This window comes from Rattus norvegicus, chromosome 6, assembly GCF_036323735.1.
Source record: "Rattus norvegicus strain BN/NHsdMcwi chromosome 6, GRCr8, whole genome shotgun sequence".
NCBI classification, from domain to species: domain Eukaryota; kingdom Metazoa; phylum Chordata; class Mammalia; order Rodentia; family Muridae; genus Rattus; species Rattus norvegicus.
Window position 1 is genome coordinate 53,000,569 of NC_086024.1, and position 72,089 is coordinate 53,072,657.

Genomic DNA, 72,089 nt, shown 5'->3' on the forward strand with positions numbered 1-72,089 from the left:
CCAGTCTGCAATCCCACCAACAATGGAGGAGTGTTCCTCTTTCTCCACATCCTCGCCAGCATCTGCTGTCACCTGAGTTTTTGATCTTAGCCATTCTCACTGGTGTGAGGTGAAATCTCAGGGTTGTTTTGATTTGCATTTCCCTTATGACTAAAGATGTTGAACATTTCTTTAGGTGTTTCTCAGCCATTCGGCATTCCTCAGCTGTGAATTCTTTGTTTAGCTCTGAACCCCATTTTTTAATAGGGTTATTTGTTTCCCTGCGGTCTAACTTCTTGAGTTCTTTGTATATTTTGGATATAAGGCCTCTATCTGTTGTAGGATTGGTAAAGATATTTTCCCAATCTGTTGGTTGCCGTTTTGTCCTAACCACAGTGTCCTTTGCCTTACAGAAGCTTTGCAGTTTTATGAGATCCCATTTGTCGATTCTTGATTTTAGAGCGTAAGCCATTGGTGTTTTGTTCAGGAAATTTTTTCCCGTGCCCATGTGTTCCAGATGCTTCCCTAGATTTTCTTCTATTAGTTTGAGTGTGTCTGGTTTGATGTGGAGGTCCTTGATCCACTTGGACTTAAGCTTTGTACAGGGTGATAAGCATGGATCGATCTGTATTCTTCTACATGTTGACCTCCAGTTGAACCAGCACCATTTGCTGAAAATGCTATCTTTTTTCCATTGGATGGTTTTGGCTCCTTTGTCAAAAATCAAGTGACCATAGGTGTGTGGGTTCATTTCTGGGTCTTCAATTCTATTCCATTGGTCTATCTGTCTGTCTCTGTACCAATACCATGCAGTTTTTATCACTATTGCTCTGTAATACTGCTTGAGTTCAGGGATAGTGATTCCCCCTGAAGTCCTTTTATTGTTGAGGATAGCTTTAGCTATCCTGGGTTTTTTGTTATTCCAGATGAATTTGCAAATTGTTCTGTCTAACTCTTTGAAGAATTGGATTGGTATTTTGATGGGGATTGCATTGAATCTGTAGATTGCTTTTGGTAAAATGGCCATTTTTACTATATTAATCCTGCCAATCCAGGAGCATGGGAGATCTTTCCATCATCTGAGGTCTTCTTCAATTTCTTTCCTCAGTGTCTTGAAGTTCTTATTGTACAGATCTTTTACTTGCTTGGTTAAAGTCACACCGAGGTACTTTATATTATTTGGGTCTATTATGAAGGGTGTCGTTTCCCTAATTTCTTTCTCGGCTTGTTTCTCTTTTGTATAGAGGAAGGCAACTGATTTATTTGAGTTAATTTTATACCCAGCCACTTTGCTGAAGTTGTTTATCAGCTTTAGTAGTTCTCTGGTGGAACTTTTAGGATCACTTAAATATACTATCATATCATCTGCAAATAGTGATATTTTGACCTCTTCTTTTCCGATCTGTATCCCCTTGATCTCCTTTTGTTGTCTGATTGCTCTGGCTAGAACTTCAAGAACTATATTGAATAAGTAGGGAGAGAGTGGGCAGCCTTGTCTAGTCCCTGATTTTAGTGGGATTGCTTCAAGTTTCTCTCCATTTAGTTTAATGTTAGCAACTGGTTTGCTGTATATGGCTTTTACTATATTTAGGTATGGGCCTTGAATTCCTATTCTTTCCAGGACTTTTATCATGAAGGGGTGTTGAATTTTGTCAAATGCTTTCTCAGCATCTAATGAAATGATCATGTGGTTCTGTTCTTTCAGTTTGTTTATATGATGGATCACGTTGATGGTTTTCCGTATATTAAACCATCCCTGCATGCCTGGGATGAAGCCTACTTGATCATGGTGGATGATTGTTTCGATGTGCTCTTGAATTCGGTTTGCCAGAATTTTATTGAGTATTTTTGCGTCGATATTCATAAGGGAAATTGGTCTGAAGTTCTCTTTCTTTGTTGTGTCTTTGTGTGGTTTAGGTATAAGAGTAATTGTGGCTTCGTAGAAGGAATTCGGTAGTGCTCCATCTGTTTCAATTTTGTGGAATAGTTTGGATAATATTGGTATGAGGTCTTCTATGAAGGTTTGATAGAATTCTGCACTAAACCCGTCTGGACCTGGGCTCTTTTTGGTTGGGAGACCTTTAATGACTGCTTCTATTTCCTTAGGAGTTATGGGGTTGTTTAACTGGTTTATCTGTTCCTGATTTAACTTCGATACCTGGTATCTGTCTAGGAAATTGTCCATTTCCTGAAGATTTTCAAGTTTTGTTGAATATAGGTTTTTATAGTAAGATCTGATGATTTTTTGAATTTCCTCTGAATCTGTAGTTATGTCTCCCTTTTCATTTCTGATTTTGTTAATTTGGGCGCACTCTCTGTGTCCTCTCGTTAGTCTGGCTAAGGGTTTATCTATCTTGTTGATTTTCTCAAAGAACCAACTTTTGGTTCTGTTGATTCTTTCTATGGTCCTTTTTGTTTCTACTTGGTTGATTTCAGCTCTGAGTTTGATTATTTCCTGCCTTCTACTCCTCCTGGGTGTATTTGCTTCTTTTTGTTCTAGATCTTTTAGGTGTGCTGTCAAGCTGCTGACATATGCTCTTTCCTGTTTCTTTCTGCAGGCACTCAGCGCTATGAGTTTTCCTCTTAGCACAGCTTTCATTGTGTCCCATAAGTTTGGGTATGTTGTACCTTCATTTTCATTAAATTCTAAAAAGGTTTTAATTTCTTTCTTTATTTCTTCCTTGACCAGGTTATCATTGAGTAGAGCATTGTTCAATTTCCACGTATATGTGGGCATTCTTCCCTTATTGTTATTGAAGACCAGTTTTAGGCCGTGGTGGTCCGATAGCACGCATGGGATTATTTCTATCTTTCTGTACCTGTTGAGGCCCGTTTTTTGACCAATTATATGGTCAATTTTGGAGAAAGTACCATGAGGAGCTGAGAAGAAGGTATATCCTTTTGCTTTAGGATAGAATGTTCTATAAATATCCGTTAAGTCCATTTGGCTACTGACTTCTCTTAGTCTGTCGACATCACTGTTTAATTTCTGTTTCTATGATCTGTCCATTGATGAGAGTGGGGTGTTGAAATCTCCCACTATTATTGTGTGAGGTGCAATGTGTGTTTTGAGCTTTAGTAAGGTTTCTTTTACATATGTAGGTGCCCTTGTATTTGGGGCATAGATATTTAGGATTGAGAGTTCATCTTGGTGGATTTTTCCTTTGATGAATATGAAGTGTCCTTCCTTATCTTTTTTGATGACTTTTAGTTGAAAATTGATTTTATTTGATATTAGAATGGCTACTCCAGCTTGCTTCTTCTGACCATTTGCTTGGAAAGTTGTTTTCCAGCCTTTCACTCTGAGGTAGTGTCTGTCTTTGTCTCTGAGGTGTGTTTCCTGTAGGCAGCAGAATGCAGGGTCCTCGTTGTGTATCCAGTTTGTTAATCTATGTCTTTTTATTGGGGAGTTGAGGCCATTGATATTGAGAGATATTAAGGAATAGTGATTATTGCTTCCCGTTATATTCATATTTGGATGTGAGGTTATGTTTGTGTGCTTTCATTCTCTTTGTTTTGTTGCCAAGACGATTAGTTTCTTGCTTCTTCTAGGGTATAGCTTGCCTCCTTATGTTGGGCTTTACCATTTATTATCCTTTGTAGTGCTGGATTTGTAGAAAGATATTGTGTAAATTTGGTTTTGTCATGGAATATCTTGGTTTCTCCATCAATGTTAATTGAGAGTTTTGCTGGATACAGTAACCTGGGCTGGCATTTGTGTTCTCTTAGGGTCTGTATGACATCAGTCCAGGATCTTCTGGCCTTCATAGTTTCTGGCGAGAAGTCTGGTGTGATTCTGACAGGTCTGCCTTTATATGTTACTTGACCTTTTTCCCTTACTGCTTTTAATATTCTTTCTTTATTTTGTGCGTTTGGTGTTTTGACAATTATGTGACGGGAGGTGTTTCTTTTCTGGTCCAATCTATTTGGAGTTCTGTAGGCTTCTTGTATGTCTATGGGTATCTCTTTTTTTAGGTTAGGGAAGTTTTCTTCTATGATTTTGTTGAAGATATTTACTGGTCCTTTGAGCTGGGAGTCTTCACTCTCTTCTATACCTATTATCCTTAGGTTTGATCTTTTCATTGAGTCCTGGATTTCCTGTATGTTTTGGACCAGTAGCTTTTTCTGCTTTACATTATCTTTGACAGTTGAGTCAATGATTTCTATGGAATCTTCTGCTCCTGAGATTCTCTCTTCCATCTCTTTTATTCTGTTGGTGAAGCTTGTATCTACAGCTCCTTGTCTCTTCTTTTGGTTTTCTATATCCAGGGTTGTTTCTATGTGTTCTTTCTTGATTGCTTCTATTTCCATTTTTAATTCCTTCAACTGTTTGATTGTGTTTTCCTGGAATTCTTTCAGGGATTTTTGTGTCTCCTCTCTATGGGCTTCTACTTGTTTATTTATGTTTTCCTGGAATTCTTTCAGGCATTTTTGCGATTCCTCTCTGTAGGCTTCTACTTGTTCTCTAAGGGAGTTCTTCACGTCTTTCTTGAAGTCCTCCAGCATCATGATCAAAAATGATTTTGAAACTAGATCTTGCTTTTCTGGTGTGTTTGGATATTCCATGTTTGTTTTGATGGGAGAATTGGGCTCCGATGGTGCCATGTAGTCTTGGTTTCTGTTGCTTGGGTTCCTGCGCTTGCCTCTCACCATCAGATTATCTCTAGTGTTACTTTGTTCTGCTATTTCTGACAGTGGCTAGACTGTCCTATAAGCCTGTGTGTCAGGAGTGCTGTAGACCTGTTTTCTTCTCTTTCAGTCAGTTATGGGGACAGAGTGTTCTGCTTTCGGGCGTGTAGTTTTTCCTCTCTACAGGTCTTCAGCTGTTCCTGTGGGCCTGTGTCTTGAGTTCACCAGGCAGCTTTCTTGCAGCAGAAAATTTGGTCTTACCTGTGGTCCCGAGGCTCAAGTTCGCTCGTGGGGTGCTGCCCACGGGCTCTCTGCGGCGGCAGCAACCAGGAAGACCTGTGCTGCCGTTTCCGGGAGCTTCAGTGCACCAGGGTTCCAGATGGTCTTTGGCTTTTTCCTCTGGCGTCTGAGATGTGTGTGCAGAGAGCAGTCTCTTCTGGTTTCCCAGGCTTGTCTGCCTCTCTGAAGGTTTAGCTCTCCCTCCCACGGGATTTGGGTGCAGAGAACTCAGAGCTCTCTCTTTAACTTTACTTCTTAACCTGGGACACAGAATAAATAGGGCATTGTGACATTGTTCATGGTCCCTGGGGATTCCCTTCACCTTGTGGACAGCATCTGCTGCCAGTAACAGCTACTCCCTGTAGTTACAGAGGCTCTGTCACAAAAGGGATTGGAAATGCCCATTTTCCTCACTTGAGGCCAGGTTGATACCACGGGATTTTCTTTTCTCAGAATCTCTCATTAATTTAGTCTGGCTAAAAAGATTATAGCATACTTTACAAGCTCATGATCACACTGTGTAATTAGGTTATTGTCATTATGAAGGAAAGGAGACCAAGCTCTGGATCTGTTGCCCGTTGTGACGTGGGCAGCAGTAGCAAACTGGCCTTTGGCTTCGGTTACAGTTGAAATAAGTCACACTGTGCTGATTCTTGTTGTGTAGAAATTGTGTGGTGCACTTGGGCATATGCACCAGATACAAGATCTGTACAAAATCTGGATTAGGTAAGAGTCAAATTCCCTAGCTGGGACCTCTTTGGGCTAAAGCCAGTGAATCCATAGGTGTTCAGAAGTCCATGAGAAGAATATTTGAGTTTCTCTTGCATAGGGCAGGACCACAGCAACACAAGGTTCTTGCTTTGGTTACAGAATCAATGTCCCAGTGAATCCCCTGCAAACTTGGAAGGCTCTGTCCATGGACAAGCTAGTTGAGTGGACAGAATGTCCTGGTCCTCCTGGGCTTCTTGCTTAGGAGGATATCATGGCACTCAGTAACGGTCTGTCCTAAAGGTTTTGGAATATCATGGAGCTGTAGAACATCATGGTCCTCAGCCATATCTGCCTCCTATTATGCTCATTTCATTCACCGGATTATTCACGGCTTCTGTGCCCCAGGAAGTGGCTGGTCATCCTCAGTCTTTGGGAAATGATTCGGAGATGCCTCCTACTCTCCATCAGTAAGGGAATAAAAATACCTTTGTCTTTCATACATTCAGGTCAGCCAAGTTGACAGTACAGAGGATAGGGGATAGGGCCTCTCCACCAGCAGGGTGGGGAAACATGGGGCCAGGCAATCAGGAAGTTTGATATTGAATAGTGTGAGGCTGGGGCCTGCCTCCTGCAGTGATTGAGGAAGCAGGTTTGCAAGACTCACTTATTTTCCTATAAGATCATAGAAGTGGATCTTTTCAGACAATTAATCATCCATGGTGTGGTCGTTTGAATTTAAGTAGACCCCATAGGCTCATATATTTGAATCCTTATTCACCAGAGACTGGAACTCTGAGAAAGATTTGGAAGATTAAGAGGTGTGACCTTGTTGGAGGAAGTGTACTACTGGGGCGAGGGGTGGATTTTGCGGTTTTAAAGGCCAGGCCAATCTCTCCCTCTCTTCCTCTCCTCACCCCTCTCTCCTCTTCCTTCCTCTTGCCCCTCCCCTTCTCCCCTCCTTCTTTTGTCCCCTCCTCCTTTCTCTCCCCTCCTCCCCCTCACCTGCCCCTCCCCTCTCTTTGAATACCTTCCCTGGAAGCAGAAGAGTTCTTTCACAATCTTTTAAGAAACCCATGCTGCCTGTGTTCTCAGGACACATTCTACTTTAGCCTTCTATTTTAAAGCATGCAGTCCAATACTAACAAATCACCATGGATATAATTTACCTCTATTATAGCTGTCATCAAAGGTAATTTTACATGTCAGCCTGGCTGTATTAAGGAGTACCTGGAAGACTGGGAAACTATTGTATGGAGGTATTTTCCTGAAGAGGTTGGCTGTAAGGCTAAAGGGAGCAGAGAGGAAGCTGCCACAGCATGGCAACTAGAACAGGGTGAGTTGGTGTTTCTCCCGAAGCTGGGGCATACCCATATGCCTGCCTTATTCTGAGATCACAAGCTTATCTCCCAGCTCAGGTCTGAGAGATATACCATTCATTGGCTTCTAGGGTTCTTAGGCTACTGAGCTGAACTTCACTGACTGCTCTCAATCCAGTCTTCAGATTAGAGCTGCCTGTTGTGGACCTCTCCGGAATTCCCTGCTCCATTCATCTGAGCTTCTTTCCTAATCAGCACTTCCAGCATTCCTATTGGTTGTTGCTCTGAACCCTATGCAGTACCAAAGGGGAGAAACCCACTCTTAGCTGCCCCTCCATTCCAGGTGCTGACTGCAATGGGAAACACTGAACCCCAGTCAGTTACCCCAGCCTGTTGTACTTAACTTTCATTGGTTATGTATTTTATTTCCCTTTTCTCCCAAAAAAATACACTCAAAATTCCTCTCTTGTCCTCATGTTACCAACTTCTAAGCTGTGGTCACAGCTTCCCTATGAACCTCGTGTTGCTTACAGATTTGCTGGCAAGCCTATTAGGAAGCCCCTGAGCCCCTGGTCTCCTCTAGGCTTCCATTGACCACCCCAGATCCAATTCATCGAACCTACAAACTGTTACCTCTTCCTTTTGAGGAATAAAAATACCATTTATCTACTCCTATGCTTATCTGAAATTCTCCAGATAGAGTAATTACAGCGGATTGTATTCAACTTCCTTGCAGATACTAGAGTTAGATTTCTCAAACTTGATTGAAGGACGGCAAAGGTTCTAAGCTTGGACAACTCCCTCTTTAGAAAGAAGGGACACTGTTGAGAAAAGTCCCATGAGATGGAGTACCACATTAACAGTTGGTCCATGAAGGAGCTGGATGCCCAGTTGAGGGCCACCCAGACCCAGACATCCATCATGATGAAGCTGGCTGACAACATACAGCTTCATGCTGCTTTTATATCAAGTCAGGGTCTTCCATGGCTAAAAACAATCTGAAACCATGGGGCAAAACAGCCTTGTTACACACTCAGGTCTTCAGGAATGAAGATAAGATTGAAAAACTTGGGGAGACCCATCTCTCATTGGAACACTGGGCAGGAACTACCCACTGCAGAAACACTGATCAATAATGTTTAAATTGATATTAACTTTGCTGTTAAATCTTTATTTTAGGCGTTTCTTTTGATTATCTTTTTCTTATATAAGATAATAGAAGCTAGGGCAGTTTGACTTTCCTAATGAACAGCTGTTATACTCTTCCCGGGTGCTGTGAATTCCTGGAGCAAAAGAATCTTAGTAACACATCTAGCCAGACTACCCTATCAACACTGACAATTCTGTACACTCTATGGATAACTGAAGTAGGCTACACTAAAAATCACAGCTGCTTGCTACCAAAACACAATTCTAACTCCTTGAGACATCGCTCCCACAACATGGGTTTAACAGGCTTGTTCTGGACTCTGAACATTAATTGATCATGAAATTATTTCTATCTTGGGTGGCAGTTTCCCTGGGAAACTAATAGAAAGACTGTTGTAACTGGTACAATAATTGAGTGAATTTCCATGAAAGTCTGATATGATTGGTGCAAGCACCCCCTTTTCTGGCTATAGAAGCAGAATGTATTCCTCCGTTTTTTGAGGCTTCAGGAGACACCTTACCTTGCTGCCTTCCCCAGGTTTTATAACATTGCAGCAACAACTGTCCTCTCTCAATTATGTCTTTCCCCAACCCGGTTTTGCTCTCCATCATAATTAAAGTGACCTAAGTCTGTGAAGCCAGAAGAAGCAATGGCAACATAAACAGTGTCAGTTGAGTCAGTGGTGACAGTGGTAGCAAGGGCAAGTGTAGGTGGTATAATGGTGACAAAGGGCAGTAGTGGCAGCTGCCCAGTGGCAGCAGCCATGGAGGTAGGTGTAGTGATGAGAGGCATCCAATGAGTTTGCTAGGGCAGAAACAACAGGGAGCAGAATGGGGAATGGTGATGCTAATGAAAACCAAGAGAATAGAGGGAGCTGAGGCTGGGGGCTAATAGAAGCTGTCGAGAGCCAGAGAAGAGACACGTACATCCTGGTACCTGGAAAAATTCCAGAGTGCTACCAACCTGTAAGAGCCGAGTGCCTATAAAATCTTGGTCTGAAGAGTACACTAGAGCTGCCAAGGATAGAGCAATCCTCACTTCCCAGGCCTGTAACTGAGCTCTAAATCTATCATTCAAGAGCTGAGCAACCTAGTACTGCAGGTTTGTATGAAAACTGTAACAGTAGAGGGTGCCACCTGGACTATTGCCAGAAACTGAGGATTTCAGAAGCTGCCAAGAGTCAGCCTTGAAGAGGTTTCTCATTCATGCACAAATTCCTAGATAGGTAGCATTAAAACGTAAGCCAAAAGACCGGTAGCAATAAGAATGTAATTTCAATTAAGCAAGAATTGAGAAGCTAAGTGGCCACCAGTTCCATACAACACAAATACAAAAGAAAATTTTAGGGCAAAAGAACATGATGAAAATAGAAATTTTACCTTTACAGAAAAGGTTAAAGAGGCAAGCACATATAATAAGGATAGGAAATTTCTACCAGATTGTATTTTAATTTTTTTCGAATGTTTATAAAATCAACTTAATATTTAAAATGAACATAGCTGGCATCCTCTGGGAGCGAGCTTATTTTAGAAATAAAGTCTATAAGAATAGCAGAAAAGATGAGAAAGGGCAGAGAGTCCGGTGAGATCTTTTTATCACACGCAAGGTGTTAACAGTATTTATTTAATGTTAATGTAAGCATTCATTCTAAAGAGTGCATTAAGGGGAGAAATAAATCTTAGTTTTGAAATATTTTAAAAAAGCCAAATGATTACTAAAACAAACAAAAGAGACTCATAAAACTCACAGGCAAACAGAACTAAAATAATCTAAAAGATGACAGGAAATAAAACTGGGGGAGAAAATGGAAAAACAAATCAATGGCAGATGGCGGAGTTAAGGCCAGCCATATCAACCAATAAATTACACAAATAAACTAAATGCTTCAAACTAAAGAGACTATCAACATGGTTGAAAAATCAAGCCTTAAATGCATGCTTTTAAAAAGAAACAGATTTTTAAATCGAAGCTACAAATAGGTTCACAGTAAAAGATGGGCAAGTACAGAAAGGTTAGTGGGTGTTCCAATGACAAACTATGTTATAGAGTCCTACCCCAGGGCCATGACTGCAGAGGATCCCAATTTTAGGTGCAGCTACCTGTACTAGCATCGAATGGAGAATAAAAGTGAAAAGGCAGAAAGGAATTTAATCAATACGGCAGTACTGGGAAGAGGAGGAAGAAGTCAAGCATCGCAGCCATATTGAGTCTGGTCATAGGCTACAGAATCCGAGCGCAGAAGGGAAGTACTGGTGCACAGAAACGTCTGTATAAGCAAGCAACCGAACTCTGGTTTCGGAAGATGTCTGTCTTCAGAGAAATTTGTATGTCTTTGAGGACACTCTGGTTCCCAAGAGGTGACTTAGGCTGTTTGGATTGATCTCACTGTAGAGTGATCGGAGAGCCTTTTCTGTGACTGAATGTAAGCGAATCACCATTTTGTAGATAGACAGTCCTTAAACAATGAGCATGGCTACCTGTAGAGTTGAAGAGGGCTCTGACCGCAGTCCAGGAAACACACACACACACACACACACACACACACACACACACACACACACACACACACACGCAGAAAGCCCGGGCTTTTATCCTGCCCTTAATTACCTTATTGAGTCAAGTGAGGAGTCAATGCTTTCCAGCCAGAGCAGAACTTAAGTCCACGTTATAATTAGGAAACTATGGAAACAAACATCACTCACAGCAGGATGAGAGATTCTCAAGAATAGGCTGATTTTTCTCAGAGTAGACGATAGATTGAAGCAAAATCGCAGAACCTGTAGATCAAGAAAAGGAATGAATCCGTAAATACACAATTTAGAATCTAAATGTCTCAGTCATCAGCAGAAAATTAGACAACCGAATCACTAAAGTTAAAGAAAAACTTGAATATAACCAAACAATCTGAGCTAATTAGCACTTTTATTCAACAAATGCCAGAATGAAAGCACACTTCTCCTTGTGTCTGAGTCACTGCTAGCAGAGAGCAAGCTGCCTATCAAATAAGACCCACAACATTTCAAGCGATGGGATTCACATCTGGTTCATATGCATTTAGAAATATTAAAAATCGATAATTATAGGGTACTCAAAGCAGTTTATTTGAACATTAGACATATGCAAATAGCTGGCAGGTTAAAGTGGAAAGCACAAGAAACTAGAACATTTTGGGAATGTTGGGGGCAAGCAAGGGTAACTGGGACAACTATGAACAAGTGCAGTGATAGATCTGGGACACTATCATAATAAAACTTCGTTTTGTATGCTAGCTAAATTAATTTAAGAAGAAAAATGTTTTGAATGAAGTTTATAGCTACTAAAGTCCAATTACTTTTTTTAAAGTGGGAGTTTACTTAAAAGAGAAAAAAATAGTAATTAAAACAAGGTTTAGGAATGTCAGTAGGGGAAATAAGACTAGAAAAATGTTTGTATGTATATCTAACAAAGAATTCACTCAGTATATGCAAATAATGTCTGGGTTTTAACAACAAAAATATGCATTTTAATTAAAATAGGTAAAATATCTAAACACATACTTCAAAAGAGAAAATATTGAAGTGACCAATAAACACACTAAAAATTTTGAGCATTGATAGGTATAGAAACAAAGAGAATGCAGTCTGAGATCTTCACATGAACAATGCTCACACAGTATTTGTATAGAAATGAAAAGGATGAATAAATTCTAGAAATGACCCATTATAACATTTAGATACAAAAGAAGAGATGCAATGATTTATAAGTACATAAAAATGTTCACAGTAATTGATGGTCGAGGACCAAGAAATCCAAGTCAGAGTGAAGACAGCTTCATTCTGTGTTCTTAGTAAGATTTAATTCTAAACATTTTATAATTAGGTTGTGCTTCATTGTGAGTCAGTATGTCGAATGGTAGAGGGGAAGGAGATAAAGAAGGGGAAGGAAGGAGAAGGAGAAGGAGGAGGGAAAGGAGAGGGAGAAAGAGGAGGGAAAGGAGAGGGAGGATTGTAGACACTAAAGAGTTGAACTGAGAGCAAGAACTGAAATTCAACATAAATACAGGCTTTAAATTAAAACACAGAGGGCTATGTTCTGATGCTCTGCTAGGATCTAGGCTTCAGTAGATACTCACATTCCAGAAACACTGTTATAACAACTGCACTTACACTGGGAACTCTTTAGCTATAGGTCATGGCTCAAGCTTTAAAAAGAAAAAAGTATGATCTCCATTTTACTTTTACTAAGATAACTGAATCTAGTTAGTATTGCCTATGTGTGCATGGGTCTGAGGCCATCCACGGAGGCATGGGCAACCTACTAGCAGTCATGTTCCCAAAGAAATGTGACTGTTCCTCAGCCATCATCCACTGTCAGGAGCTTCTCCACCAAGAGATTCTTGTCTTCTCCTTCCATTCATGTTGAAATTTTGACTAGTTTGCTATTATGTAGGTCTTATGGAAGTTGTGAGGAAATTGGAGGAGCCACAGACACTAAGGAGAGTTAATGATAGATATATGTGGTTAAGTGGCATTCTATAAATGTGTGAAAATGCTGAAGGATAACATATAAACGATATATGTTAAATTCTTAACTGTAAAACCTGTTGAGGCAGAATTCAAACTCACATTTTCTATGTGATTCTAACAGCCAAAATGTATTTCTAAAAATGAGTGAAGAAATTGTTGCAAATCACGGGGCTACAAACATTCACACATAAAGTTGTAAGTGTACAAATTCCTATAAGCACAGGGTTGTGGGAGCACAGTGAGCAAGCTCAGAATAAAACTTAACTACCCAGACCAGAAGGAATTGAGAGCAGGAAAACCTGATAATGTAAAGACAAAAAGGATTATCCCTACAAATTCTTTAAGTGCTATTGCTGACAGAAAGAGACTTTAAAATAAATAGGGCTTGGGCAGTTGAAGAAATAGAATTTGTATAGCATTTACAAATGCTAATTTAAAAAGAAAAGATTTTTATAAAAAGTATTTTAGAAAAAAAAACGTAGTCTTAGTTATAGAACAGTTGACTTGGCAATATATGTCTGAGAGAAAGTTTCGTTTGTAGCCTAGGCTAGACTAGAACTCACTAAGCAGACAGTAAGTCTGTCATACAACATTGACCTGGTGGTCTTCTAGGAAAGCCTCCTGAACGGTCTAAGGCCACCTTGATAGGCCTTTCTGAGAAAGCCTTTCCCCAAGCCACATGGCCTTTGTAAGAAAGCCTCCTGTATGCATGGCCAGGGTTCTCTTCCACCTCAGGGGTGGGCCAGATAGGGACTTGAGGGCCTGTCCCAGAGCTTACCTTACCTGCAGGCTCCTCTGTGAGTTTGTCTTTATCTTTAAGAGAATCTGGCTAGAGGTCACTTGTTCAGGGAGTCAGGAAGCCTGTCATGAGGAAATGCCTGCAATACCACTGGGGAGTCCTCTTGACTTCCCCTTCCTTCTCCCCAGGGCTTTGAGCATCCTTATTAACAGAACAAGAGCCTGGTATGGAGGGCCTCTATATGTTGAGGGCAGGACTCAACCTTTCCCAGTGAGAACCCCTCTGCACTCAGGGATAAAGAAAAGATATATTTAATTAGCAAGCAGCTATAACTTCTAATTTAAGTTTTAAAGCTATTATCAGAAATATCTCAGGATTTATTTAGGGTTTGTCATTGTTATAACCTCAAGATCGTCTTATGGTGGTGATTTTTATCCTTGTTTCAAAGGATATTTTTTTCCAGAACTAAGATAGTATTACAAAAGCTAAAAATCATGGTTTCTAGTTAAGACAGGTTTATCTCTAACAAACAGAACTGGCTGTCTGCAAGGATATTGGTGGTGCAAGTAGGTTTTAAGAAGCAGAAGTCAGTTCAGTGTTAGCTCTGTTGGCTTGGATCAAAAACTGTCCCTTACTTTTTTCTATTCTTATGTAACCCAAGTAAAACTTGTTAATCATAATTAATATCAAAGCTTGCTAATTTATTTTCATTCTTCAGTGTAAGTAACCCTTCATCTACATTCCTTATTAGTAACGTCAGTCAAAATTCCTTGGTTCTCCAAGGTGGCTTTGGTACACCTGTCACTTTAATCTTTTATGGGTTCTCTTTCTGGGGTGCATAGATGAGTTTCTGTGTCTCCCCAGAAAAAATACAACATAAGGCTACAGTAACAGGATGTGGGCACATCAAACAGGGTCTCAAGAGGGGTGCAAAGTTCAGGGCAACAACAGTGGCAAAACTCTAGTGTGCCAGGGACATGGCTAGATGTCACATAAAGTTCCAGTGTAACGGAATACATGGTCAAATATTACACAAAGTTCTGAGCAGGTTACATAAGAAGAGGTTTGCACCTATGCCCATGCAAAGAACGTTTCAGAGTATCCCAAAGTAGAAGTCTTGAATAAAACCAAAGCAAAGACATTATTTATGAAGAAATAATAGTTTGACTGTAAAATTGTTCTTATCTGTAGAGGTGACTGAAAGACAGCATAGTGGTATCTGTAAATTACGAAGGAATGAAAAGAAATTTTATCACTCCGTACCCAACTACATTATCACTCAAGAGTTGCTGCACAAAACATATCATCAGATAGTGAACTTGATAACCCCTAACAACTTCCCAGATAACTATAAGACAATCCCAATAAAAAGGCAGTTAATTCCAAAGGTGGTTTCTGACATATGAATTACAGAATACCAAACCGAGTTAAATGTATCGCATTGAATTGCTTTTAAATTGCATACATTAAATAACAATAAAGTAGATAAGCTGGAAGAGTTGCAAAAGCTTTGTAAGAATAATAGAATATCACTTAAATTGATTTGGGGAGCTGGAGTGATGGGGAGCATGGAAAAGCAAGATTGCCTATTACTCCACCTCTAGTAGACCCAACATCTTCTTCTGCCCTGTGTACACACTGAACACACTAACATGTACAAGTCCGCATCCTGACACACGCAGGTCAGTACTGCAACAACTTAAAATAAAAACAAAATCTTTTAAAAATGGATTTTTGCAATCAAAATTATTTTTAAAATATATCACATTATAGAAAGATAAATAAACTTGAAAAATAAACTTATGAACCAACAAAGAAAGTAAGAAGGTAAAAAGAAATATCAGTGAATATAGGTCTGAAAAAAAATTGATGGTAAAGTCTTCAGATACACAATCCAAGCATCCTAGAAATCAAATATGCCGACTTCTACCAAAGGTTAGATCATATTCAACTATTAAAATATGAAATTATTAATGGCAAAGAAATACTTTTAAACTGAAAAATACGAAAGGAGAAGTAGAACAAAAGTACTAAATAAAGAGCTAAAGAAACAAATTTGCTATAAGAAAATTAACCTTAGCTTAAATAAAGAAAAGATGTTAAAATATTAATAAGACTATATACTAATAACAGAAACAACAGGATAAAAAGAACACAAACTGCAATGTGCTTAATAATTTTACCTCTAACACAGAATGTAAAAACTAACAAAATTATGCAAATATACAAAGGGCAGTTGAATCCAAAACACTCTGAATTTAAATGTGCAATAGATTAAAGATGCTGTGATTTTGTTATTTAAGACAAACCATATATACTTAATATATATTATTTTCTTGTATCCTTGTATCTTTTCAATTATCAAAATAAAATATTCTGACAAACGCATCTTAAGGGAGAACAGATTTATAGACATACTTTATCATGGTGAAGTAGTCAAGGTGGGATGAGCTTGAGGTAGCTGAGTCACATGACATCCTTAGTCTAAAGCAAAGAGAAATAGAATCATGGATGCTACTGCTCAGCTGACTTTCTTCACTCTTACACAACTCAGGATCCCGTACCTGAAAGGAATGGTGCCACCCACAGGGCATAGTTCTCCTGCCTCAATTAGTGTAGTCATAATTATTACCCAGAGGCACGGAGGGCCATATGCCAAATGATTCTAGATTTTTAACAAGTTGACAGTTAACACTAACCATCATACACAGTATACTGAAGGTTTTGCGAAATGGAATCTATATCAGGCAGGAAAACAACTTGCTAAAAACTGTAGATACAATTAAAAATCAATGTATAACAGAATTAACCACAAAATATTTTAAGAAGTTGACATAAGAAAAACCAGAAAATCATCATAAAATTATTAGGATTTGAGTTTGAAGTCCAATTACCGTTTCAAAGGGATGTGAGATGAAGTACCAGAATTGAAGAACACAGCAGCCAGTACAGGTTTCTGAAGAACTCCATGGGAAAGGAGGCCCTCCTCAAGGGACTATAGATGTAAAGAGACCCTCTGAGATCATGTGGTGAAGTTTTTCTTTCTTCTCCCAAACCAAATCTGCTCTAACTCTGCCCTGTTAATGAACGGGAAATGCATTTGTAAGAAGAAAGATAGAATTACATTCTACTTTCAATGTGTTTTTCACTGTTTACAAATTTTAGGTTTTATTCTAGATAATAAAAAAGTTTATTTAAAGATACCAGTTTGTGCTAGAGTCTCCTTTATTCAGTATGCCTTTCCATGGGGCTCTGGCTCTCCCAGGGAGATCTCTCACCTGACTAGGTGTGTGGGTTCCAGCAAGGGGAGAAAGAACTCAGGCAGGGAGGGGGGACTGTTTGTGCCATCTCAGCTGCTGGTCCTCAGTTGCTTGGGTGGCTGAGCCAGCAGGATACTGAGTAGCTGGCTAAGGGTACAGGGGAGCCTCTGGCAGAGATTTTGGGAGAGCAGATCTCTTCCCAAGTGGCAGTATTACAGCTCTTATGACAGAAGCTCTCAGACGATGGAATAATTCCTGCACACCTTTAATTCTGAACATGACTCTTAAATACAGTTTTTGGGTGGGTCAGGGTCTGACAGCAGGTATTTCCTATTGGTTTGGCCTGAGAGCTTGGGAAGACTTCATCTACATATTCCGAGGCGTGGTTCTGCTTCTGTGACTGATCTATCTTGATCTGATGTGACCTGTGGTCATGTCCTTACCTGTGGAGGAGGGGCTCGGAGCATTGCTCTACCTGACTAGCCAGTCTCAAACCTCTCTCTACAGGGGTTGGGGGGGGGGGGCGGTTGTAGCTAGTGAGGCCCTAATCTGGGAGGCTGGGAGTGCACCTGCCATCCCTATTTGGGTTTCCAGGGATTTGACCTGTCTTGACCAGGAATCAGGGTACCTTTCACAGCTTGCCGCCCCAACCTTTCTGAGTTAATGGGAAAGTTTGGGTTTATGAGATGTCTCAGGGGGTAAAACACATGCTGCCAAGCCTGAGTTTAATTCCTGAGCCCTACATGGGGAAGAAGGAGCCAACTACAGCAAGTTGTCCTTAGATCTTCATAATGAAGCAATGTCTCCTTAAATAAATAGGTAGTTAATGATTAAATAATAAAAGTATAAAAAAGGTTTTAAAAGATAAAAGTATCACATAATTTAGAATAGACAGTGAATAAAGACAAACGTTTTAGAAATTATCCTGTTCTCTTTGCTCTTACCAGATGCTGTTGTATAAGAAATAGCTGTTGACTCTTTATCACCCAGGTAAAGGCAGCAGGGCACATCGTATTTTGTTATAGATCAAAAATATTCATTGGAACATTAAAACAAAAAGAACATGGGCCCACGAGATTATTTTAATTACTTCTCTACTGACTTAAATTCTACATTCTAAAGGCACTCTATTTCATTTTCTCAGAATTCAAGAGCAATGGTTTCTTTTTTTCATTTTGATCTCCTGTCAATAATCTGTCTCAGTCATCTTTTTTCCATTGCTTGGTGTTTTGTATAACTCTAAGGGACTTCATTAAACCCAGCCAGTATGCATTCAAGTCCTCCACAAGACCATATCAGGAAACCCCAAACCACAAAGCCTTCTCTGGCTTGGACTTGGGCTCCTGATAACCATGTCTGAATTGTGAAGTATTTAATTCAAAAAAATTCCTCATGGAGAAAATAAGGACTCTAATAATAATCAATCTTCAGCCCACATTAAAAACTTGGAATTAATTATTTTCTTGCAGTTTCTTGGGCATTGCCTCATGAATAACTCTCTTTAAAGATACTGTGTCTCTCATTCTTTGCTTGCTCCTCCGTGTTCTCCAAATGGTGAACCCTAAACTTTTGCAAATGAGAAAAGCAGACATAAACCTAGCAGGGGAGAAACAGCTTCTAAAGAAGGGAAGAGCGTGTACTCTCAAGCTGTAGTCATTCTTTTTGTTTTTCTTGTTTTAATATGGATGTAGTAATAGCCTCGAAGACCTTAGAACCTCTTTCTGTTATTCCTTCATTTTTTAAGTGATAGAAGAGTGGATTCTGAGGTAGTAAGTCCCCCAAGTTTACTGGGCTAGAGGAGGGCAGAGCAGAGGTTGGGTGAATCTCCTGGAAGGTGCTGTCCAATACCACCAGGACTTTGTGCTGCACAGTGGCTAGGGCCTGAATGAAATTACAGATACACATGTTCCCACACTGTAACACATATTTTCTGCATACTTTGGCATAGAAGAAAAGCAAATAAGCTTTTCTTGTTTCTAGGGTTTACTGTGGTAAAGATCCTTATAAAGATTAAAATTGAAGAAAAACCTCCATGATAGACCGAGCAATCCAAGAGACAGACTATGGAGCTCAGTGACCTGGAGAGGTGAGAGAAGACAAAAGTAGAGAACAAGAGCTGGCTGGCTTCCAATGTCACGTGCAGGGGTGTTTGTGACTTATGTTCGAACTAAGTGGGAAGCCAGAACAGAAGGAAAAACAAACCTAATGATGGAAGATCCTCCCTGGTGTTTTGTGGTGAGAAGATAGTGAGAGGGTGAAGAAATTTGACTAGAAAGGTCATGGTGTGGACCTGTGTGGCCTGTTAGTGGGAAGGGCACTGTGATCAGGGATTTTGAGATTTCCAGGAGGGAACATAAGCAGATAAGTAGTGGAGGAGACCTTCAAACCAAGAAGAGGGATCCTTTACTTGTTAACCTAGGTGAGCACAGTTGTGTCCTCCATGAAGACAGAAATTATGGATGCTATCCCAGAGCACTCACCATGAGAAACACTACAGATCTTATGTTCCCACACAGCAACCAAGACAGATGTTATGGTGTCCATATCTACAGAAAGCAACTGGGAGAGATGCTATGGCTACCATTTCTGAAGATAGCAACACAGATGAGATGTCATGAACACTATGAAGTTCACAGATGGGGAACACAAAAGGTGTCAAAAACACAGCATCCACACTCAGTGATCAGAAGTATATTATAGACACCATTTCCACAGAAAGTAACCAAGAGAGACTCAGTAGGCTCCATATCTCCAGATAGCCACCAGGACAGAGGCCACTAGAAGACATATTGAATATCTCTTGGGTTGTAGCTTGGCTCCATCCTTTCTGAACCCCAGCCTTTTCCCAACTAGAATGCTAATTTATGTTTGAAGTAACATAGAGGTCTGGCTAATTGCAGCCAATATATGAAGGTAGTCTTGGAATATGGTCCTAATGTACATGCTATTTCCTTCCAGAGTTTGCCCATGAACTGAACACAAGTCCCCTGTTTGCTCTGACATTACTGCCCTCTGACCTACAGCTGGAAGTCTGCATAGCAAAGACGTGCTTTGTGTAAGGGTGGAGCCACCTGACTGACACTCTACCTTGTATTCCAAAATCACGCAGAAAGATGGCATGTGTTTACCTGAGCGGGAAGCAAACCCAGCAGCTTCCTGAGGCCTAGGAATACTTAAGCAAAGCACAGGCAAAGTCTATAAGCACAGGAGGAGATCTGGATGTACAATCTCAAGGTGCTAGCACTTCAATGAATAGCAAAAAGCGCAGGACAGAAAACCTAACTGTAGTCAGTTGACTCATCAACCTACCACTACAACTCTAACTAAACTACAACTAAACTATAATTGTAAAACTGTAACTATTACTATAACTAAATAAAGATCCAAGGCTTAGGCAAGTGTAACATCTCCATAATTGAATACCACCTTCCAGCAAATGTCTTACCAATGTCTAAAATGGAAAATTCAAAAACGGAGTTAAAGTTTTTCATGAAACTCAGGAAATTTTTTAGAGTTGGGCTTTATTTTTCCCCGCAAATGCATTGAGTGGCTACGTCTGTGACATGTGCTAGAACAGGTTTTAAAGCTATCGTGGAAGATAAAATCAAAGCAATGTGTGTGACTGAAATTTTAATCTAGATAATCTTAAGGAAAGGAAGAAAAAGCAGAAAGGAGACAGCATTGAGAAATTGGATGTGTGTACTTCCCGTGCTGGGTACTGAGACACTTCAGCTGGGAGACTGACACTCTACCTACATGGCTGAGGAGGAAGATTATCTAATACTTCTTCTTCATTCCATCCTTACATTTTCATACTGGGGCTGGAGGCAAGGGAGCAACAAGTACCATGGCAGTAGCGCGGTTCCTTAAAAGGGAGTTTTATGAATGCTGTTTTTGGCAAGATCTGTGACTGTTGCTTTTCTCTCCTGTCTGTCAGGATAATGTGTAAAACCTGTTTCCACACATCTCCCAGGAGAGCGTTCTGTTCTTTGGATATGCAGCAACTTTTGTCATCTAAAACTAATTGGAATATTCAAAACCTGTGCAGGTTACAGCATTTACAGTGACGTGTAGGCGTGGAGAGGATCATGATCCAGAATGTGCTGACCCATCTGTGCCTTTGTCCTTGAGGAATGCCTAGAAGATGAAGAGCTTGGGGGTAAATGTCATCCATCCTGCCCAGGAGAGGAAACATCACATCTGCCATGTGTTCAACAAGATCCTAGCTAAAAATTGATGTTACTTGTGAATCCATTTCTTAAACCAAGTTAAAAATAACCATTTTAGTTATTTTTTTTCATTCATTTTTACTTTTAATTCTAATTGAGTTATGTGTGGGGCAGCATGGGAAACTATTCTGCCCTCCTGTACATGCATGTGAGACAGGCAAATGAAATTATATTGGTCTTGTGAGGACAAGTATGTTTATACATGTGCATGCTGCATGTGTCTGTGCATTCAAGTCTGTATATATAAGACTGTACTCATGCAGGCCTATACATGGTGTGCATATAGCAGAATGACGAAGGCTGTGACTGACTGATCTAGGGACCTGTCAGTGATATATTGTTGAGTATTATCTGTATCTGTAGTCTAGTTTAAGCTGGGGGTTGGGTGGACCGACCTCAGCAATCATTGGCATTCTGTAACTTCATTCTTTGTGGGTGATCTGAGGCACAGCATTGAAAATTACACCAAGATTCAAGAATGAAGAGGCAGCAAAATGTTAAACTTCCTCTCTCAATCCTTTCTACCCCATGTCTTGGTTACAGCTCACCTGGGGAAAGTCAGAAGTGAATTTTGTGAAACCCAAAATTCCTTAGTTGGGAAAAACATTGTATTTGTAAACATGAGAAACAAAGCAGCATCCTCTAAAACACATTCGTCTTTATTTTTTCTGCACTGAAAAACGTTTTCCATTTGTATTACAAAAGATAACTTTACCCAAGTATAACATGCATTCTTTTTCACATGCATTCTTTATATCTAAGCATATATGCTTAAGCTGTTGCTTTTCACAAGTATTATAGAAAATACCTTAAATGCAAGGATTAGAAAGACCTCATACTATATCTTGGTCCTAAAGTATAGCCTGTGTTGCTGTGTGTAGAGGCCCAGCTCCCACATGCCCGGCAATAGCACTAGGCCAGTGTTTACAGGGTGCACACCACAAAGTCTTTTGGTTACAATGCCTGGAGCATGTGAGCCAGGTCTCAAATAAAAGTTTCACTGCTTGCATGAAGTAATTAATTTAAGAAATACTTTATCAGCTGAGCACAATAACACATTTCTGGGCACACATATTGCAAGCCCAGATGGGGAACAAAAGGCCTCGCCCTGGTGTATCCCTGTTCCCGACTTCAGACAGAGGTATATGCTGCTGCAATGAGTTCCTTGTGCGACGACTGCAGGGAGATAGGTTTGTACTATATATACCTTCTCGCTCCATTCTCCATGGTGCCCACATAGTTAGAAGCATTTATTGCTCCAATCAGCACCATAGTCGTGGTGTGTCAACATCTGATTCAGTGCTGTTTGAAGATTGATGTGGGGGTTTTCATTAAAGACAGAAGGAAAGGGGATGAACTGAGCCCACTACTCTGCTTTTTTGGCCAGTTGATCCAAGCAGACTGCATTTATGTCCGTAGAGCCAGCAAAGAGGGTTCATGACTGTTTTCTTCCCTAATAGCAAAAATAATCTGGAAGAAAGAAAGGAGCAACTTGCTTCCTAGTCAAACTCTTCAGGAATCCTCCCTGTATTATCATTGGACAAAAACAGAAAGAACATTGCCAAGTGTACTAAAAAAAATCAATGATACAAAAAGCATAATCTAATTAACACATTTAAAATATGTATTACTGGTAATCACATTCTCTGTTGTTGTTGTTGTTGTTTCCATTTCTCTGTGTAGCTCTGGTTGTCCTGAAACTCACACTGGGCAGGCTGGTCTTGAACTCAGAGCTCTACCTACCTCTGCCTGCAGTACTGGGAGTGCTGCTGCAGCCTGGCTGGTAAAAGAAAAACACATTTTTTTTTTCAGCACTACAGACACAACACACTGAAGAACTCTGCGCATGCTACCTTTGTCTCCATGGAAGTTTTATTATCACTTGGAGCTCCACCCACCCGTCCCATTGGCTAGTGCATTGATGGACAGGTCCCCAGGTTGGTAGAGCTAATGAGGGGTGAATGGGTCATGAAAGCATGATTTCAGGACTCAACTACTAAGAAATTCATAGCTGAGCTGACTCTTTAGAAAGCAGGGCCTGGTTAGAAGAAGTAGTTCACTGGGGGAATAGCTTTGAAGGATACCCTGTCTCTGACACTTCCCTGACTCTCTCTTTGCTTCCTGGCTGCCATAAGTTGTTTTTCTCTACCACATGCTCTCCACCATGATGTTCTGCCTTACTGGTGCAGGCCAGAGACTAACAAACCACGTGTCCTTGGTCCAAACCCTCTAATCCAGTGAGCCAAAATAAACATTTACTTCTTTAAGTGCAATTTTCAACTTTATGAAAATTCTGAGTCACACATTCTTCCAAAGGGCCAGATGAACTACAGGGAGGGACTCTTCCTGAGGATTTTCCTAAAAGACACCCAAGCAGAAGAGAGCTTCTCTGTCTCGGGAGATGGAGTGACTTCACAGAATAGCCGGAAGTCAAGGTACTGACCATATGGGAAACTGCAGAGTTACACTGGGGCCTGAGAACCCATGGCCACAGCACTTAGTCACAGAGATGGAGGATGAAGTCATCTGGATCAATTCCCAGACCACATGTCCAGAGTATCTGGAGCTCCTTGTCACTGCAAGGACTAGACATTTACTGTATGGGTCACAAGGAAACACTCCGTACCCTAAAGACATAGTTGGTACACCATTCCTTTGGAGACACAGGCCCTGATTAACGGGTTCCTGTCAAAAGTGGTTGTTCTTACAAATGTTTGTAGACTCCACAAACTACATATGAAAACCCCAGAAATTCTTAGCCTCCTTAGTCTCTTATTTAAAAATAATATATATTTATGGCAAGCGAAATTTTTGTGGTAAAGGTTGTCTTTATTCTTCTCCAAAGCATCCGCCTCAGTCTAGTCATGACTACATTGACAGGTCCTCAGTCCTGTCCTTGGAACGACTGCCAGGCCCTGGGGTAGGCAGACCCTATAAATGGACTTACATATACTACTTGTTTATAAGGTAGGCTAAACTTCTCCCTGTTTCCTCCAAAGTGAGTCTGGATGGAGAAGGTATGTAAGACAACAAGAAGAGAAATATGTACCTTGAGAGTTCACAGTGTTCAAGACCTGGGGCTTTCCCAAAGAGGAGGTAAGCATCTACCACACAGGTCATCACACACATCACACAGGGCCTGTGAGAAGACCAACACACATGTGGATAGACTCTACATGCCATCATAGAATCCCTGAACCTATAAGAACCTTTGCCAATTTTCACGAAAAGGTGTTATAAATCTTCAACAACTAAATCAGGGTACAGTGAACCTTGCTGAGGAAGATGGGTTGATTTGTGAGTAGGGAAGGGCCTCTAAGGAAGCCTGTACTTAGCTGACCTGGGAAAGATACCACAAGGTCTTCTACTGAGAATTAATCCACAAGCCCAGGAGAACTGGGATCAGTTGGCCCAAGATGCCCATCAGGCAGGATCTGTATACGTAAGGTTTGCAAGTCTTCTCTAGGTATCACAAGAAAACTTTGAACTCTGGCAAAAGCAAGGAAAATATATGAGTAAGGTTCAGCACAAGATGGGGCAATACCACCTCTTGGTTTTCTTTTCTTTTTTTTTTTCTTTTTTCTTTTTTTAAAGATTTACTTATGTTAATGTATGTGAGTGCACTGTAGCTGTCTTCAGTCACACCAGAAGAGGGCATCGGATCCCATTACAGATGGTTGGGAGCCACCATGTGGTTGCTGGGAATTGAACTCAGGTCCTCTGGAAGAGCAGTCTGTGCTCTTAACCACTGAGCCATCTCTCCAGCTCTTGGTTTTCATGAGACTAAATTGAAAATGAATAAAAGTCATTTCAAAGCCAAAGCCAGAGTCTAAGGGTCAACCAGGACTTGTTATACTCTTCTTTTTATGATTTATTTATTTTTATTTTATGTGCATTTGGAGTTGATTCTAGAGTTACAGACAGTTGTGATCTGCCATGTGGGTGCTGATAATTGAACCAGGGTCCTCTGGAAGAGGAGCCAGTTCTCTTAACCACTGTGCCATCCCTCCTGACCCCCATCTAAAATTTTCTACTCAGCATTGCTGCAATAGCATGGCACCCAGAGAAGCTGCCAAAGAGCCTTCATCATGATCTCTAGTGCAGGAGTGAGAATTGGTCAGTAGGGCTCCTTCCCATTGAAAGTAAATTATGTCCTCCACCTGGGGTGAAATAAATGTTTCCTGGGGTTAAGCTTTTGAAATGAGACCTTTGCGATATATAGTGCACTTTTATATGCTGTGGCATGTCATGGGAAATGCTTAATAGATGAATGTAGAAATTGGACACCCTTATGTATGAGAAGCAGACATGGTCCAAGCATATGGTGGAGGGTGTCTTGTGCACATTGCTTATTTAGGAATACATATCATTTTGGCATCCAGATAGACCTCTAATCAGGTTGAATTATACCAATAATAAATAGGTTTGCCTTTCTATGGAGCAGAAAGGCTAGCTGGGCTACTTTAGGGTGGATGAAAGGAGAGTAATCTTCAGAGAGTTCTTAAGTACACACACTGTATATGGGGACTCAGAGGCTATAGCTTTTAAGCATGCATTTTTGTCTCCTGCATCCATGGCCTAGCTATGCAAGCATTCATAGTTTTCTCCAGTAAGCCAAAGTAGAATAGGACAGGGAGACATTTGTTGGAAATGATAGTCTCATTTGCTTTATTTATATTAAGTTGAGAGATTGATATTCCTTGTTTATTGTGGGATTTCTTTGTGTTCACTCATCAAATACTTATTGAGCACCATTTTCCAGATCTCCAATATTCATCACGGCATAAAAACAGACACCATGTATCTTGTGAATTTTTTTCTATTGACTGAAGTGGTAGTAAACAATAAACACATATGGTAAAAAAAATCAAATGGTATATACCAAATGGACTTGTGCTGGAGTTTTTGCTTTACCTGTGTGAGTGCATGGGTGTGTGCATGTGTTCATGTGTGTGTGTTTAGAGGAGAGCATGGATCATGTAAGAAAATGTCTTGCTAAGGGAGCCTCCAGGGAGTGAAAGGACAGCAGTGGCTTTATCCCAGGGAACTTGGAGCCTCTCAATGACTTTAAGCAGATGTGTAACATGTGGTACAGTTTTAAGTGCATCATTAAGCTAAGAAGCTGCAAAGGACAAGGGTGGAGCTATAAACAAGTCACGGAGTCCTGTGAGCACTCTGTACTCCAGGTCTAGATGGCTAAGATAAACCATGAGAACTGCATCTTGGTCATGTTTTGAATATAAATCCAGTGAGAATTTCTTAAGGGTTAGATTTAAGATATAAAGGATAATAAAGATTAATGATTAATTTAAATGTTTGACCTGAGCAATGAAGAAATGATATTGGAATCACCCAGGGTATCAAAGGTCCTGGACTATGTTCTTGAAGGTGCAATACGTGTGTCTCCCTGCATGTTACTTCCCACGATGTGGTTAAGAGTTCTCAGGCTTGGTCCTTCTGGGATTGTGGCTGTGTTTACCTTTGTGCCAATACCTCTAGTTCATTTGCTCCCACAGATATCTCAAAAGCATCCTGTTTAATTGCAAGTGCAATTGCAGTGTGCTGTGCCATAGTCTGGTCTCTTGAATCCATTGCTAGCAGATAACATTCTCTGCTAGTCGTGCTGACTATTGATGGTACCCTATACTGATGGCACCCCGATAGACAGCACCGTCTGATCTTCAGACTGCCTTCTTTACTGATCCATACAAGATTCATTCTGTAAAGGAGGTTCTTCCTTGCTTGGAAGATGAGACATAGGTGGAGGAGGCTGTAGGTGGGTCTTCTCTGTGTGTGGAAATGATGAACTCAGTTTTAAACATAGGCTCTCCAGGTATTGATACTCTGCAGCTTCCTGAATACATGCATTGAAGTTGGGCAATACATGGACTTCACAATATGAAGAGGTACAATTTCCTCCACGAAAAACAGCAAAATAGTAGTAGTTACTTTAATTTCAAAGGCCTGCTTTCTGCAAAATAACAAAACAATACCCTATAGTAATTAATGTGGGTGGTTAGTTTAAAATTAAATAAAACGCTTCTGCAATTTGTAATCTTATGTATCTCACCTTTGTAGCACAATGGTTCTTCATTATTTGTTTTAAGCAGAAAGCTTTTGAGAATTTTGTGTCTCCCAGGTGTTCTGAAGACTCTCCTTTTTATGTATAATATGGAAAATCGTGGACATCAAAAGAATAACCCCATGATATTTGAACATAGGAATCCACCATACTCTTCAAATTTTCTTTTCTTTCTTTCTATTTTTTTTTTGCTTCCTTTCCAAAGGGTGTTTCATTTTCAGCAGCCACCTGTATAAATAACTCATTGTCTTCAAATCTGCTGGAAACGCAGCACCTGACAATGGGCAGCTTAGGAAGGAAGATGAGGAGCACGATTGTTAGGAGAAGGTTTTGCCTCTAAGGCTTCATGTTATGCTGAGTGAGACATTCTTAAATCAACAAAGTACTTTCCTTGACGATCTCAAGAAATCACAAAATAGTATTCCTATTATGTGAATTCACAAAGAGGTAAAAACATATAAATAGGATGTTTAAAATACATACTACTTATGTTCCTGTGAGAACACTATTTTTATTGATATCAATCATTTAAAATCAGACTGGGTTTGTTACTTTGTCTCGTGCAATCCAAATACAGACATGGCTGTCAACTCACAATTTCAAATGTCTTCAGGAAGAGACTGGATACTCAGAGCAGTCAGCACAGAATCTAGGGAGGCAGAAGAAAGACAGAGTTTTGTGAGTAACATCATCTCTTGTCCTGATTTTAGGCCCCTGTGAGTAGCTTTAGAGACAGCAGATGATCAGGAAGTAGAAGAAAAGGAAATACAGAGACCCTAACCAGTACATTCATGCATTGCCTGAGTCTTCTACATAATAGGCCTTAAGAGCAATAGTTAAGCTTCTCTGTGTACATTGAACAAGCTAAGTAGGTGAGGTGACTTATTAGGAGACTTATTGTCGAGGCTTCACATTTCTAGACTGGCATTCTAGACAGAAAACATTTTCCTGAGTGCTTTGCAAGGGAAAGAATCAAGAAGTGGAAAGCACTAGGAACTGAGGATTCTAAATCTATTCTCAAATGGGTACATTGCCTGACCAATGAACTTTTCTGTTAGCGATGAGAGCAAGGGAGCAGAGCCATCCATTTCCACAAGAGTGCAGAAAGCATGGAGCCCTAGGAAGGCACATAAGCTAAGGGTCTAGGGGTTACCTGTAGAGAAGCCAGCAGGAAAAACTGCAATGTTTCTATAATAGAACACTATATCATTTGTCTAAAACCATTGACTTTGATATGAATGATGGAGCCTCATGATGCCTACATGAGGATGCTTTGACTAATTTTCTAACCTCATATTTTAGACCAAGCATTATGTAATAAATGCCCCCAAGCCATCTCTCTGTAGCCATCATGGTTATGATGTGACCCTGAGAGGCTACTAGGCTTTGACAAGAACAGCACTGTTCTCAGAACTCCACGTTTGTGCGCACGCGCGCGCGCGCGCACACACACACACACACACACACACACACACACACACACACACACTTTGAACTTCTCTTTGGCTTATTACTAAAAGAAGAAGAAATACTGTTATATCTAAGCATTTAAAGAATTAAAAACAATTAGGGCTGTGTTTTATAGCTTTCTTAAAGCAACCAGTCCTACCTTCGGGTACGGAGGTTCCTACTGTTTCCTGCCTTTAGGACAGATAAAACACCTGGAGGATCTAACCAATGAGCAACTTGCTACTCCCTATGCTCAAACTGAACTCTCAGGACAACCCCTGAGAGAGGAGACCAGGCTTCAGGGGCCTGAAGTAAGTACTGTTTCCTCAGTTCTTCTGTATTCTACCTCATAGGGACACTTCTGTGCTCAATCCCATTCTCACAGTTCTAGATCCACTGCTCAAAGGATGTGGTATATGTGTGTAGCAACTGCCTATAGAGGTGTCTGTGCCCTTTACATATAGAGCCATGCTGTCCATCCAGGTTCGAGCTGAGATCAAGGACAGTACAAGGTGGAGATCTGAGTACCTGAGTTCCTAAAATTGACAAACATCCCTGTCTCCATTTCCGCCTGTCTCCCTTCTCTCTTCATTCTCCTCATCCTCCCGCTCCTTCTTGTCATCCTCCTCTTCATCCCACATCTCTCTTGCAGGATAGCATCTATGTGCGTGCACATATGGATACCTATTAAGTTTTATACTTATAAACACATACAACAGGTGTTGGCTCGTATCCTTGGATAAAAGGAAGCTGGAATTCTCAGTTTTTCTCTGGATGTGTATAGTAGGCCAACATTTTGAAGTAAGTTGTGATGAATGGGTATGTGTGTATATATTCCACACATCATATATATACATATATATATATATATCATCCCCAGAAATTCAAAATTGGAAATATATATATATATATCATATATTTGTGAGAGAAAGTATGTGTATTAGACAAAGACAGACAGAGACAGAGAAGTGATGTGGACCTGATATTTTTTGAAAATGGGGACCCCAATGGAGGAGTTAGGGGATGGGCTGAAGGAACTGAAGGGGTTTGCAACCTCTTAGAAAGAACAACAATATCAACCAACCCCCAGAGCTCCCAGGGACTAAACCACCAACCAAAAAGTACACATGGAGGGACCCATAGCTCTAGCTGCATATGTAGCAGAGGATTACCTTATCTGGTATCAATGGAAGGGGAGGCCCTTGGTCCTGAGAAGGCTTGATGTGCCAGCATAGAGGAAATTGGTAGGGTGGTGAAGTATGAGTAGGTGGGTGGGTAGAGGGCACCCTCATAGAAGTAGGGAGAGGGGATGGGATAGGGGGGTTTTGGAAGGGAAACCAGGAAGGGAGATAATTTTGAAATGTAAATAATAAAATAACCAATATTTTTTAAAAGAAAAGAAAGGTAATGGAAGGGAAGGTAGTAACAATTGCAGAAAGATGATCTCTTAGAAAAGCACAGCCCATAGCTGGATGATCTCTGGAATTTATTGTTTGTCCCCTGATTCTCGGTGTCAACTTTCGAAATTAAAAAAACAGCATAAATTCTCTTGCTTTATTCTTTTTCAATACCAATTTGGATTCTGAATCACTCCCATTTCTATATAGATTTTAAAAATCAACTTGTCAAATTCTTTTTAAAAAAGCCCATTAGAATTTTGAGACTTTATTGAATTTGCTAATTACCTTAGAGAATATCACATCATCAACAATATTAAATCTCCCAAGCCATGAGTGTTAGGGATCCTTTCATATATTCGGATTGCCTGTAATTTTCCTCAACAGTGTTTGGTATCTGCTTATTACTTAAATCTTGTAGTTGTAAAATTAGGTGTTTCATTAATTTTATACTATCTTTATAGATTTTTACATTCCATTTTGTTCATTTATTTCCATTATGCATTATCATATTTGTATATTGGTATATAAAGATTGCATCATGAAACAATTTTTAATTTATTGTAGTTTTTTAGAATTTTGTACATTTAAGATCAGATTATTTGCAATTTAACATATCTCCCTCTGGTTTTTGTTTGTTTCTTTCCCTAATTTTAGGTCTGAATTGGTATTTTATCAGTAAAACGTATTGAATGCTGTCAATTGTTTTTAATCTTTGATGATGTGTCATATGATTTTGTTTGTTTGCTCCATGTTTTTAATCAGTATGCTGTGTTTTTCTGAGTTTGGTATGTCGAGCCAACTTTGTAGTCTTGGGATAACATCCATTTCCACTTGGTGTGCACTTTCTCTTGTGTGCTGCTGGCTTGGTCTGTAACCTCTAAGAAGGGCTGCTAATTTTCTTGAAGGAGACTATTTATAATTTTTAATTACTTCTGGTGTCATTCCCTGGTTTCGAGATCAGAGCAATATTGGCTTCAGAAAATTTTGGAAATGTTTCTAAATGTGATACTTATTTGGAAATTTGAGGAAAATTTTGTTTTTAATTGTTTTTAAATGCCCAATAGAATTTATCAGTCAAGCCTGAACCAGGACAAATGTTCAGATACTAACTCAGATCTTTATTTTTTACTAATTCTGTTTAGTTGTTGAAGTTTGTGTCTTTAGTCTATCTGTTTAGAAGTATGCCCACTTAATTCTGTTTATCCAATTTACAGACAGATAGAAGTTTATAGTAAATTTCTCAGCCTTACCCCAGGCTCTGATCTTTCATGGTCTTCCTTTCTTTATTAATTTTATTTAAGATTCTAGTTTTCCTTGTTTCATCAAATAGGTCTGCCAATTTTAATTTCTTAAAAAACAAAACAAAACAAAACAGAATGCCTTTCTGATTACTGAATTATTACCACAGTAAATCTTTATCGTTCCCTTTTTTATGGTTTCTTGATATTGAATTTGCTTGATATCAGCTCCAATTTCAGACAGTGGAACTTGAAATGATTATCTGGATATAAAACATTTTAAGGCTGGAGAGAGTCCGTCCTGAACCCCAACCCTAACTGAACCCTGCCTCAGACCTTCAGCCACCATCCTGAGAGGCACAAGGTTCTGTTTTCCTCAGCCAGCCAGTGTGTGGAATGTTTTCTGTAGCAGCTGGAACTGATTAAGACTGGTCTGGGGTCCCTGACTATGCTCTTCTTTCTTTTTTATTACCTCTTTCTCTTCCTGGTCTTCACCACAGTTAATGTGCCCTCAAGTGGATATTCTTCCTCCTGCCAACTGAGATATGTAGTCAAGTCTCTTTAGTGAAAAATCTTAGCTCAGCTCTTCAAATTACAGAATTACTTTTCTTATCATTGATGTTCATAGTATTACATTTGGAGATCCATTGATATCCACACCACATTTACTGCTGAAATCTCTAGACACAATGGTCTTTAGGTCTCTTCTTGCATGTTTTTCTTAGGTCTTCTAGTGAGTACACAGCTGGCCTCACTCAGGCTAGGCTCTTCTAGACAGTTTGTCTTTCTCTGTTAGGGAAATGCCTTCTATGTTTCTGAGCATATCTCAAAAGGCTTTTCTTTAACTACATATTGAAAATGCTTTGTCAACTTGGAAATCACGCATTCTAGATCTGAGGGGTTTTTTTTGTTTTGTTTTTTGTTTTTTGTTTTTTGTTTTTGTTTTTTGTTTTTGTTTTTGTTTTTGTTTTGCTACTGCTAGTTTTCTGGTTACTTTTCCAGTCTGATTCTACAAGGTTTGCACACCTGAGCATGTGACACCAAAGTCATATTGTGTTGCACAAGCTGTCAGCCAATAACTGGGCAGAGATTCTGTTATATTCTTTATTAGTAAGACAAGTGCCCAGCGAGCCACTATGTGTAGTAAAACACACTTTTGAGCATTGCATATTGCAACCATTGCTCGGCCTTTCTTCCTCCTATGTAGTTCTAGACGGCAACCAAACAAAACAGCTCTTCCTAGATCTCATTTCTGAAGGGAATAGACCATCACCTTCACACAGCCTGTGTATCCCAGGAACTAATAAATGCTTTTTTCAGAAACTTGTGGACATCTTATACCCAAGTCTCTCTAACAAAACCTTTGGATACCTTCTCATCTTCACAGGTTAGCACAATTATAAACAATTTCCACTAACTATTCCTAATAAATTCCCCAGAAATGAGGTAGAAAATTTCCACATATATTTATGGTTATTTAGTAATTTGTTTATAGGGTTTGCCATAATTTAAACAACATCAAATCGAACTATCTTTTTTTCTAATATATCTTGATTTTAAACTGTGGAAGAACATTATTTTCTTATTCCACATTAAGGGGTAATAAACTCATATTTCTGTCTAGTGCACATACAGTTTAACTTTTAAAGAGTTGTGTTTCTGATACACTTGTAGTTGGTTTTACACAATGATGAGGGATGAAAGCTACATGTCAGTCTTTGTCCGAATAGCTAATAGTTACTACATATTATAATATTATAAAATGGTTTATTAAGGAGCTCTTCCCCATTTCTAAGATGTAAGGTATGGTCTCTATCATGTGATGAAGTGGTATGCTTTGGAATCTGTTTCTAGAAATGTATATGGTCTTATTTTCATCTTTGTTCCCATACCCATGCACTAAAACCATAGCATTTGAACATAGTGGGTTTGTGATATGTCTGAATGATCTCTACAGTCAGTAAGTTGAAGAACAGCACCTGCAAATGTTTTCTGTTTGGTCCAATTTGTTTGATTTGGTTAAAAGAAGCATTAAGAACACTGGTTTTGTTCAGATCCTCACTTCAGGATTTCTTAGATATTGTTCGTCATTTAAAGCATTGCACACGTTCTGCTTAATCAGCCTGTCTTAGGGTATTACTACTGGTAATAGATACCGTAAGTAAAGGGCAGCATTTTTTTGAGGCTGGCTTTCAGGTTCAGAGGTTCAGTCCAGTATCATCAAGGTGGTTACATGGCAGCATCCAGATGGCAGACATGTTACAGGAATTGCTGAGAGTTCTACATCTGAAGGCTGCTAACAGAATACTGACTTCCAAGCAGCCAGGACAAGGGTATTAAAGCCCACACCCATGGTGACACACCTACTCCAACAAGGCCATACCTCCCAACAGTGCCACTCCCTGGGCCAAGCATATACAAACCATCACATTCCACTCCTTGGCCTCAATAGGCTTCTTCAAACACATCAGTCTAGGGGGGCCTTATCCCATAGCCATAGCATAACAAAAAGGTACATTTAGTCCAACTTCCAAAGTCCCCATATTCTATAGCAGTCTCAACAACCTCTTCTGAGATCCATCCAATCACTTAACTGTAAGTGATTATAAGACTGTGATCAAGACAGGAAACCAACTGGGCAAACTCTAAACCCTGCATCTCCATGTCTGATATCACAGTGGTCTTCAGATCTCCAACTCCTTTTTCATATTTGTTGACCATAACAATCTTTTTTCTCCTGGTCTGCTTCCACTCCCTATTAGCAGCTATCCTAAGCAGAAAGCCCATGGCTCTGGCATATCAAACATCTTGGGTCTCAAAGGCAACTTAAATGTTACAGCTACTTGTTTCAATGTCTGGGATCCACACATGATCTTCTGGGCTTCTCCAAAGGGCTGATGTCACTTCTCCAGCTCTGCCCTTTAAGGTACTCTAAGCTCAGGTTGATACACTCCACTGCTGTTCTTGGTGATCATCTCATGGTACTGACATCTCCAATATACTGGTGTCTTCTACTGAAACTAGGCTTCTCCAATAGCCTCTCATAGGCTCTTTTCATGGTGCCAAGCCTCAACTCCTTTACATGACCTCTTCAGTCCTGGTCCATCAACAGCAACTGAAGCTGCACCTTCACCAACAGCCTTCCATGGCCTCTCACAATTCCAGCCTCAATTGCTCTTCATGACCCCTTCATATCAGCACCACCTGGGTGATTCTTACACATTACCAAGTAGAGCTCCAACACAAGGTATACAGTCAGCTATCTTTGAACACAGCTTATTGTGTTCTCAGAAAACACTTGCCAGAATATTTCACCTCTGAGACGCTGGTATCTTTTTTTTTTCTTTTTCTTTTTTTCGGAGCTGGGGACTGAACCCAGGGCCTTGTGCTCGCTAGGCAAGCGCTCTACCACTGAGCTAAATCCCCAACTCCGTGATGCTGGTATCATAATCACCACTGATTTCTTAGCTCCAGCTCACCAGCATCAATTTTCCCAGTAATCACTTTTATTCTTGATTCTAAAGCCAGAGACACATGGAAAGAGTCATGTTCTGCTGCTTGCATGGCCCCCATTATTCTATTCCCAAATTTCTGTTCTCCAACTCTCTCACTGCCTAAGATTTGCTGTCCTAGAACTTGCTTTGTAGATTGGCCTTGAACTCATAGATCTACTTGGCTTTATCTCCTGGAATTACAGGTGTATACCACCATACCTCAGCTAGGTAGGATCTTGCCTCAAAGTCTCATTACTTTAATTTGTTATCTTCTTGAACACAGGAGTCAGCCCCATTTCACTTCCTGTTACCCCATTAATACTCAAAATATTTTATATTTTTCCATTCCAAGCTTGCTATGCTTGTTCAAAATGCTCTCCATGAGACGTAACCAGAGAACAAAGTCTATGATGGGTGTTCCTAAGATGTCCTTTGTCACTGCAATTAATCTGAGTCTCTTCACCTTAGCCTCAGGCAGAATCTTCAGACAAGGGGAAAAAGTAGCTATATTCTTCACCAAAATACTTTAAAAACAGTCTGTAAGCCACATATTAAAATTTTTCACCAAAACCTCTTGGACAGGTCTACACAGTTCAAATTAAGAGGATATTGACCTTATGTGCAGAAACTATCAACTGCAGCTTCCTCCTCTCAGATGACTGCAATCTGAGACTGTTCCCCTAACAGAAACCTCCTCCTAGCCACCTCTGCATTGGTGCTGTACATAATAAATGTGCAGAGTTTCTGAGCTGCAGCTGGAGCATCTCTATCAAAGCCCATGTTCCACTTGATTCTAACTTCTCCCCATCATCCCAAAAGGTCAATCCCTAAACCATATAGTTTGGGACACAACCTTTCACCCATGCTCCCATGAATCATTCTTTGCCTGTGCTCCTGTAAGTTACCCCCAAAGAGCTCAGTAGCTCACCAAGCAAGACTTAGGAGGAATCACTTCTTAAATTTTTGCCCTTTCTAACTGAGGTGAATAGAAATGGTCTCCTCTAGGAGGAATAATTCTGCCCATATGCTCATCAGTCTCAGGCCTTTAGGTAATAAATTGATGTGCTTTATTCCCTGACCCCATGACAGTCTTTATGGTAACCATTAGTGAATGAAACTCAGCTCCCAACTCTTTCCTCTGAGAACTCTTGAACACAGAATTCCCTAAGTTTTTGTATATTTCAAACTTGAAGCAAAGCTCTGGGGGTAGTAATTGTTCTGGACTATCTTTCCTTGAGTTTATATGGCACCTTGAGTTATGTCAATCTTGCCTTACTAATTCCATTGCCTAGTAATTCATGATCAGCCTGTCACCATTGGCTTTGAGGATTCTCTCTCTCTCTCTCTCTCTCTCTCTCTCTCTCTCTCTCTCTCTCTCTCTCTCTCCAATAAAATACCATAGATTAATGGTATCTATTGGCTTGGAAGCCTTCTTAGATTATGGTCTGAAAGATTTGTTCTAGTTCACTCATGGACGCCAATTCTATGTATGTTGTTTCAGCTGTTTTCTCTGCAGCCAGTTCTACTTTTTCAAGGGCTATATTTTTTCATTGTATTGACTATTTTCCAACCTATATTCAATACACCTGTGAACATTTCAATTAAACCAATTTTCTATAGGTCTCCTTTAATTTATTCTTTATGTATGGAATATTTTCTTCCATTTTTTCTGAATTCAACATACTCTTTTATTTTTATTTTTTCATATTAGCACAAATATGAGTGCTGTTAGTATCCAGAACTTTTCTGTGTCTCAAATAGTTATTGAGGATACTTACTTTATTTTGAAATAAGTTAACATTTTATTCTACTTCCTATATCTTTGGGGGGGATAAAGGAGGACTTAGTATTGGTTTTGGCTATTGATCTTAATATAGCTTTTATCATAATTAATATATCCTCATTAATTGGTGGGGAGTGGCTTGTTAAATTCCTAGCTCAACAGCACCCTCTTCTGCTCATGTGGGTTAGTGTGTGTCCCACCTACATTTCTGATGTGAGTGAAGGTGGAGTGTATTGGTTACTTTTAAAATTTCTTTTCATTCTGTGGCTCTGTGTACTCTCACCAGCTTCTACACATTATCTCTGCCTCCCTCTCCCACCACTCCTTTAAAGCAATGCCTTTTGAGATTTATAGCTCACAATATATCTGTCATATGGTCATTTCCTGTGACTTTTCTCTGAAATACCAGAACACCTTTCCATCGTTGCCATATTTGGGTGATTTTTCTCACTATGATGGTGATTTTATGACTGCCCTGCAGCTCACTAGATTAGCTTTTTAAAGTGTCTGTGCTCACTGCAAAGGCTGGTGAAGGAGTGTGAAAGGTACCCCACCCCCTTTTCTCCTTACAGGTAATTATAAATTTAAGCAACTTCTGTCGTCCCATATGTTGAGAGTGAATTTCTTTTTACAAACATTTATCTTACGATTTTATATTTTTGAAGGTTATTTGGGAAGGTAGAAATTTAAGAGTTTGCCATTATTCTCAGCAGAATATTTTTTAAACTCAATATGTTACTTCTAAGATTCTGTTAGCATTTTAGACATGTATTAATTTTTAAGAAGTTCTCTGCCTGAGGTAAAGGTCCTGAAAGATTGTGGCTAAAGTATACAAGGATCTGTATCCTATCTCCAAAGGAAAAAAAAATATTAAAGAGCAGACACTTTTTGAAATAACAAATATAAATAACCAATGGATATAAAATATTCAGAATCTAAAGTAATTATCGGTGTCAAATTAAAACAATGTCAGAAATTCAATTTTTGCTGAAAATAGATTTTCCATATATTATATTCTGATCATAGTTTTTCCTCCCCCAGTTCCTCCTAGATACTCCCACATTTCCACCCACCCAAATGAACACACTTTTTTCTCTCATTAGGAGACAAACAAGAAATTTTTGAAAAGGAAAGGAAGGGGTTGGGGATTTAGCTCAGTGGTAGAGCGCTTGCCTAGGAAGCGCAAGGCCCTGGGTTCGGTTCCCAGCTCCGAAAAAAAGAACCAAAAAAAAAAAAAAGGAAAGGAAAGGAAGGAAGGAAGGAAGGAAAGAAAGAAGGAAAGAAGGAAGGAAGGAAAGAAAGAAAGAAAGAAAGAAAGAAAGAAAGAAAGAAAGAAAGAAAAAGAAAGAAAGAACAAACGAACTATGGGATGCAGAGTCATGTGCTAGACCTCTGAATTTACTCTAACAAGAACAAGAACTTTAAGGAGTGTCAACTCACTTACTCCTCAGCCCAGCATTCACTGGGCTTTCCTAGGGCTGTTAAGGTCCCTAAGTCAAAGGATACACTTCCATGCTCTTTTGTTATATATGTGTGCACAAATGTAGACAGGTACAAACATATGTGGGTACTCAGGCACACAGGCATACCCAGAAACATGCACTTACACAGGGGAATACTCATAGACAATGTGTACAGAGGCACACGCATGTATGAATTCATGTACCTGCAATTCATATATAGAAGGATTGTATACAGGCACAAAATATGCATGCACATCCAGGCACATGAGCATACACATACACAGAGGCACATACATGCACATGTAAGCGCAACTCTCTGAACATTTCACAGGCCTTTATACACGGGCTCATGATACTCTGACTCCTTGAAACGTCTGATAATATTTTTGTGATTTATTTTACACATGTTAGTATACATAGTTAGCCCATACAAACTCCTTCCAAAGCTACAATAGGCTTTAATTAGGAGCATAAAAAATACAAAATAAAGAAAACAAGTCCATTAGACAAATTATAAACTTATGACAAAAATTTTTATGTGTTAAGAACATTATCAATTTAAGCACATGTTATCTTCCTCTAATTAAAGGATACTTGTATCACCCTGGAAAATAGAGAAAATAATTTTATATTCCCATACTGGCTATATACCAAAAAACAGAAACAAATGGGAAAATATTCTAATACACTGTTGTCTGGTTTGATTATTTAAGCAATGATACTACATCGATATGCCCATCAGCTACTCCGTTGCACATCCAGCGATTTCCTGAAGAAACAGACAGTGCCGTTTTGAAGTTGCTGAGTCATTTTGTAAAATGTTTTGTGTTTTGACTACGCATGTGACAGGAAGTCAACATAAATAGTTACAAATAGCTACGTATGCAAATGCACGTGCTTAGACGCCCACTGGTCTTTGGGGCTACTGTGTGATATTGCACTGAATACCTTGATGCCTCCACCTGTCTCAAAGCTGTAGATATTTGGTTTCTTTTCACCTTTTATCTGGCAAACCATCCTTTGGGAGACAACCTGTCAGAGGTCAGTGTTGGGCATCATCATCCATCCGTCCCCTTGTCGGCAGACAGAGATGTGTTGAAAGCCACTTGTATTGTCCTTGGTCAGTTTGCCTGTGAAGATCTTGACTGGAAAGCCCCTGATATTACTGTTTCTCACTTGAAAAAGAATGAGCCTTGTCTCCCTTTCAGTTGACAGATCTTAGCTGCAAGAACAACATAAACCAGGTAGCCACAAAATGCTGACAATAAGAACAGGGACTGCATAGCTACATGATCCACCCCTCCAATGATATGGGTCAGGGGGAATTTGGCGTCTATCTAGGTCTCTTCTTGATGGGTCCCAACCTGTTTGGATTAGGCCTATATATCCAACGTGAGTGAGCTGCATCTTGCTCAGGGTTCCTCTGTCAAATAAACTGTGTTATGCTCCCCTGCTAACCACCACCCTTTGCAAATGTTCACTTGTAAAGATCTCAGACCTTATTCATTTTCCAGTCTCTTCTGTGTATCCTCAGCTTAGTGTTTGAGGATTAGGTGAAGACATTTGGGGAGAACGAGAATGACTAAGTAAGTCCCAGTGTACCCAAAGCTGGACCTGAACTTGACCTGGTCCACGTATACAACTTCAGGAAGTTTTCAAAGCACACCATCACAGGATGTGTGCTAAGACATGCCTACTTAACTTAAAGCACATCTTAATTCAGCCACACCTCCCAGGGTCAGAGATCAACAGCGCCAAACCTGGTAATGCCTTTCGTCTTGTTTTTAATATGCTGAACGATTTCCTCTAGGTTTTGTGTACTTTCTTCCTCTAATTCCTTCAGCAGTGCCCTTTGCCTGTCTGTGTGATTCTTGGGAGGTGAGGGGAGGGAGGCCCCTCCCTTGCATTGGTTCCTTTTCCCTGTTCAGGGGACAGAAGCGCATTGTTCTTATAGGATTCCCATCCTGGGTGTGTTGACAACCTTAGCTAGATGGTGTCTGTATCCCTGCAGGCCATTCCTGGGCCCTGACGTCTGTCCTCCCCCTTGTCCCCTCTGAAGGTTCACAAGGAAACCAATCCCTTCCAGCATCTCTTAGCCAGTTCACCCCAGAATGTTAAATTGAGTCGTCACTATGCCCTGTTCTAACCTGGGACAGCTGCCAACCCTGCAGGTCAACAATCTGTGACGGACAAGTCCTGCTGCTGTTACATTCACATAATGGGGCTAGAGGAGTCCCCTCTCTCTCTCTCTCTCTCTCTCTCTCTCTCTCTCTCTCTCTCTCCCTCCCTCCCTCCCTCCCTCCCCCCCCCCAGATTCTGGTAGAGTAATCATGGCTTGGAAAGATGAAACTTAAACTTGATTCCTCTTTCAGAAGCATGGCACAGTGATAAAGAAGATTACACCATTATAGTAATGTGGACTTTGGCAGTGGACCCAGCTCTGCCATCAAACACCCTCTTAGCCCCAGGCAGAACAAGGCCCCTCTGCACTCCAACACTGTTGTAAAAATACCCCATTACTTCCTATCCTCTGGCTATGAGCCACAGTTGTGAGTGAGCTTAGAGACAAGAATCAGTACCCATTCGTTTATGCTAAGTGATAGCCTCCACATTTGGCATGACCACTGGGTGCAAAGGCCTCCACGTTAGAAACCAGAGCAGAGACACCCAGCAGCTACTTGAGAGCTTGCAGCAAGCAGCAGGTCGTCTGGACTTCCCAAGCCCTGTCACTGGCCTGGGCCACCACTTCATTTGCCTCTGTCCCCAAGACATGCCTCCAGCTCACAATATGGTACATATCTACCATAGACTCAACTCCTATACAACACACACACACACACACACACACACACACACACACACACACGCACACATGCACACACATGCACGCACATGCACGCATACATATACACACACCACACATGCGCACACGTGCACACACACATGCACACGCGCACACACACACACACACACACACAGGAGTTTTAATCCTCAGTCCTGATTCCTTAGTCTTTTGAGCTCTTGCTGTGGTTTGGATCTGGGAAAGAACTCACATATCCTCAAACTATAGGAAAATAGGATGAACATTAGAAAATTATACTGAAAGGTGATATGGGATCTCAGTCTTTTCTTTCTCTTATTCTCCAGCATTACGTGAACAGCTCTACTGGACCACATGTCCTTGCCATGATATGCTGGTCCCCCAGAGCCCTAACCCCATGGGCATCATCACAGATTGAACCTCCAGAACTACAGCTACTAAAACTGGTTGCACAGATATCTTCCTGGAGATCTGGGATCTGCCACTCATCTCTCTACCACTCTACTGGACTTTGGTGAACCCTGTACATCATAATCATCCAGTATTCTGAACAAAGGGTTCCTATTTTCATCTTCCTTGTGCCTTGGCCTGTCTATATCTCAGTGCTTCATTTTTATTTGTATACTGGTCCTCCTTCATGTCAGTGGAGAACAACCTTCTTTGAGACTCTTGAAGATCTGTTTATACCACCTCTGAGGTCTATCACCCCTGTCCTTCTTTCCCTAACTGCCATATATTTGTAAAATAATCTACAGCACCTAAATCCATATTTTTAATTAATGCACTGTCTTCATGTTATTTCAGAAACAGTCCCTGAGACTCAAATTCTGGGTGAGGATACCTGCTGTCCAGACTCTGCTCCCTTTTCCAGGCCACTGACACCCTGAGTCTAAAGCTTCTGGCTCTCTACAATGGACACTTTACACAGAGCACTACTAGATGACCCCTCTCTGTCCTTCCATTTTCTTTTGTCCCAGTTTGCTGCTTCAGTATTTCCTCTTCAGTCATAGTCCAATAGACAGCTGACTCACACATGATTTAGTCCACCCGGAACCTGAAGCTTCTGGCTTCATATCTAGCAAGGACTAAGTTTGCTGAGCATGAGGGAGAGATATATTCAAGTTCCACCTTGGCCCCTCCTGTGTCTGCTTTCAGACTGTCAGTTGCCCCTCTCTAGAATCTCTGTATGCCCACCCCATTCAACTCTTGCTTCTTCGTGAACCTCGTAGTAGATCAAGTTGATCTATTTTACATGAAAATTAAAACTAAGAATTTCAGAGAGTCTGGGGGTCTTTCTACTGCCAATTCTTACAGATTTTTCTGCAGCAAATAGACCCTACCCAGTCATTGTTATAATGCACTTTTCATGGGGCCTTCAGAGTTCAGAGAACCAATTCAGCTTTCAAGTACATAGAACAAACACAAAAAGATGAAATGTTTAGAACAATAAAATGGAAAGGAAGCTAAGCACCAGACCACATAGAGCATGTGCAACTGTATGGGTATGAAAAAGAGGCAGACCTTCTGGTTTGTCATCAAAGACCACTGTCAGAGCTTGGACAAGACACGCAGGGAAGACTGTTTTGTCCAGGCACCATAGGCACCACTAAGAAGTCCACTGGGCAATGCATAGCAGCTACATTACAGAGGAGCTCTATCAGCTAAGTCCTGTCCAGAAGTCCAGGACATCTTCAAAAAAGACAAATTCTAATCACTACTGCCAAACAACAGGTCCTTTTCTGGAGGAGCTGAGGGAAAAATCCCAGGGAATCCCCTGAATCTGAAGTACCATAACTTGGCTCCAAGGTGACCACCACACATGTAAATTTTCCTCAAGGATCAAAAATGCCATATACTATTAGCTAAGCACACAGATGCTGCATAGCTCTCCCTAGAGACAAAAAATGAGTGTTATTCACTCCAGAGAGAATACCCATCAACCAAAGAAAGGATTCCATCCAAGTGCCTTGCAGAAACATAGGCAGCCCAAAGGCACCATTAAGAAGTCCACTGGTCAATGCCTAGCAGCTACCTTACAGAGGCATTCCATCAGTTAAGCTTTCGCCTCCTATATAATCTCAGGAATGGAAGGGTTTCCAGAAGATCTCCTGATCTCATGGGGCTCATGATTCATTCCCCCCTCACCCCCACTTTTCCTCCACAAAGAAATGTTCATAGGCTTGATCTCATCAGAGTCTTGTGTAGATGACTGCAGGTACTGTGACTTAGGATTCCAGTGATCATACACAACTCAGAGGAAAGAGATATGCAACAGGGCTGAAGCAGAATATAGAACAGCCATGTGTCCACAGGGCTGTAGCAGAACTCAGGACAGTCATGTGACCACCTAGAAAGCACATAGGCCTGAAGCAGGACACAGGCAAGACACTGTGAATCCAGACTGGATGGGGATTCAGGATAGACATTGTGGTGAATTTGAGGTTCTTCAGTCATACAGCATAAAGGAAAAGGTAATCATATTGGAAAAAGTTTGCCTGCACTCCTGGGAGAGGACTTATAGCCTTTAGTGGGGATCCTCTACATTCTCAAGGGACTGAGGTAAACTAGCCTGCTGTTTCAGTCATAACACCCAAAATCTATTCTTGGTCTACTGACTCAGCTATTTCCATGAATTCTTCATGTTAACAATTGACAGGGATTTCATTTATATGTGCATAGCAAACCTGCAAGCTAGGACAGAAAGTTAGAATTGACAAGATGAACAAGTTAGTTCTTCCTAATTCTTGTAAACAGCAGTCTGTGGTAAAACATAACAATCATCTTTCATAAAAACATGCTGGCAGCTCAAGTTTTCATCAGAGAGAGGCTCAAAACCATTATAGGGTGGGGTAGCACTGGGCCTGACTCCAGATCGAGGGACTCAGAAACATTCACTTTTGATCTAATTAGTATTTTTTTAAGTTTACCTTCAAGTTTGGATCTTTATTTTTCCAAAATTTTGCATTTCAGATTTTTTTTCTCCATCTTTATTGAATCGGGTATTTCTTATTTACATTTCAATTGTTATTACCTTTCCCAGTTTCCAGGCAAACTAATTAGTATTTTTTCAATGTGGTTTTTCAATATAATCTTTCAAATTGGTGCCAGAGAGACAGACAGAGACAGAGAGATAGAGAGAGATTTGGCCAGACACAGTGGAACATGCCTGTGATCCAGAACTTGGGAAATTAAAGTATGGGCTGCATAGTGAGGGATGCATAGTGCTAAATAACCAAAGAAGAATAACCAAAGAAGAAGAAGAATGAGGAGGAGGAGGAGGAGGAGGAGGAAGAGGAGGAGGAGGATGACAAGAAGAAGAGGAAGAAGAAGAAGGAGGAGGAGGAGGAAGAGGAGGAGGAGGATGACAAGAAGAAGAGGAAGAAGAAGAAGGAGGAGGAGGAGGAAGAGGAGGAGGAGGAAGAGGAGGAGGAGGAGGAGGAGGAGGAGGAGGAGAAGAAGAAGAAGAAGAAGAAGAAGAAGAAGAAGAAGAAGAAGAGAAGAAGAAGAACAAGAACAAGAACAAGAAGAACAAGAACAAGAAGAACAAAAATGAGAAGAACAAAAACAAGAACAAGACAAAAAGAACAACTAGAAGAACAGGAACAAGAAGAACAAAAACAAGAACAAGAACAAGAAAAACAAAAACAAGAACAAGAACAAGAAGAACAAAAACAAGAACAAGAAGAACGAGAAGAATGAGAAGAACAAGAACAAGAAGAAGATAAATAAATACTTGACACAAAACGTTGTGAATTTAAAGACTGTTAGGATGAACACCTAATTTATAAAACTGACTCTGTCCATGGCTTTGGTGCTGGGTCAGAGTTCTCACTAGGTGGGAGGCTGAGTGGACACCTTCTATTCCAAGCAACCCTTTTCTGCCTCCATAAGCCAAATGATCCTTTCAAATCTGCAGGGGGACTGTCATACAGACATTCACAAAGAAACACAAGAATCTTTGAAAGCTGGAAGATTTTAGCATCTATTCACAGCCACATGCTCACATGCCCAAAATACCCACAGCATTACTTGATTAAGGGGGCGTTGCAGAAGCAAAACAATTCCAAACAAAGTCGCTTGACGCAGGAAGTCCCAGTTGGTCCAGCTCCTATTTAGAACCCTGTGACTGAGCTTCTGAGCCAGGATGAAGCCCAAGGAGCTGTGCAAGTCGGAGCAGCAGATGTGTCTGTCTGAGCAGCATTCACAGAGCCACCCGTGAGCTGATTGTCCCCTAATAGCTGTGATATCACTGTGGAGCCAGCTGGAAAAAATAGCAAAGGGAAATTTAGAAAAACTGTGCAGTAGTTACGTTTTGAATTCTGGAGAAATTATGTGACTAGAGACTTAGCTATATCCATTATGCAAGTCAAATACTTGAATGAAAGCAGAGATTTTAAAGGACATTTAAAGACTGCAAACTAAATTACCGGTTTATTTTTAATTTTTCAAGTTTCCTGAAGGTTTTTCTGGAATCTATTAATATTTCACATATAAAGAGAAGAAACTCAAGGTCTGTAAAAACCAGCTATGGAATTAGCCAAATGAAGCTTCTAGGAAGACACTAAGGCTGGCGTGCCTGTTGGCTGCATGACTAGCGCGTGGACTCGTCCCCCAACCAACACACATGCATCTTGGTGTGTGTGTCTGCTGCTTCCCCAATCACATATGCATAAAATAGTAAGATAATTAAAATAAGTAATGCCATTTTCTCGATGCTATCGTAAGTCTGGAGAGCATGCCATTTTAGAGATGGGGACAGCTACCTATAGGATTGCTGGTCATTTTCCAGGAGTGCCAAGTGACATGTCAGGTAACACTTTCAACTCAACTTGGTAATAAGTTATTCCTTGAACTCATCAACCACTCATCAACACTGTACCCAGCCCTGTGCTAGGTGAAGCTGAACCCTGCCCTGAATATGTGATTTAAGTTATGAGCATTAATGTAGGCAGACCTTGTGTTGGTTCAAGCTTTTCCACTATGTCCTTTGTGCTGGTGACTTCTATTTGGCATTTCCTTCTCTAGCATAGTATGAAATCAAGTATACACATGATGTCCCAGGTGCCATAGCTCCTGGAGCCTCTTCTCTATACACAGAATGGCAAGTAAGAGGGAGTTCACAGGCTCCTGCTTGCCCCGTGCCCTTCCCTGCTGCTGATCAGTTTTTAGCCATATCACAGTGGGGCAGAGGACAAAGGGGCTTCTAAGACTCTTCCAATCTTATCTCACCATTTGGCTTCCTACCTTTCTAATCACAGTTCTGGAATGAGCCTCCAGAATGAACATGATTGACCAGACTGTTCATTACGTTGGAAATCTGAAATTTTAGTCACCAGGTAAGTAGGGGGAGTACTACATCCCTGTGCTACTCTGGATGGGGGTGGTGGTGAAAGGTCACAGGTTGACTGACCTATGCATGTCAAATGTGTATGCATAATCTGGGCAAAGAGACATACTTGCTATATTTGTCATGAAGTAATGTGTTTTCCTTAGTGATTGAACCGTCATGTAAACCTAAGCATTTCCTTCTTTTTTTGCACCAGCTACCCCCCCCCACTAAGCTATCACTTTCCTCATAAGCCTTTAGGTTTTATGAAACAAAGCAAACCATCCCCTCTTTTGTGTTTGTCATCAAAGCATTTAGGGGGACTCTGGGTACACAGTGACAGGAGGAATGGCTCCCAATGTGTTCACCGAGACTTGCATTCTACTTATTATTTCAGACGCAGAAATTGTAACTATGAATTTAAAAACATTTCCACATGTTTGGCAATATTAAGATTGACAAATGCTTAAGGAGAAAAATTCCAAACTCAGGGCAGACACACGAAGATGGTTCATACCTTAGCATCATGTCCATGTTTAGACAATGATAATCACTTTTTACAAAACAAAGAAGTCCACAACAGAGTATTATTTTTGATATTTCCTTCAAGACCTGGGACAGGTGAGACTGACATTAGTTCCTTGGAGACATAGACCATAAAGAAACAAGGATGCTTGCAGCCTCTGGTCCAGCAAACATGGGTTATTGCCACAGCCAGATGAAATGTACAAGAAGATGAACAGATTGAAAATTAAAACTTTCCTCAGACTTTTCAGGAAACCAAGGTTACCTATGGGTCAACTGTCTCCCTGGAAACTGGGGATATGAATGGAAAAAGGCAGGTTAGCCACTGTGCAAAGGAGCAAAGTTTCCCTGTCAGCAGAGTAGAAACATGCTTGGGGATTTTTGTCAGAGACCAATCAGGTACTCTACCAGGTTCTCTGATGCAGAACAACAGAAGCAAGAAGGGAAGGTGGTGACCCTGAAGCCTACCCAGTGTCATTGGCTGAGAAGGAGCCTCATCTCTTGGAGAAGGAAAGCCTACCACTCCTACACACCTTTGTGTCTACTTTCAGAAAAAGGATCAAGGGGTAGTGGTGAAGGTCATTGGCTGTTGGGATCTTTGTGATTGCATATTGATCTTAATATTTTTTCTATTGTTGTGAACAATGATGAAGGATTTTGTTAGAGGATTTTATAAAGATATTTAGCACTATTAATTATTCTACCTCATGAGCTTAGGATATCTGCCTTTTATCCATGCCTATGACTTCCTTTATCAGTATCTTATAAATTTTAGTATTACATTTCTTAGTTAAATTCATCCCATCTATTTTGTTGTAGTTATTGTAAATGAGTTCCCTCTCCTAATTTATTTTTCAGCTACTTTGTTATCATAGTGTATATAAATGCTACTGCCACTTGACAAAGATCAAGAATGACTAGATCAGGAATTCTAAACAACCATAATGAACATACTAAGGGATCTGATGGGAAAGTGAGCAACGTAGAGAACAGATGGTAATGCAAGGAGCAAGATGGAAACCAGTGAGTGAAGTGGGCTAGGCAGGCAGAGGGGTACTGGGGCAAACTACATGTGGGCTCAAGGCTGTAACAACCACAGTCATGTTCCATCCCGACACTGTGTGCACGAGGTGACTTTAAATCAACTGGGACCCACACGGCTGACAGAGGTCAGTGTTTCCTGCCCTCTGCTTCATTACAGGAGCACCCCCAAATCGGCAGCAGGGGAATACTGGCTACTCCACCAGACACTGGGACATATCTGAAAATACCATGCAAAGAGAGGAAGGAGGAGTAAGTTTAATTTCCAGAAAATCTCAAACTATTTGTAGGATCCTCCACCTTAGCTCATGAATACTCCTGCTGTCCATTAAACTGTTTCTATAAGACACTATTGGAAAACCTACCCTGAACATCTTTCCACGGAGATGCCCACACTCCCTCCCTCACCTTACAATAAAATTTCCTCTCAATTATTTACTTTGTCAAGTCTCTGACTTCTTTCTCTAGTGGCAACAAAAACCTAGAAACACTGGGTAGAGGTTTTACCATACTCTTTCTATCTCCAAGGTTTCCCCAGCTTTCAACAACAGCAATGGAGGAGTTGAGAAGGGGTGTCAGGAACCGCCGAGATTGCTGTAACGGAAATGGAGACTGTCACGGGTGACTTGCAAGCCCTTTGCACATGACTGAGAAAGGAACCATGGACTTCCGGACATGTCTATAACTTCTGAACCACAGCTTTGGAAATTCAAAAACAGGATAATAAAAATGAAAATTCTACAACCTAAGACTCACAGTTAAGCTTCAGGAAACCTAAGGCAAATAGGAAACTTTAAAAATGTCCAGAAATGGACCATAACCTAGAAAAGAAAAAGAATAATAATTGCATCTACCTTCTGCTGATAAGACATACAGGTAGGGCGAAGGAAGATACATATTTACAATGATGAAAGCAACATGAAACCCACCAGTCTAGAATTATGCCCCTAGGGAAACCATCCCTTTAAAAAAAAGATAAGAGATTCATCTCAAATGGAAATAGATTGATTTAGTGTCTAGATATATTTCCAGTGTTGAGTGCTTCAGAGAGAAATAGAACAATATATATCTGAATCTCATACTATGTAAAGTAAGACACTTAGAGGGTAGAATCAATGCAAGGGAATTTTATGCAGTGGAACTGTTGTGCCTGATACTGGATGGTGGATATATAACATTGTGCATCAGTCGCGATTTGAGGGGTTGTGACCTCTAACACAAACTATGTACTTTGGATAGTAATAGTGTCAGTTTTGAGCTATTACCTCTTATAATGGGCTATAGTGAAGATGGAAATTGTGAGGCCAGAGAAGTATATAAGAGCACGGTGCTGTCTGCTTGGTTACCTGCAAATATAGGGCCGCTCACATCTTTAGTTTCCAGACTCGGGAAGCAGAAGCAGGAGGATTTCTGTGAATTTGAAGCCAGACTGCTTTACATAGCAAGTTCTATAAGAGCTAAGGCTACACAGAGAAACCCTGTCCTGAAAACCAAGGTGTGTGTGGTGTGTGTGTGTGTGTCTGTGCACACACGCATGTGTCTGCTCTGAAAAAAAAAACTTATAACTCTTATTTTAAAACCATATACAATACAGTAAGGGTGTTTATGTATTTTATTTATGTTTTATCCCAAGGGTAATTTATATCAGATGATCTTTGTCCTGGGAACTCCAGGATATTATAAATATTTCTGTGTCTCAGAGAAATACTGGCCTTGTATGCTCCGCTGTTCTGGCCTGCCAGTGCCCACATGTCTGCAGACACATGTATATGTGTGTCAAATATTTAGGACCTTGAGAGAGTGAATTATGGAATACGTCTGAAAGATCTTGCTGCAGAATAATACTGAGGCAGTTTTCAAAAATATTATAATATCCACGTGAGAACACTTCATCTTCATTGAATTACATTTAAATATCTCTGCTATTCGGGGAGTGGCCAAGGGGGTCTGGTGAAACATTTGGTGATTATTAGGCTTTGGGAACTAAATTATAAATTTGGCTTCATCACTAGTGCAAATGACAGATGGGCTTAGATACATATGTCCTTGCTACCCACATTGAACTGCTACAGACAGCACAAAAAAAAAATCATAAACTTCAAAATTTGCTTTAAGCATAATAAGGCCTGATTACATATGCAAAAGGACTTAGGCTGCTTCATCTACACCAGGAATATGAAGGATAGATAATGTCCTCGTGGGAAATGGAGAGATCCGGGGTGATACTTTTCAGATTGTGAAATGGAATCCCTGAGGAAAACTGTAGAACTTGAAGCTCAAGTCTCTATGGCTCTCCTAGTCTTACAAACAGCTCCCTGGCTTTTCAGAGATGTTCTCTGTGGAGTCCTGTCCCAGAGACACAGAATATCATCTCAGGGATTTCACCCGTGGACAAGACCTCAGGCTCAAGATCAGTTTCAGAGTTGGGTGGAACTTGGCTCAGTGGCTTTTGACCCCAGTCTCTCCTTTGTTGCCATGACAGCAACCCATGTGCCTGTCTCCTACATCTGCTTCTTTCTCATCTCTGGACAACATTTGGAAAACATTACTGTAGAACCTAACATGTCCAGAATTCTGCATACCTGGAAGCACGCACATCCACATGCTCCATGAATGTACAGTTGGACAAGTACAATTCTCTACAAACTCTCTGCCTTTCAGCAGCTGCAGAGAAAAGGACTGAAATGATTCAGTAAATATCTTCTTTTGCTAATATGGGAAAAATAAGGTAGAGATGCTTCACTTGTTTCTCTTCTTGATAATAAAAAGGATTGTCTCAACTGTAATTTTAATCTCAGACCCCCACAGAAACCCACATTTTATCTGTTATTCTCTGTGCTTGTAGGGACCTGCTAATCAAACCTCGTTACATGACACATTCAATAAATATCAACTTCTAATATACTAGCTTATCCCTAGAGGCTCCTGTTCCTCACAATTGTTGTCCATGATCCCAACCCCACTAAATGAGAAGAACCTGATTGCCACTGTGTCCTATGAACACAAGCTGGTGACAAATTGGGAAAGCAACTAACTACAAAGAGAAGTCACTTGTGTTTGAGGTATCAACATATGCTCTACCTGCTGCTTGGTCCTCTGGGAAGCCAGTGGAAATCACTCTGAGCAGACCGTGGGGACCCTTGTTTTCATGATCCCATGCCACCCTCACTTCTGAGCACACATAGGCCACCTGCTTCTTCTGCTGTTCATTACAGATTGGACTAACAGTTCCTTCTAGGCCTCAGTTTTGCAGCATGGTATGGCTCTGCAAGCAGGCCTAGGAGGATTCCTGGAGCAGCCCTGTCATATGATGGCTTGGTATCACTATTCTATCATTTATTAGGCTCAGGTCATCTCAGCTGCTCCAGAGGAATGGAAAGTTGGTACATTCTGGAGAGAGTCAAGACCTTGAAATTGTATCCTGATTCTCGTCCCACTGGAAATTTTCTAGTTTTTCTACAGAGCATTGCATGGAATGTGAGTAAGTGGTTGCTCCTCAGAGCAAAATGGACTCAGAACAGCCATTTTAGCACTTTGAATTTTATTACTATCATTACTTTTGCTTTAGGCCTGTTAGCTTATAAATATAAAGACAGAAAAATGAGAGTGGTGTACACTACCACAAGATGCAATTAACACAGAAAGAAATGCATAGAATGCACGTACCAAAGGGAGGACAAGAAAATGTAGGTGTTAGGGTCATCGTCTCAGCCCAATCAGCTGAGGATGAAGCTTTCCTGATCTCCATGTCCCTTAAACAGAACACAACTTCTCTTTCCAACATCACTGCCACGTTTATGCTAATGGTTTGACTCACCATTTATTCAGCCACTTTTTCAGGGGTGGGGATGATGCTAAGGATACATTCATTTTCCAAGTGTTTGTTGGGAACTAGCGATATGTGAAGTGGGTCTGCAGTGCTGAGGAAAACTACCACAAATGTCATTACCTTCTCAAGGGAGCTACATGGGGCTGGAGTTGAGAGGGATGCTCAGACACAGTAAAAGCCCATGTATTTTTCTAGTCAATCCTCCTGATTTAGTTTTGGCAAGCAACAGGACCCCTTTCATCCTGTGTAATACAAAAATCACAAAGGTTTAATTTCAAGGCTTGCTTTGGAGTTATTGAGTGTGGCTGTGTTAGAGAAATTGTGGGGAAAGCACTAAGCTGTTAGCAGAAGGCCACACAAAGCAGCCGCAGCCTGTGGACTGTATTGATTGCCCCATGGGGGCTACACTGCATTAAAGAAAGAACACATCATGTGTCAATATGCCTACCAGGAGTTTAGAAATTGCTGCCATGAGATGATATGTTTTCTTTTCAAAGTGACTACACAGCAGCTCCACTGAGGAAGCAGTATGGTGGGGGGTTGGGGCATGGATAAAGAGATTTCACAAACTCCACAGCTAATTTAATTACCTCTGCGTTGAGGGGACACCCTTGTGCAAAGGTCTGCACTGGGGGGTATACAAACACAATCAGAAGTGTGAGCAAGCTCCAGAGGCCTCATAGCCTTTCCAGGAAGTTGGGTTACAGGGCATAATTACAGCAGGATATACGGTCTGACCTCAGTGGCTCACAGAGTGTCCTGACACTTCCAATTAGTGAGATCTGACTTAACTCAGTGACATTCAGGATCACTTTGTAAAAAAAAATATGGCGTTTTGAGCCAAAACAAATTGGAAATTTGTGAATGGAAATTGGTGAAAAGGTGCTGTGACTACAATCCCAGGTTAATATGAGCGGAAGAGTAATAGCATAAGTTACAACTTGATTGCAATACTCCAAGAATTACTTTATTGGCTCGTCATATGATACCTATGAGGAGGAAGTTCTTATAAACATTTAATGAAAGAAAATGGTGAAGGAGATTCAGATTTTCTCACGGACATTCATTTATTATGTAGCACTATCCAAGCCTAGATCTTTTGCAGGGGAAATGATTTTATGTTTATCATTTATTTATTTATTTATTTATTTATTTATTTACCCTTTGCTTTTTTTTTCTTTCATGGGACAATGCCTTTTGAAATCAAGGATAAAAATGGCACTTGGCAAGAAAGAAAAACAATACTTCTGAAAGTCTCATGAGACTTATGCATGTACAAAGATCAGAAAGGAGGGGGGATAATGAAAATCTGTAAGAAAAACTATAACCCATATCTTGGTTTCTTTCCCTGTAGCTGTGACAAGATAGTTGATTTAAAAGAATTAAGAAAGGCAGGATTATTTTGTGTGAGGGTACAACCCATCGTGTTGGGGAAGGCATGTCATGTGCAGCAAGATGCAGCAGTGACAGTATCGCCACAGTCAGTCATTACAAAGCTACCTTTCTTTTTTATGGTCTGGGATCCTCTCCCAAGGACTTATGCTGCCCATATTCAGGTTGGGTCCACCTACATCAAGTCACCCAAACTAGAAATCATTAGGAGACCTGTCCTGAGTTCGCCTTCAAGGTGATTCTAGATCCAGCCAAGTTAATAGTCAATATAAACTAGAAGACTAAGTTTCCCAGCCACCATTGGCACTGGCAATGATAGGTATTCACTGAGGGACAAGAACAGACTGAGGCAAGGGCCAGTAGATATGTGAGAAGGATGGATGGAGCATGGCAGGGCCTGCTAGGGATGTGGCAAGAGCTGCTGAGGACAAAGAATGGGCTGTTGGAATGGAGCTGCAACTCGTGGTTCTGGTCAGTACCTTGACCTGTGTGTCAAGGTCAAAGTCCTGTATTGGAACCCTAATGGGGGGCAACAGGGATTGAAGAAATGACAAATACAGGCATATGGAAAAGCTGGGGTCAAGTGGGGCTCATGCTCAGTTGGAACCACACCTACTACTCTATAACCTTGAAACTCAGCACGTTTATTACAGACAGCACAAAGGGCAGGGGTAAGCTGATCTCAGTAGGAAGTGTATCTCAAAGAACTAATCTCAAAGAGCGAATCTCAAACTGTCAATTTTCAAGGAGGAGAAAGCTGCAGTTACTAATGTGGGTGCATATTGGTCACTCATCCTCATTCAGAACCCACGGAAAGATTTGCCATCCCTCTAAGCCTCATCAAGGATAAGGCTTTACCTCTCCACTGAGGCTGAGGCATTGAAGTCTTCAGCATAGGCCCACACTAACAACACAGAATCACTCACCCAGGGCTTCTACTCCCTTCCTGGCAAGGGCTTCTTGGGTGGACATGGGTTATTAGGAACAAGGCAGAGGCTGCTAGGGACGTTGTTAGTTCCTATCTTCTATAAATTTCCTACAAGAATCAAATGAATTATTTGGATTGAAATGTCATGGCACATCTCAGTGAATGTTTGATTTAATTTGCCTGATGGATTGATAACTGCAGAGCCTATATATAGGAAACAGCACTGGCCTTTCAGCAAACCCTGGCATTTCATCAAATATGCCAATATATCTTTGAAAGCCAATTAGTTATGTGTGCTCAAACAATAAAAAAATGAAAGGAGGGAGAGAGGAATGAATAAAAGTAAAAAGAAGTAAAAGGAGGAAAGAAAATGAAAGGGATAGCAGGTGATTTAGGCATAATGATGCTGGACAGTTGTTCCTTGATTTGTGTCTAGAGTTAGGGTAGGACAGGCTATAAAGGTTTACATTACGTAAAACTATGGAATGGTAGGTAGGTTAAGAGTAAGGTATGTAAACACATGAAGAAAACAGGTCTACCTCTTTAATTCAGATGTACAAAATAAACACTGAGTTCCAGAATGTTGCTGGTCCAGCAGAACACAATGTCCAACCAACTCCTGCTCTTCCGTATGTAAGTCAATGTGTCTGTACTTTCTCCATTCCCTTCTTGCTTAGTCTCATCAACCCCAAAGCCATGATGTAAGCATAGCAACTCTACAGGATGGCCTGCTGACTGATCGAGCATTTGTAGAACCATGCCTCTCTTATGAGCATCTTAATAGCCAAGTCTGGTGTCAATAAGCAAGGTCTGGCTTCCACATGCTGTCAGAAGGAGACTCACATGAGCTGACACAACACATGAGCTGCACCATATGAGGGCAGCAATGTGCTTGAAATGTAACAAAGACAACCCATGTGTGTGGCAGGGAGCATTTTTTCCTTCTCTGATGAACGAACTACTGGAAAATACAACCTCCCACATTGACAGAGCTTCTCCTGAGGACAGATTTCAGCTCGGTGAGTCATACCGGGCCTGGAGGTGGGATCTTTGCCACTTCTGATGTTCCTCTGTTTTCAAGCTGTCTTGAGAGACACAACTCAAGTTATCAGCCATGCTATGTTGAGATGTCAATGGAGCAGTAGGAACGGAATAGTGTTTATAGGAAAGTTCAGATTTAATCTATTTGTATGATATTAAATCACAGGTGTTGTCTCTCCAACACTTCAAGGATTCTTGGAGACCTCAAGCATGACAAATCTTTTTCTGATTCTTGTCACAATTGTCACTTGACTTCCTGCTTTGGGTAACTCTCCTACTTGTTTCAAAGTATGACAATGAGCCTCCAAGATATGTCTCCTCCCGGTATCAGATCATGTACTTCTTCCTCATAGTTCTGTTTTCTGCCTTTCTCCTTGGACACATACTTATGTCTCTTTAAAGAAGGGTGGCTCTACAAGACAGATACCATTGCAAATAAAATGACAACTGGTTTTGTTAAAGAAATAAAAATTCTTACAAGGGAGTCCTACTAGTAGTATGCTTACAATAAGAAAAACAGAAACCGGTTTCTTTTTGTGTATTTTTCCTTTTTTGATCTGGATATTACCATAGCTATCCAAACAGTTGATTTTAACCTTTACTGTTCTTTTTATCTCGTTGAAAGTATAATTATGTAGGCTTTCTGCGGTGTTCTCTGGAAGACTGTGTCTGCCACAATTAAAGTAGGGCATTTACGCTGTGGGTATGGCTGGTGTAGGTAAAGACTAAGCAGTAATATCTAGGGATTACTAATATCTAGTACTATCTCTGGGCATTGGCAATCCAGAAGGAGTCAACATGCAGGTGCAGAGTCAACAGAGAAACATGCTTTCCTCTAGCTAGTGCCATTAAACAATTATTTAATCTCGGCGTACATCTCCAACTGGATGGAGACTTGGCAAGACTCACAGGGTTGAGGGTCAAGGATGATGATCAAACATATATAAAGATTGTGTGGAATAATGGCCCTCAGCACCATAGCCAAAACTTAAGATCTATCCAATTGTAAACTATTTTAATGTAATTTTTATTTTGTGACTAGGGTGTATATATAGCTAAGTAGTAAGCATATGATAAGTAAAAGAGCCCGAACTGATCTCAAAGCATTCACAGCTGAGGACAATAATGACTTAAGAGACAGAAGAGCCTGTGGACCAGTAGTAGAGACTGGCTGCAAACTGGCCACATCACAGGAACCAACACAAGCTGTGAAGAAGATCATGAGAGTGTTGGCTACTTAGATGAACCAGAGCACACCCTATGGGCCACCTGACATTTGGAAACACCTTGTCTTGATGGACTCAGCACAGTGAAAGTACCAGGTGGACAATACTGAACTGTAACCAAGGGGACAAAATGAATTTGTTTTAATCCCAGGGAAAGGATGAGGAAATGGCTCAGTGGGTAAGTTGCTTGATGCAGAAGCCTAGCAACCTAAATTTGGATTACTCAACCCACATTAAAAGTGTAAAAATGTCAGGCAGGGTAACACATTCCTTGTAATTCCTGTGTCATAGAAAATGGGAAACAGAAGTATTATTAAAAGTTCATGGGCCAGGTAGCCTAGGGTATGCAAGTAAGGAATGATGAAAATCTCTTCTTCAAACAAGCTGAACAGTGAGGACTAATGTCCAGACTTGGTTCTCTTGTCTTCATTCATGATCCATATCCTACACAAATCACCAACACACATAAACACACACAGACACACTCACATATATACACACACACAAACATACACACACATCATACATGCAGAGACCTCTCTCTCTCTCTCTCTCTGTGCGTGTGTGTGTGTGTGCGTGTGTGTGTGTGTGTGTGTGTGTGTGTGTGTGTGTGTGTGTGTTATCTTAACACCTTAGAGCAGAAGCATGTAGGGGAATAGAAAACAATATAATTTTAAGTGGTTTGATTTACTGTATCTGTAGCTGAAGGGTATTTTACTGAACTTTCTTCCATGAAGTCTACCCCATGTCTAGCATCCATTCCACCAAGCCCTTTTACTGGCAACTCTCAGAGACTTCCTCTTCTGGTCATTTCTGGTTGGCTCAGAATAATTTCATTCTCCATCACAAATCACACATCGCCACTTGTTAATTCCTATATAAATTGTCTGTATGTAGGATTAAATGCTGACTCTACCTAAGAAAGTTACCCATGTTTATTGATTTTTTTCAAATTTTTATTACCTTTTATGTATTCATTTTGTATATGCAAGGGCATGTGCACACATAGGGGTGTGTGTGTGTGTGTGTGTGTGTGTGTGTGTGTGTGTGTGCGCGTGTGTGTCTACCTGTTACATGGCATACTTGTGGAAAGAAGATAGCTTGTAAGTGTTGGTGTTCTCCTTCCACTATCTGTATACCAGGGTTTGAATTCAGATCATCAGGCTTGGTGGAAAACACCTTTACACAGAGTCACCTTCAGCATTCTGAGCTTTTTAAAGTGACTTTTGAAAAATGGTGAACTTTGTAGTTACTACAAGGGCATATTGTCCACACATGTATCTGTATCACATGTATGCTAGTATGCAGAGATGCACATGCAAATACATGCATTCGCAGACATATGCACACATGTGCGCATACATAGCCTTACAATACATATGTCTACATGTATACATATGCACATACAAGTATACAGACATATATGTGCATGTGTCCGCACCAAATGTATACATAAAGCTTAGTAAGCATCAAACCCATTTTCCTTCTTCTTTTAATAACATAATAGTAAAAATACTATCATAGTGAGCTCATTAGCAGAAAAATTAAGATTATCGATCCAGCAGCATAATTAAAATACCTTGGATACCTGCTGGTGTTCTTTCCATTTCACACCAACATACCTGGGCCCCAGGCTTCTGCTGAAGGGATGAAATTTGTCTTGAGGCCCTTGTGGGTCAGGTCCCACACTCTATGGTCTTCGTAATATCAGATCTACACTATTACAGGATGGCAGAGGTAGGGAAACAGAACCAGGATAATTCATCTATGGAGCTAAGCTGAGGCTCAGGACCCAAGTTCTCAGGCAACAGATCGTATTATGTGACGGCTTGCATCATGGGATCACTTATGCAACACATGCAGATTGGCTTTGTTTTAGGTGAGTGGTGTGTTAGCCTCACCCTCACTGAGGAAGATGCATTAGTCTTCCTAGACAAGGAGTGGATCACTGCAAACATACTCCGTACTGACCTGACTGGAGATAAGACTCTGTCAGTCAGAGCCTCTGACCACACAATCCTGCTCTCAGAACAGCTTTCCCAGGGATGCACCCAGAAGTTCTGGGCATTTGGTACCCAGATGTTAGGATACTTTTCTATTTGCAAATGGGGAGAAGCAGATGGAGATCTCTCTAAGGGAATCTCTCCAAGTTTGTTAGAGAAAAAAAAAACTGAGCAGCTTTTTGCAAGTTCTCATGTAAAAGGATTTTTAAAGCAGCTGTATTCCCACATGAGATAACTGGGTAGACACTGGTCCCCTAGGAACTGAGCCATTGAATCTGAGGGGCTAACTCACGGCGTTACCCCACCATGTCAAGTCCTCATTGAGCAATACTCTAAACATCTTGAGTAATTCTTGAGAAATGTGGCGGCTTTGGACTTGAACTTTACTTGCCAAATATCTTCTTTGTTCGCATCCTCATCCAGGCTACCAAGAAGCACTTTCAGATGCACTTGTAGAATGGCCAGTTAGGTGGGAAGGAGACACAGTTCTCCAGGAACTGATGGATCTTCAGGAAGTGAAGTAGAATCATTACAGGGGTCCAACTGAATGGAGGCATATTTGGACCTCAGAAAGTGATTAAGCCTCAGTGACCTATTAATGCTAGACCCTTCTCCTCAACATTCAGAAGGAAGAGAGGCACCCATGAAGACTGACTGCTGTTTTGGTCATTCCTTTATATATAGACTTTCCTTATAAAAACTGTCTTTTCACTATTACCGGCAAACTTAACCTATAGAATTCTTTTCAAGCTAAAAATACTGATATTTTTGTTTGTTTCATGAAAACCTGGTATCCTTCTGTCCTCCTTGTGCTGTTTCCAAAGCTAACTAGAGGGACAGTTTTTTTAATCCAGTCCTGAATCCAATTTACTCACTGAAGGAAAGGAATCACAGTGAAAATTTTTCTCCTAAGAGGTGGATCAGCTGACGTGGGTGAGGGGAAGTCTTGCCCCCAAAATATCTTAGAAGAAGGCCAGCAAAGAATGTGACAAACAAGGTCACAAAGTCATCTGGGGTCTTTAGGACAAGCTGTAGCAATGATCAAAAATCATGGGGGGGGGGCACAAAGCATAAGGATCAGTTCAGAGAAAATTACCAAGATAAGAAAATGGTAGAACAGCAACTTACAAATGCCGAGTCAATATCCTGAAGCCCAACTATACTTCCTATTAGAATTCAAAATGTGAATTCTGAGTTGCAGAGAGAGCAAACCAGGGATCTAACCTGGACTCATCAGGCACATGGTATGGTGAATGTGATAAGTCACAGAGAGGCTGAGAGCCTGGAGCTAGCCAGTTTCTCAGCCATCACCTTACCAGGGAAATGTGAAGGACTGAAAACAAGCAGGCCAGGAGGTGAGAGAGCCAAGGGATGAAAGAGTGGTCTTAGAAAACAACCGTGTGACTCACAGTGATGCCATTGATGTGGGTCAGCACAGGTTCCTGGACCCACTGCATTGACTTTTCTATAGCTATCTATAAGACTGACAACTGGTTTTGGAGAGGGTTGTGGTAGTTGAAGGGAGATTGCCTCTCCTCATACCTTGTTTCTTGGATAGCTTACTGGTCAGTACCAGCTTGATTTCTCTATGTTGTAGGTCTCAAATATATGCTGTCAATACTAGAAGGTGCTATATGTTCTACCATCAATCTTAACCAGATGGAAACCTGCAAACTACATTAAGACAAGCTTGACAAGACATGTCCACTGTTGCGACAGTAGCAGACATGGCCTAAGAGTAATCAAAGACTCTCTAATTGGACTTAAAGCATTCTCCACATAATAAAACCCATATGTTTTACTTATTAGAGCCCCAAACCCCTGTATTTAGACAGGTCACAGACTTTATGGGAGAATCTACTACTATTATGCTGTTAAATGAACATACCATCAAATGGACATCTAAAGATTTATTGTTATGCCCATGGACTAACTCATCTCTACTCTCATCTGAGAAGTTTCTATTTTCAGTAGATGTGATTTACACAGAGACCTACAACTGGCTAAAGTGCAGAGAATAAGAGACTACAGCCCTAGATGGTATGATATATATATATATATATATATATCACTTATATGTATGTATATGTATACATACATGTATATGTATGTATATTTGTCCTTGCAAGGTTAGGAGTTAATTACAGAAGAAGAGACAGAAAGAGTGTAAAAACCAGAGCTGGTGGTTGACTACAAGGAGCCATGTGAACACAGAAGAGCAGCTGTATGTATGTATGTATGTATGTATGTATGTATGTATGTATGTATGTATGCATGTATGCATGCATGCATGTATGTATAATGTATGTATATATGAGCTCACAGCAACTTCCAAAGCATACACAAAACCTGTGCAAGTCCACACTGGGCCAAATCCAAGCACAGAGAGTGCATTGGCTACACAATCCCACCCCTAGCAATGTTACAAGTGGTAATTATTAGCTTCTAGGAGAGAGGAAGATAATTTTTGTAAGATTGTATCCTCCGTTAAGTTGGCAACTCTCCAGTAGGACATGCATCTAAGACTATTTGGGCAGAAGAACAAAGAAAAAGGTCTCAAAAGCTTTTAAAAGGGCACAAAGTTGTGTGGATAGAGAATGGAAGATGGGTTTAAGAAGAGTTAGAGGAGTGTCTATGCACAAAAAACATACAAAAGCTTGAAACTCACAAAGTTGAACTAATCAAGAACGATAAATTAGAATAAAAGGGGGTGTCTGAGCAAGCCAGGAGAAGCAAGTCGGCAAGCACCGCCCCTCCATAGGCTCAGGCTGTTTCTGCTTCCAGGTTCCTTCCTTGAGCTCCTGCACTCTGCTCCTTTGACATTGGACTCATAAAGTGAAAATAAACCCTTTCCTCTCCAAATTGGTTTCTCATCATAATGTTTGTCACGGTTACAGAATGCAAACTGGGATAGCCAGCCTCCACAAGACTCTAGGGATTTCTAGTCCTAAATCAAAGGATCCCAACTTACTGTTGTTTGTTTGTTTGTTTGTTTTGTTTTGTTTTGTTTTTTCTGTCTGCTCAGCTGCTGGAAGCAGCCCCACAGCTGAGATCAAATTCAACCAAAACAGTTTGGTGAGGCTCGAACATGTTAGATGGCACCAGGTTCCAGGTGTCATTAAGTAGGAAAGGCCAGAGGCACAGGCATGTTTCTCAGCTTCTCCTGGTTTTTGTTTGTTTGGTTGGTTGGGTTTTTTCATTTGTTTGTTTGTTTGTTGTTCTTGTTGTTGTTTTTCTGCTTTCTTACATTACTTCCTATCACCGTCTATAACTTTATGCCCCCTCCACAAGTCTGGAGGGACACAGCCATACTTTGCTGTCACAGTTTCTCTGGTAAGCATTCAGATCCTATGTTTTTCCTCCATGGGAACCTCATGCGCTCATTTTCAAACGTTAATTACATCTGCTACATTTCTTTTTATCTAACATGTAATCACTGCCACTATGTGTGAACTTCTTAAGGCCTGGAAGTGATGTACCAGCATCTTAAACTACATCGAAACTAAAATTGTCATGTGCTAAGGAAGAAGAATGGGGAAAGGATCTGCCACGTCAGTCAGGGAGGGATGCTGATACAGATCCAGCCACCAGCTGTAGGATGGGTGGTAATGGACACTATTCAGATATCTCTCCAGCATCCCTATTTCCTATAGCAACCATAGTTCAGTGTCTTCACTGCTCCTATAACTGTGATCATCATCTGCAATAGTATTGAGCCACAGGATCATGTGTACAGCTATCTTTGTATTTTCTTCTAAAACCCCTCTGGGTTAGGTAACATTTCTGCCTGACTCTGCTACCGGCAAATGTTTGTTTAAAATTCTCTGTGATTGGGCTGGGAGAAACAATCTAGTTGTTCCTGGAATTTGGTGTGACTCAGTCTAGCTAGGAAACAAACAGGTAAGCAGATCTATGATAAGATAGGCTTATGTAGCGTTCTCAAGCAGAGCAGCTTAGGCAGGGTACACAGTCAGCCCTCCTGAGAACTCTACAGAAATGCGAAGGAAAGATAGCACCAGGCAAGTAGCTTGTGCTGGGTAGTTTTATGTTACCTTGACACTGAAGCCAAAGTCATCCCTAAGGAGGGATCCTCAATTTAAAAATGTCTCTATAAGATCAAGCTGTAGACAGCCTGTAGGGCATTTCCTTAATTAGTGATTGATAGGGGAGGGCCTGACCCATTATGAGTGGTGTCAACCCTGCACTGCTGGTCCTGGGTTCTGTATGAAAGCAGGCCAAGCAAGCCACAGGGAGCAAGCAGTAAGCAGCACCCCTCCATGGCCTCTGCATCAATTCCAACTCCAGGTTTCTGCCCTGACTCCCTCCAGTGATGAACAATGCTATGGAAGTTTAGTCAGATAAACCCTTTTCTCTCCAGTTTGTTTTTGGTTTTGGTGTTTCACCACAGCAGTGGTAACCATAACTAAGATGCTGCTGAAGCCCAGGAATGAAGTGAGAGCCCACAAAGGAATCACATATGGTCAAGCTGAGGCTCATGAGTACTTGATGAGGCAGGTAGTTTGGGTGGTGAATAGACTGGTCAGTGAAGCATCAGGGCTTTTCCAAAGAACTGAGCCTGTCCACAGAGGAACAGCCACTCACTCATGTAGTCTTTAGCTAATGCTTGAAAGCCCTACTTTTCATACCAACAAAACTAGTAAGTTAGGAATCAATTCTTTAGCAAAAGGAGTTTAAAGCTGAAACAACCCTGAAGTAGGGTAGCAACCTGCCCCTGAGCAGTTACAGGACATAGCTAGAAGGAATATCTCCAAGACATGATGAACATGGGAGATTAAGACCACCACAAAAAGCCAGCAGAGAGCTTGGTGGCTCCAAAGTTGCAGGCTCTGTGGAATGCACAGAGAACAAAATAGGGTGAGGGACATGTGAGGCCCTCATCACCAGGATCCCTATGTTCTTGTCACTCAAATATCACCTCTGAGGCCAGGAAGAGGCTCCCAGTAGAACAAGATTGGAATGCCTCCCAAGAAGACCATGCCAGCAACAGATCTGCATGAAAAAGACCAAGAGTTGTGTGAGAGTAGGTGGGAGTGCAAAACCCTAAAACACAGCTATTTCAGATTCAACAGAGGTGGACTCAATGAGGTAAAATCAAACAGAGGGAGAGGCAATAGTAGCAGAAGGATTATTTCAATGAACAAGGCAGTATGGAGGACTAGAAAACTCAGGTAGTATTGGGGATGTGACAGGAAATTCAGTGTGACTGTAAGTTCTGCACAGTGTTATAAAGTAAAACACAAAATAGAAGATAATGGTGAGAATTGAACAGGATACCATGCAGAAGAGGAAAATGAGTTCAAATCATGAGGGAGGCTTATAGATATGGTGGACATAGGGAGACAGGAGACCAGGCACACAGCCACCTTTAAGTGCTCACGCTTCCCACCCAAGGGCTCTCACTCTTGAGGACCTTCTCTGAAATTGGTGCACAGCAGACAGAGGGCCTTGAGAAAGGACTGTGTGGGAAACTATGTGGAGACTTTGTGTGTGAAAACCAGGGAAGGAGCCCATGATTCTTAGGTCACCAGCAGCCCATTAGGGATGAGTGAGCCAAGCTGGGGTGAACATGACTCTTAGAAAAAAATAAATGTGTCAAGTGTCAGATCCCCAGTTAAATTTGAATTTTTGAGCAACGAATGATTTCTTAGTATAATTTTCTCTAATCTAACCCCATGCAATAGTTTGCCATACTTAAAACTTACTTACTGGATATCTGAAATTAAAATTTAACTATTTTGTATTTTCCTTTCTAAAATCTGGCAACCCTGCTTAAAGCAAAAAGAAAATCTAACAGCAGAAATAAAATAAAAATCATCAAAAGATGTTAGAAAATTAAATTGAGTGGTATTCCAGGACAAAAGGGACGGGGAGATAGATAGGAAATGTAAGAAAACTAGAAGCCCAAGCCCAATCATTTCAATATTTGAATAGCAATACCTAGAAGGAAAGAACAAAGAAAATCTACAGTGGGAAACAAATTATCTTGAGGGGAAAAAATTAGAAGAAGAGATGGGTTAGCAGTTAAGAGCACTGGCTGCTCTTCAAGAGGCCCTGATTCAAATTTCCAGCACCCACATGGCTGGAATAGTTTCTGACTCTAGTTCCAGGAGACCCAACACCCTCTTCTGGCCTTTAGGGCAGTACATGCAAGAGATGTACAGAGATACACGTCTCTATACATGGTCTGCAAAACACCACACTAATAAAATAATTCTTATTTTAAAGAAGAATAAAAGTATAAATTAAAATCTTGAATTTTCTAGACTCAAGGTCCTGGCAATGTCTTTTATAGAATAGAAAGATTGTGGGCAAGAAAAATTCACCACAGCATTCAAAAACAAAGTAAAGGAAGATAGTTTTAAATTTTCCAAAGAAGAGCGACAAAGAAGGTGAGTGTTGATAGAGGCAGAACTGTGCTGGACCTCAGCGCAGACAGTCATGGAGAGCCTAGGGCAAGCCCAGAGCTGTTGTCCTGGGTCTCCAGGAGCTCACCAGACAGGACACGCTCTACCGGAGCTACCACCCAGATAAGCACAGCAAACCCCTCTTGAAAATGCTATTTATCTACTACTCAAGGTAGAGTTTCTGAATCAGCTTTTCACGAGAGACTCGATATTTTTAAGTGAATTAATTTTGTCATTTTAATTGCTTTGGTGGGTTAATTTGGAAAGACATGTCAACTTTCAGATAATAACCTATTCTACTCCGTGAGGTGGTTCCTTCAGTTATGCTTAGAGTTGTGTAATTGTAAGCTTTGCATGGTTCTTGCTAATGTGGCTTCCGTCAACTCTTCAGGGGGATATTTACATGTGTAGCCTTTACAATTCAAATGGAAAATTACTTGTCTGGTCACCTTTCACTTGTCACCTTGCACGCATGCCTGGATATAGTTCTCTGGCTGGCTGAAACACAAACACACTGTCCTCATCTTCTTACTGGTTAAGTGTCTCCCACATGGCTCACATGAACTCCTGCCTGGTAGCCAACCCAGAGAGAGGACAGGAGGTTTCCTTCTTCAGTCTATAAAAGTTCATGCTTGCCTCTATTCCCACTTGAAATGTTCACATTCGGCCACAGAGATGCCCCCCTCTTTTGAGGAGTCTGCTTTCTTGGCAGACAACAGAATCTCCGGGAGGACGGAGGTGTCCAGGCCTCAGCGCTTGACCACACACCATGCCAATTAAGTGGTTTCTCCAGGTGGGACTCGGCCATAGCAATGTGCAGTACTCCACAGGTGAGCCACTGTCTGACCCATGACACTTAGGTGTGATCTCCCAACCAGCGGCAACGGGTCCCGCAGGACCTTGTTAAATACACTGTTCTTGCCACAATCCAGCCTTCTCAAATCCAAATGCGCACCACTGGGGCAGAAATCTGCATGCACATTAGTGATGGAGAAAAGCGCTCTAGAATGGCCATCATGTATCGTGGCTACAGGCTCCAAGGATGTGGGGAGGGTTGGTGGCTGAGCTGTCATGTCAAGAAAGGGGCTTTCCTACCCAACACAGAATACTAACCATGTGATGTTGCTATTCCTTCCACCTCAGCTGCAGCCTCGGACTGTCAGTGCTGACAAGCCACTGACAGACCTACGGACTGCTCGCCTCCAGCCTTTCCGGTGAGGAAGTTGGCTTTCAGTTTTCTCGATGTTGGTTCTTTGCGTCCTTCCACTTTCCTGTTTATACTGTCAGGCTTACACTTCACTGCTCGTCCCCTCTTCACTGTGGGTTTTATTCCTTTTTCGTCATTTTGTGGTATTTGATCACAAGCATATACCTATTTGTCTATACTGAGTCTGAAGTTGTGTGCATCTCGAAAACCTCTTGGACGGCCATTCAAAATCACCTGGGGCTTATGAATTATGTTTGCTTTTGAGATGTGTTTTGTTGCATTTCCTCTATTTGGATTTAAATTCCTATTCTTATTAAATGTGATGCATTCTATTTTTCATAAAGAAATGTTTCCGATCATTGCAGGTTTATATGCAGGTAATTAAACACTCTAAGAAAGGCTAGGCCCTCACCCAGTGAGTCACAGTAAGGGATCATAACAATGATTTTGACTTGACAGAGCCAAGAACAGTTTCACTCCCCAGAAAACTACCAGTCTGCAAACTATTGAATAATTTTTGTTTTACAGTATATATACGGATCACATATAACATTGTTTTATCTGATACACAGTATCACAAATTATATGTAGCACTATGCATAGAATTTACAAATGTAGTACAATAAAATTCTATATATCATATATAGTATATAATGCTATAGTCTATATATGTGCATATATGATGTATTTTCTGTATTTTATTTCAAGAAAACTATGTAAACTCAATCATAAAGAAAGTGAGCCTTGAAGTTTCACATCACTCAAGATAACTCTCTTCTGTACTCAGGAGAGCTCAGTCATCTAAGTGCTTACTATGCAAGCATTAAGACTTGCACATAGGCAAACAAGTCTGATCTGCATATAAAAGTTAGGTGAACAGGGAGACTTGCAGAGTCAACTAATCGGGGACCTGGGGGCCTCTGCCACCAACCAGGGAGCCTGCAGGGCTGGGCCGAGACCCCCTACACATTTGTAGCAGATGTGAGGCTTGGTCTTCATGTGAGTCCTCTAACAAGGACTGTCTCTGTTCCCTGCCATTGTTTCCCCTTCACCTACCTGGACTGCCTAGTAGGGTCTCAGTGAGAGAGGATGTCCTGCTGGGACTAGATGCCCCAGGGCGGGTGGTACCCAAGGGGAGCTCCCATTCTCTGAGGAGAAGGGGAAAGGGCAATGGGGGAAGAGGTTTGTAAGGGTGAGACTAGGAAGAAAGGAAGGAGGGGTCTGTGATTGGAATGTAAAATGAAAAAATTATTGGGAAAAACAAAATATCGGGTGACATAATTGCATGTCTGTAATCCCAGCACTGGGCCTGTGGAGACAGGAGGACCCAGGGCTGGATGGCCTGCTAGTGTAGTCAAGCCAATGAGTTTCAGATTCAGTGAGAGACCCTGTCTCAAAAGTGAGGAAACAGACTAAGGAAGATATTAACCTCAGACCTTCACATGCACCCAAACACTGACGAATAAACACACACACACACACACACACACACACACACACACACGCATGCATGCATGCATGCACCTACACATGCATATGCAAAAAAGGCATATGCATGCATAAAAACCTGAGCAAAGATAATTCTGCTTAGATTTCACCCAGCTTCTTGCACCGAGAGCTCTTTTTCGCTGAGCAGTGTCCCATTGTGGGTATGTCTCAGCTTAACCACTCCCAGAGTTGTGTCTACTGGGTAATTCTAAATCTCACCAAATTTACCAGTGAGATTAACCATCACAGAAGCCATTTTGATAATTTCCTTCCTCATGGATTGTGTTTCTAGTGTCATCTATAAACTCGTATTCACCCTTAAGCCTTTCTGATAGTCTCTATTTTTTAAGTTTTGTAATTTTTATATATTTCCTATAACTTCATGATCTGATTTGAAATACGAATTTTTAAGGTATGAGGCTTAGGTCTTATTTTGCCATGGCATAACTGTTGAAGGGGATATACTGAATTACCACTGTTCTTGTTTGGAAGAGAAGTTTAAATTATCACACCATCTTATGTGATAATCAGAGTGTATCTTCTAGTTCCTTGCTAAATGTTTTTAACTTTTCTCACTTGTTTCAAAAGATCATTACAAAGCCTGTTTACACTGTTTCAGTCTGTAGGACTTTAAATGAGAAACACCCCATATAAGCATGTATGTTTGAATCCCAATTTCTGCCATTATTTGGGAAGATTATTAAATCTTCAGGAAATACAGCTTGGCTGAAGGAAGTCACTGGCGGCAGGATTTGAGGGTTTAATCTGGTCCTACCTCTTGGTCTGTTTCTCCTAGATTCCCTATCTATCAGTTACTATCTATCATCCATCTGTCTATCATCTATCTATCATTCATCTCTCTCATCTATATATCTGTCATCTACCTATTACCTTTCTATCATCTATCTATATCTGCCTATCATCTATCAATCAATCTAATCTATCATCATCTATCTATCATCTATCATTCATCCATCTATAAATCTATATATCTGTCATGTATTGTCTCTTACCTACCTCTCTCTATCTATCCATCATTTAATCTATCTATCTAACTTTCCTTCCTGTGTACATATGAAATGTGATCTCTGCTTACAGCCTCCCAGGCTGGCCTCCTGCTGCGGCTGCCACCATGCCGTCCCAGTCATGAGGGAACTGTGAATGAAAACAGACCCTTTCTACTCTAAGTTGCTTTCATTCACCGCAGCAGCAGAATAACTCACACATAGTCCTTGTCTCAGAATGTATTACTCAGTTATCTCAGCCTCAGTGTCTATAAATTATCTCCCATTACATTTTTACTTTGTGCATTTTTACCATATCTTGGAATTGTAGATATACTGTATTTGGAGAAGCTAGGTCCTATTTTTCTCTTCCTACAGTCAGGGTCCCGGTGAAGAACAGGGAAGCCTGAATGGATGTTTATGTTTGACGTCCCACAGAAGCCTAACTAGAATAAATGGGCTCTCATTTTGCTACCTATTGCCTTTACATAAGAATGAGGTCCCAGGATCCTGCTGGGCTTACTGTTACTATCAGATAAGATAGTAGGACACTAGGCAGTGCAAACTCAAACCACCTGCTTGGGCCTCACTGGAAACCACAGCTAGTAGAGATAGAGTGACTCAGCCCTGTACTTGGTCTCTACTGTGATGTGAGATTGGGAGGCTTGCTCCAGAGATAAGACCCATTGTGTACGGATGGGCCTCTGAGCTATTGGAGGAATCAGGTCACCGCTCTCTTAAAAAGGAGATGGAGAGGGGCTGGGGATTTAGCTCAGTGGTAGAGCGCTTGCCTAGGAAGCACAAGGCCCTGGGTTCGGTCCCCAGCTCCGAAAAAAAAGACCAAAAAAAAAAAAAAAAAAAAAAAAGGAGATGGAGAACTAGTCCCTGCTCTCCCAGCCAAGCCCACCGACCCTCGCAGCCCAGCATTAGAGCCTCCTGCAACTGTCCAGTAGCGACGGAGTCTGAGGCCCTCTCGGGCCCTAGTTCCATCTCCGAGAAGTAATGGTAGTGATTGGAAAGAGATAACAGATCTTCTACTGGGTCAAAAGCATGTGTAGTGATGGTATCTGTTCATTCTTCTTAGAAAGGAACAAACACTGGCCATGATTTTCTGTGGTTGGTTTATCTGGCCCAAACATACCCAAAGGGGCAGCTCCCTGAAGCACTACTTTTGTGATGCTGTTGGCTCTCCTGGAAATTCATGCATGACTCGTTGTGCGGTTGGAAGCAAAGCAATGCATGTACCCCAGGTAAGAGCTGTAATGGGACAAGGGGCTTCCTGTGCTGAGAGAGCAAGGGCTACGAGGGACCAGAGGTACATCTGTGCTAGAAAGGCTAGAGGCTGAGGATGTGGTGTTGTCGTCTCTGGGCTGTTCCTTGGTACCCAAGGCTCCTAGGATGCCCGTTCTCTTCCTCTCCTTTGAGAGGTCTCACAGTGGAAATGGGAGTCCTGTGCATCTTCTCTATTGGTTTTTCCTCAAATATCCATTTTGTGTTTTCATCTCTCTGTTGGGTGCTCATTTTAAGCACCATGCCTCAACGTTGTGATTGTGGGATTGGTGAGCCCACTGCTAGATGTTTTTGTACAAGGAATTCCCTGCATTCTTGAGATCAGCCTTGCCATTCATGATCCTACTTTAGCCTATTGAAAAAAAAAGAAAAAAACACCAGAACAGTTTCTTAAGCATTTATTTGCTGACTTCTCCAGTTTCGATGTTGTACCTGTGTGCAGGAGTGATGACTTTTCCACTTGCTTTACTCTGCCTGTGATCAGATCCACTCTCCTTGTTTGCCTTCACTGTCCACCAGTCCTACCTCAGAACCACCTCTTTAGTAGTTACCCAATCTTGCTACAGTTGGGAGAATATCTTGAGTTTCTGGCATGCCAGTGGCACCCTTTTATACTCCATGCCTCTCAGAACTCTCCTGAAATTTATCTTGCTTTATTTATTTTTTGACATTTGTTTGAGTCCAAAAGGAGAAAGAGGATCAAGGTGCATGCTCACTCAGTTAAGTTGTAAAGTTGCACAAACTTTCTGTAAGGTAGTCATAAATTTTTATCTGTAGAAAGAATTATACGGATCCAACATTCCAGTCTTCTTGCATGCATATAAAGCACTTTTCCCAAAATGGCTACTTGTTTAACATAATAGGACTTATTTTGCTCACAATTTGGGTTCTGTGAGTGCCTCAAGCACAAGTACGCCCCCAGATAATACCCCCAGTCTGAAAATGCTAGGAAGTTAAATCATTGATGTCACTGGTAAACAGATGCAGACTACAATTCCTTGTGTATGTCCTATTAATGGCATTTATAAAGGAAACCACATGGGTAAAGGGGGCCAGTCACATGTAGACTACTGCTTCCCACGGAAGTACAAAATGATGGGACAGAAGTTCAATCTGAATGCAGATGGAAAAGCTCAAACTTCATCCATAGGCACCATCTTAGCAAGTTAAGAAAATAATTGTAAGTATCACGACTTGAGCGCATGGCTATACTAGGATAAGGCAGGAAATGTGTTGGTCATGTCTTCTACACTTCCTTCACTGAGTGAGCCCAACAACTGGTCTGTGTGGTAAAGGCCACTGCAGAGCCTGGCACAGCATAACTTGTTGTCTTATACTCCTAAACTCATGGACCTCAACTGGGACCTATCTTATGGGAAAGAATAAAAAATCTTATGATTGTCATGTTTCACTTAAAGGACAGCATATCAAACGCATTGAATACTGCCCTAGGTGCAAATGGAGCCACATGGTCAGTTGCCCATGTTAGGCTTAGAGTTATCAATATTAGCTAAAATTACAATACAAATTTCACTCACAGTAAGGATTTTAGCTTAAATTACCTATTACAGCCACCCAATTAAACAAGATGGATGAAGCAAAGAAGTGCAGGCTGACAGGAGCCGGATGTAGATCGCTCCTGAGAGACACAGCCAGAATACAGCAAATACAGAGGCGAATGCCAGCAGCAAACCACTGAACTGAGAATAGGACCCCCGTTGAAGGAATCAGAGAAAGGACTGGAAGAGCTTGAAGGGGCTCGAGACCCCATATGTACAACAATGCCAAGCAACCAGAGCTTCCAGGGACTAAGCCACTACCTAAAGACTATACATGGACTGACCCTGGACTCTGACCCCATAGGTAGCAATGAATATCCTAGTAAGAGCACCAGTGGAAGGGGAAGCCCTGGGTCCTGCTAAGACTGAACCCCCAGTGAACTAGACTATGGGGGAGGGCTGCAATGGGGGGAGGGTTGGGAGGGGAACACCCATAAGGAAGGGGAGGGGGGAGGGGGATGTTTGCCCGGATACCGGGAAAGGGAATAACACTCGAAATGTATATAAGAAATACTCAAGTTAATAAAAAAAAATAAGGTGAGTAAGGTTCACAGAACTGCTGTGATTTACATTTTAATGACTTTTGAAAACCAATCCCAAACTTAATTATTTTGATATGATAGTTACCTTTGCACAAAATAGATATTTATGAATCAAGGCCAAAACCTTTAGGTTCTAGGAATGCCAGGGTAAGCCTTTCACTGCTGATATTCAGGACAACGGGGTAGCCACTGGGGTAGCCAGGCCTACAGTACACTGACTTGCACCATGACCACACATAGACTGTGGCCCCATGTCTCCGAGAGTGAGGGAACCCATCCAAGGCATGCCTGCTTGTCCTATGTAATGAGGACGATGAACCCTGAAGCTCCTTCCTTCTGTAGTTCCTTATCTGTGGCATCAAACCCCAGTCCCCTCCCCCGCAGAGCTGGGCCGAGCGTCTGGCTCACCAGCTTCCTGCCTAATGGATCTTGCAACACAGATTGAGCGTTTCAGCTTTTATTGCCCCTGAGGGTATGACTGCTGGATTATGTTCATTTATTCGTTTTCATTCTTTATCTATTATTTACACAAGGAAGTATTCCTGTTTTTCTTTCTGAAAATTCTCCGTCATTCCTGGCATTAGAGGGAGAATTTTTGTCAGTTTTTTAAAATACCTATTACTTTGTATTTCCAAGCCAATGTATTAGGGAACTTCAGCAGAGTCTACTGTAAGACGCAATTCATAATGTACAGTAACTGAGGCAGCCACTGAACTTACAAATATTGGTAAACATC